The sequence below is a fragment of the Balaenoptera physalus genome (assembly GCF_965194825.1).
Source record: "Balaenoptera physalus genome assembly, chromosome: 14".
Taxonomy (NCBI): domain Eukaryota; kingdom Metazoa; phylum Chordata; class Mammalia; order Artiodactyla; family Balaenopteridae; genus Balaenoptera; species Balaenoptera physalus.
Window position 1 is genome coordinate 70,577,301 of NC_138893.1, and position 71,478 is coordinate 70,648,778.

General features: G+C 46.1%; 2 protein-coding genes across 2 annotated transcripts in view; both read left to right on the forward strand.

Annotated features, from left to right (window-relative positions):
* The first annotated feature begins 15,977 nt into the window (after positions 1-15,977).
* Positions 15,978-38,232, forward strand: TMEM273 (transmembrane protein 273). Its single transcript, XM_082424323.1, has 3 exons — positions 15,978-16,073; positions 36,269-36,322; positions 37,194-38,232. Exons 1-3 carry the CDS (start codon positions 16,028-16,030, stop codon positions 37,373-37,375), a joined length of 282 nt encoding a protein of 93 aa, XP_082280449.1. The 5' UTR covers positions 15,978-16,027; the 3' UTR covers positions 37,376-38,232.
* Positions 38,233-63,159: 24,927 nt separating this feature from the next.
* FAM170B (family with sequence similarity 170 member B) overlaps positions 63,160-71,478 on the forward strand; it is a 9,376-nt gene continuing 1,057 nt past the window's right edge. Inside the window, 4 exon segments of the mRNA XM_082424704.1 lie at positions 63,160-64,585; positions 65,938-65,997; positions 66,000-66,467; positions 66,470-71,478. The exon segment at positions 66,470-71,478 is cut by the window's right edge and continues 1,057 nt beyond it. Coding sequence (XP_082280830.1) covers positions 64,474-64,585; positions 65,938-65,997; positions 66,000-66,467; positions 66,470-66,693 — 864 coding nt within the window. The 5' untranslated portion in view covers positions 63,160-64,473 and the 3' untranslated portion in view covers positions 66,694-71,478.

Below are 71,478 nucleotides of genomic sequence, written 5' to 3' on the forward strand. Positions count from 1 at the left end.
TTATTCCATGGGTTTTTTAGTCAAAAATGTAAGCAGTTTATCAGATCAGGAATAGTTTGAGCTGAGAAATATTCTTCCAGGTCATCACCATGCTCAGGTTGGTATGATACATCAGACACCTCCAGACATTTACTGATACCCTTTTTTAGAGATAGTCTAGAATAGTGGTAAAGATCCAGCTTCTAGATCAGATCTCCTGGGTTTACATTCCACTTCTGCCACTCCTTTCCCCACTGTGTGACCTTAGGAAGGTAACCTCTCTATCCCTCAGTATCTAATCTGTGAAACAGAGGGCAATAATAGTGTCAGCTCAGAGTGGCACTACATCATGTTTCTTTTCCCCTTGAAGAAGCAAGGTAGTTAATACCAAAAAAGTCATTAGGACAGTGTCTAGAATAAAACTTTACATAGTTGTTGCTTATTGTGTTTATTATGTGCAAGAGCTCATCCCTGCCTTCAGGGTACACTGTTTTGGGGGCTGGTGACCACGTATAATGACAGACAATGCCACAATACAGGGAACCTGAATGACAAATGTTCAAGGTGAAGCATCCCTAGACTCACTGTAACCTGAGTCCGGCAGAGTGGTCTGTCCCGCCAGCATATGTGTGCAGTATGTGTGGAAAGCCAGGCCACTAAGCCAGCTTGTCAGGCATGTTAGTGACACACTTCCAAGGAAGGAGAATTCTGTTTTGTCCAAACGAGATCACAGGGCCAGAGGTGTGAGCTGCTCACTGTCTGTCCTAATAGAGTCTCAATAGCCATTTGGCTTCATTTCTACATTTACCAGACACTACAACTCTCATTTTCCCCTCCAGCAATTAATAGAGGAGTCATCTAGAGCTATTTCATGGAACATGAGGAGCCACTCAGAGTGGCCAAATTGTTAGCAGCTGTGCTTGGAAATATGCCATAGACATAAGGCTTCATTCCAGGGCAGTACATCACGTGCGTGTGTATGTTTTTTCCCCCTTGAAGAAGCAAATCAGTTGTACCGAAAAAGTCATTAGAACAGTGTCTGGAATAAAGCCCTCTATAGTTGTTACATATCGTGTTTATCATGCGCAAGAGTTTGTCCCTGCCTTCAGGGTCACTGGGGCCGGTGAACACACAGGAAACAGACGCTATCCTCAGGTTAACCCTTTCGCTGACTTTATCAATAATGTTTTTCTTTTGGCCCATCAGGTATTGTGAAAGGCACAGGTTTTGGAGACAGACATGCCCAGGTTTGGATTCTGGTTCCCCCTTGTGTTAACCTCGACAAATGCCCCAGCTCTCTCCACCCCACCTGTGATATCTTGAATTTGTGCTTCCCAGCACTATTGGAATGACTTCAGCTGGGCTGTGTGGGGAAAAGGAGCTCATTGCCCCTCACGGTCTGGGCAGGATGGCTCATCCCCCAACCCCACCTACCAAGAAAGCCTTGCACGATTCCGGATTCCACCTTCCCATGGTCTTGCATCCTCTTGACCACTTTGCCTGGAGACCTTGACCTCCTTGGGATGGGAGCCTTTCCAAGCCTAACACTGATGCAGGGGTGAGACTCATCCCTGAACTGAGCTCCAGAGAACCCACTCACACACACTGTTGAGACAGATCGGGGGAGACTCACATAGAACACCACTGTTCGCAAACATCTGAAATCACTTATTGATTCTTCTTTTTTCAGAAGTTCCCTCCAGATGCCTTCCACTCAGCCCATCTGTTGGCCTGTCCCTCAAGGGCCCCCACTGGCTTCTCATTCTTCCTTTGCTGCTGCACCTCCCTCCTCCCGTCTGCACCGGATGACACAGGAACACCAAATCCGTCTCCCCAGAGTCACGTCTAAGTCATTTGAGTGCTCAGCAAGCAAGATGGCTTTTATTAAACAGCATTCACCTTTGCGAGAAGGCAGCTAAGAATATAAATTGCAAAGTTCTTCATTCCGTTTTCTTTTTAGAGATGCTTTTGTTTGTGTTTTCCCCCAAGCAGAACCTGAGACAAATACTTGGGTGCAAAGAACCCATTTGGGAGGCGAGACCAGGGAGCAGGAATGAGGGAGGAAGGAGGGTGAGACTGGGAAAAGCTCATAAAATGTGTATAGCAAGGTGATTCCTATAGACAGCAGAGGCTGAACTCTGCAGGAGTCTCTGAGAAGCCTACCCCAGCCAGAATTGTCTGTTTAAAACTCAAGAGGCTGGAGCATGCGAGCTCCCGTCCCCCATTATTTGAGTTGCCCAGGAAGCAGTAACTCCCCCATATTTCCAGACTGCCTGTGAGCTGAGTAGGATGCCATGTCTTCAAAGAAAGCTCAGAAGCAGAGGCAAAGAGAACCAAGGCTCAGGCTGGAGGTGGGACGCGTGCTTGGAACGGTCCACCTGCTGTGGCTGCAAGTGGAGGTGGCCAAGTCGACGTGGAGAAGGACACTGCCTCGTATTGGAGCATGTGGAGGTGCCTAGCACAGTGCTGGCACTCAGCAAGAGCTCAGCAGACCTTCCTCCCCTCTCCCTCCCATCCTCTGACCCTTCCCACTGTTGGCTCACCATGAGATGTACACCATGCCTGGACTTCAGCCGGGTCTGTCTCTAATCCTGGGATTCCACTTCCCTACCTGGCTGGGTGCCTGAATATACAGAACACGGTAGAGTGCCTGCGTGTGTGCCGTGGCCCCGGGTGTGCCCTGGGCTGACACCAGGAGTAAAGTTGGATGAGATGGAGGCGGCCTTCAGATTTCGGGAGGGAGGAGAGGAAGGGCCAGTGAGGAACTCTGCTCCTGTGCAGCCTGGGGGTGATTGGTAGCCATGGAGAGCCAGCTGCAAGCCTCTTGCGCTGCTGTGACTTCAGGACCCCCAGGGCGGGAGGCGAGGTGAGCGAGAATGTGGAGTAGTTGGGCCTCAAGGTGTCTTTGTCACCAGCAGTTGGCTGTCTCTGTCTGGAGAGAAGGCTGTTGGTGGCAAGGCTGAGCCAGCCCTGGTGCAGGGTGTCCATGAACCCCTTGTTTCTGGCCATCGAGGGGTGTAGGTGGAGGGCAGATGAGGGCCAGGCCAGGGAGCTGCCCAGCTCGGGAAAGCAGGAGCCCAACCCAGGCACAGACGGATTTGGGGCCAGAAGGATGGAGTGGGCCCAACCCAGGCACAGATGGATTTGGGGCCAGACGGAACAAGGAGGACAGAAGGACAGATGTGTTCTCCTTCTGAGGCAGCCGGGAAGTCGGTGAGGACTGAGGTCAGGCGGAATCAGTGTGAGGCGTTCCTTCTGTGTGCCAGACGCCATGCTGCGTCAGTGAGCGAGCGTCGGCGTGGGCAGGTGTGCTCCTGATGGCCTCAGTGCATCAGCTCTCTCAGTGCCAGGCAGGTCTTACTGTGATCATCTTCCTGATCCGACAGATGAAGAAACTGTGGCCCAGGGAGGTCATGTGACTTGCTTAGGTGACACTAAGCATAACTGGGGACGTGGACACTGGGACCCAGGCAGCCTGGGTCCAGGGTGGGTTCCTAACCACGCGTGACCCTCCCTCCCTTCTCGGTCTGGTACTGCTGTATGACAACCCTGTGGGACAACTATAGCTCATCCTGCTTCCCTGTGAGCCCTGCTCCTAGATGCAGCCGGTACGGTGCAGAGCCAGGACTCAAAGCCAGCACTTACTGCTCCAAAGCTCAGAATCTCTGCTTAGGCCTCAAGAATGCCTGGACCCCCCAGGGTCTCAGCTCCAGATGCCTAGGACATGGCTCAGTTTTCTCTGGGTTCTTTCTCAGAGAGCTGTTTCTCCAGCCCAACACCGCTCACGTCTTCCTGCCTGTCTGTTTTTGATCTCGGGCTCTGCATGCTCTCCTAGTATCCCCCAAACTCCCAACTTTAATTAGAGTGCACGATCGACTCACAATCTTGTTCCTTGCATTGGCTCCCCTGGCACTGCCTGCACTTGTCTCTTGGCTCTTCCCAGAGAGAATGATCCGGGGAGCTGAGGGATGGCTTAGAGCTCAGGTAATCAGCGGGATGGACCTCCAAGGAGAGCAGAAGATAATGATGCCCCCAGAACCACAAATTCTGCACTAGAAGATGATGTTTGACACTGGAGAAAGCTCTTCCCAACTGCTCCGAAGCAGGCAAATCTCAGAACAGGATGTGATGAGAACATTAAATTCCAGTGGAAATGACAGAAGGATGCAGATAAACAGTAGATAATTGTCCCAGTTGGACCTAAGGCAGAAGTTTGACACAGATGGTGCCTCGGTGACTTGCATAAAATAAAATGGAATGAAATCTTGAAAGCAAGGACAAAATACATAAAGCTTAGCTCAGTTCCATGACTTAGAGTTGCTGTACATTTTCAGAAAGGTTGGATTTAGGGTCTTGCGAGCAGAAGTCACCAGGGGGTTGAGCACAGGAGATGGTTTTCCCGTGAAAATCTCACGAGAAAATCCCCTGGAAAAGACTCACCACAAAGCCCACTTGCCAGTCCAGCTGTGGTTGGCAGGCGTTTGGTGGTGACTCAGATGGTTTGGGCTGAGGGCTCTTTTAGAAGTGAGACCACTGCTGTGGCATCAATAAAAGTTTGGAAAACACAGAAAAGTTGAGTGGAGGAGACATTGATTTTCCCACAGGCTAATAGCCCAAACACAGCTATTTTTGTCATTTTGGTGTTTCATTACCATTTTTTTCCCCCATGCATTTTTGTGATCATGCTGTGTAAACAGATCTTGTATATTGTTTTCTCCTCAAATGGGCTTCTGCATGTTATCCCTTTGCAAAAATTATCGTTATTAGTTGCACTCTATCCCATCAAGTGTGTGCATCTTGATTCGGTGTGTTCTTCTTTGAATGTTTAGGTTATTTCTAATTTTTCATTGGTATAGGTATATTTGCGCATTGGGCTGTTTTCCATCTTTGAGGTTATTGCCTTGGAAAAGATCCCCAGTAGCACAGCTCACACGTCGAAGAGCACCAGCCATTTTGAAAGCTTTTGTTAAAAATTACCAACCGACCTTCTCAAGGAGGCCCTCGTTTAGTTACATCCCTGGGCAGACATGAAGCCACTGTCAGGTCCCACCTTACGGCAGAGGCCTTGGCTTCTCTTTGCTGTTTTCTGATCCCATTCATTCATTCAACATTTATTGAACTCCTGCTGTATAACAGGAATTGCTGTGTGTGTAGTGGAAACGAAAATGAATCTGACACATCTGTGTTGCTCAGAGAACTCACAGTGTAGAAGAGAAGGCAGACAGTGGGCCAGCATGAATAGGGGGGGTGGCGGTGGAGCCAGGTGCCATGTTTCCTGTGTCTGCCACTGCCCAGAATCCAGCACAGAGCTGGGCAGCCCTTGTTGAGACATTTGCAGCTCTGCTCCCACCAGGTTCAGGGAGCTCTTCCCAGGCTCTTCCTTTCCCCAGATTCTCTCTCCTCCCACCTCCTTCCCAGTGCCTCTTGGACACTTGTATTCACACCACAGAACTCTCAGCTCTCCTGAGTCCATAATGTGTTTTCAACTTCCTACCCAAACCATCCTACCTTCTTCAGAATGACCAGGTAGTCAGATTGTCTAATTCATTTTATCTCCTGGGGCTTCTGAATTTTTCCTCTGCAGCCCAGGGACTTTTTCATGGGCTCCCAGAGCCTCCGGGCTGTCTTCTCTATACATCTTAGTCTGTCCTGAGTTTCTCAGTCCCCAGCCTGGGATACAGAGAGGATATTTGGGTAGAGGCAGCAGCAGCGTGGCAGAGATATATGGAAACCCCTTAGAGCATTTCCACAATCACCATGCTTCCCGGATGGCCTCTGGGAAAAGACGTGGGCAATGGCCTTTCAGAGAATTAAACAAATCAGGGTATTTGGGGGAAAAGAAGATTGTTTCCTTGCAGCTTCGTTAGGTGCAAGCTGTTGGCCTGGACTTTTAATGCTCTTTTCAATTTTTCTGTGTCATAACTTGTTTTGAGGTAAGAACTGTTCATTTAATTTGATTCCTTTTTTTTTTCACCAACTCTTGCACAGAGGCAAAGTTGATAAGAAGGAAGTAGTTTCTCCCCAGTCCCGGAGGACTGTAACAGCAGCACTTTAGCTTGCCTCTAATTATAGCCACCATGACAATTCATATGTTGTAGCAATAAAAATAACCATAAACCTTACATAATCATTAAAGTTAAGCAAACAGCCCCTCACTGCATCATAATGTACAGGTAGTTGCTAATAATCCAGGAACAGCATTGGGGCATTCAAGGAACATCTTTCCTATCTCCACAGTTTCTTAAACAACTTTAGAGACATATTTTTATTAAGTATATGCGAGGCAGATGATCTTAAACCTCAAGAAGAGTGTGCATAATAATTGTGTACCTTTCTAATGTTCTCCAAAGACCTATTCAGAGTCCATTCTGAAAGACAATAATATATCAAGAAGTTCTGCAAACTTCCTCCTAATGAAGACATGCCAATTTGAGACCAAGAATGTGGCCTCAAAGGACAAAATAACCACCGCTCCCAGTCTCTTGGTGTTTTGCTACTTTATTTCAGAGTGATTCAAAATCTAATTAAATTTCTAAACTCTAATGAAATTACAGAAGAAAAATCATTTAGGATTATATTATATACAATTACTCATAACTGAAAATTACAGTTACTCTCTTTCACCAGGATGGAGTCTCCTGGGAAAACCCTTGTTATTTATCCACCATATAAATCTGTCACTTCTCCCACTATTTACAGGTTGGAGGTAAAGCTGAATTAATTAAATGTATATATCCTCAGCTGAAACAGATAGGTGGGGAGAGGGTCAAGAAGAGGAAGATATGGGCTGAGATTCCTTATGTAAGAAAGGCTGGGATTGAGTGAGCAACGACTGACACTAGATTCTGTCTAAAACGGAAGATGCTCAGAGTCTGGGATCTCTTGGGAGCAGAAGCATTGCAAAGCTTTAGATGATGAGCTTAGGTTGTGGAATGTTCATTCAAGTTATGTTTGGCTTTGAGAATATTAGCTTATTTTTTTGTAGGTAAGTGAAGACCTTGCTACTAGAAGTTTGCTTAGGGATGGTGGCCTGAATTTCCATTTTAAAAGGGCTCAATAATGTTATCCATCCATGCTAATATCACTAACCAGATGCTTTTGAGTCTTTAGCAGCTGGTTAGCAATTACATGAAATTCATCTGCTCAAAGTCTTTAATTTCTGTGAATTGAGAGCTTTGAAGGTACCTCCATAGACACAAGTATTGTCTTGTATTGCAATGAGTTGGGCTATGGGGGACTTGGATTTCCAGGAATATAGACTAAATAATTTGGATCTTTCCTCTTACTTAAGAATGACTGGAAAAGCTAGACAAAATATATATTTTAAAACATCTGTTCAAAATTGTCAGAGAGCTAACAGGCAATGAAGAAATATGAGAATAAAATCTGGGAGAAGAAACTCCAAATGAGCCTGAACTTGAAAATTTTTTCTCCCAGAGGCATCTTTCAATCCTAGAAGAGGTAGCTGAGAGGCTAAGAATTGAGGAGAGCTGTCAATAGCTTTGAGGGGATAGAACTCAGAACCTGCTAAGGAAGAGGAACCCTGGAAACCCTCCCAGCTTTGGGTCAGGATGCTAAAGGGCTAATCCCTAGGAGAAATGGTGAACCAGAAATAAACTGGCCCTCAGAAGGCGTGAAGTACAGCTCTTATTTATTTTAGTCTCTGGTATTGTATTTAGTGCTGCAGTTTTTGCCAGTGAAACCTAGGAGACTGTCAAAAGCAATATAAATCTATTTGGAGGAATATAACATCATCCTAGGCTTAAAATTATTTTATTTCTCTAGTTTTTCATATACAATATCAGGGATTTGATAATAAAACCAGGCATATGAAAAGATAATAAAACATACTGGAAAGAAAAAAAAGAAAAACAATAGACAATAGAAACAGACACATAGTTGATCCAGGAAATGGAAGTATCAGAAAATACACTTTGAAAGAAATATACTTACCCTTTTCAAAGAAATAAAAGATGAGACTGTGAATTTGGCAGAGATTTGGAAAGAATAAAAAAGTATCAAATGAAAATTCCAGAACTGAAAGTTACAATGACCAAAATCAACTCAGTAGATGGTTAAACATCAGATTACATGCAGCTGAAGAGAGAATTAGTGAACTGGAAGATGGTTTAGAATAAAACACCTATACTGACACATGGGAAGACAAAAAGATAAAAACACAGAAAATATTATAACAGACATAGGGAATACAGTGAGAAAGTCTAAAGTATGTGTAATTAGAGTACCAGAAGGAGAGGACAGAGAGAATAAAACAAAAACAATATTTGAAGAGATAGTGGCTGAGGATTTTCTAAAACTAATAAAACACATCAAGCCACATATTTAAGAAGTCCTAAAAACTCTAAACAGAATAAATCAAAAGAAAACCACACTTAGACACATCAGAGTAAAACTAACAGAAATGAAAGATAAAGGAAAATCTTATTAGCAGCAAGAAAAAGAAGAAAAATTATCTTCCAAAGAACAACAATAAGATAGATTGCCAGAGGGACTTCCCTGGTGGCACAGTGGTTAAGAATCCTCCTGCCAATGCAGGGGACACAGGTTCGAGCCCTGGTCCGGAAAGATCCCACATGCCACGGTGCAACTAAGCCTGTGTGCCACAACTACTGAGCCTGCGCTCTAGACCCCACGAGCCACAACTACTGAGCCCATGTGCCACAACTACTGAAGCTCGTGCACCTAGAGCCCATGCTCTGCAACAAGAGAAGCCACCGCAATGAGAAGCCTGTGCACAGCAACAAAGAGTAGCTCCCGCTCGCCGCAACTAGAAAAAGCCTGCGCACAGCAACAAAGACCCAATGCAGCCAAAAATAAATAAACAAATAAATAAATTTATATATATATATATATATATATATATGCTGCATGTGACAGTCTGCCTTACTTAAAAAAAAACTTTATGTAGAAATTTTACATCTATATTCATACGTGAATGTCTGTTTTTATACTGCCTTTATCTGGTTTTAGTATCATTAATATGAACTATTATTAAAATGAGCAGGACAGATTTTACTCAATTTTTTCTGGAAAAGTTTGTATAAGAATTATTTGCTCCTGTAGAATTTGGTAGAACTCACTTATAAGCTCATGTAAACATGGGCTTTTTAAAGGAAGAATGTCTTTGATTGCCTTTTCAATTATTTGGATGGTATTGGTATCTTTGTATACTTTTTTCTTGTGCTAATTTTGGCATTTTATATTTTTGTCAATTTTTGCCTATTTTTTGAGGTTTTTAATTTGCTCTTGTAGATGTTTATAAAAATTTTTAAAACTCTCAATTATGTCATAGTATATTATTTTTTTAATGTTATCTCTCTTTTCCCCTCTGAACAGTCTTGCTAGAGGTCTATTGTATTAGTATTTGTAAAGAATCAGTGTTTTGTTACTCATTTGTATTGTGTGGGTTTTTTGCCTCCTGTTTTACCTTAGTAATAAATCCCTCAATTTTATGCAGGGCACATAGATGAAAAACTTTATTTCTCAGCCTCTTTGCAGTTAAGTCTGGTCAAATGATTAATTTCTTGCCAATGAGATGTAAGAGGAAATGTGCTACAAAATTTGTGTTCTTTGTTTATTGAGTATAAATGTATTACTATGAGCTTATTTATATGTTATTCAAACTGTTTACTTCTTACTTATTTTTGTCTACTTGAAATCTCAGTTTCTAAAATAGATGTATGACATTCTTCAGCTATAATTGTTTATTTCTCCCTGTAATTCTTTCAGTTGTTTCTTTATTTATTTTGAGATTATATTTTTGGTGCCTACCTATGCGTGATTATTATCCTTCCTTCCTTGCTCTCTTTCTCTCTTTCTCTCTTTCTCCTTCCTTCTTTCCTCCCTCCCTTTCTTTCTTTCCCTTCCTTTCTTCCTTCCTTTTTCTACCAGTATGTATAATATCTATCTTTCCCCTCGTGTTAATTTGCACCTTAAATTCTGTTTTATTCAATATTAAAATCGCTACCCTGTTTTTTGTCTTTGGTCTATTTTTTGTTTCTTATTTTCAACTTTTATGAATTTATTTCTAAAGTATGTCTTTGTTCAACAACATATGGACAATGTATGGCAGAATTTTAAAAAATTCAATATTAGTTATTGTCTTATAATTAATTATCCCTATTTACATATTTAAATTTTTATTGAAGCTCAATATGCATAACAGAAAATGTATATAAAATTTAGAGCTAAAAGAATTTTTAAAAAGCACGGCTCATCCCCAACACTGTTTCTCCTTCTAAAAATCTTTGCCTTTTTCCCCATGTCAAGTCTTACTGTTCAGTAAGAAATATCCTGGCAGGAATATTACCCATGTAGTTAGATCTTTGGGTTTGTGTAGGAAAGGAGCTATTCCATTTTCAGACTATTTATTTATATGATGACATTTGTTAACACAAAGAAAATTGGTGTTTATACTAAGCTCTTGTGATTCCAGGGCAGAATGTTAGCTGCATATTGAGAATTTGTAGATAACTTGCGACTTACTTCCTAGGCAGAGAAGCCAAGAAAGATTTTAATTCTTCCTGAGAAAATAAGGTGGAATGTGAGACTCCCAATGTTTGCTAGTGTTCTCTAAGCTTCTTGCATCACCTAAGATGCCCAGATAACAGATAATCCTCTACTCAAGATTGAAATTAAGAAACAGGCATCTGGGTTGTTTGCAGTTTTGCTGGTCTTCAAATTTGATAAATGCCAAATTCTGCAACCTTTAAGATATACGGGCTGAGAATGAAGTTCTTTTAGATAGTGAGGGAAATACTGCATACACCATAGTTTCCTAATTCTCACACAGCATGCGGATGGCCAGGTATGGATGAAATTGGATGCCCAGCCTGAGAAAGATGCTCTGTCCCATACCTCCCTTTGAACTGGGCTCTTAAGCTCTCAAGCCAGGCCTAGGTTTCTTTGGCCAGGAGCCCCTGAGCCAAGGGGGCGTTGTGTTGTTGTACATGGCTTCCATGGCTTCTCCAAAGTCTCACCAGTGGCTACCCAGCTCCTTGGCTTCTCTAGGGCACTGGAAAAAAGTTGAGAGTGAATGTTGCTTTTCGGCTTTGGTGGTTTCATTATTTCAAGATTGATTACTTTAATAATGAATTTTGCATTAGTACCTTCAAGGACTTTATCCTTTTTATCATGACCTGGCTATATTTGAGAAAATTTAGAATCACAGTATTTTTCTTGGGTCATCAACAGAACTGCACACAGCCATATGTATGTTAAGGCATAAATATAACTTTTATAATTAGGAAATAGTATTGAAACAACACCACATATATATTTATGGTAAGATTTATGGATCACATTTATGTATAAGATACCCTGTGGCTCATCCCCAAATGCATACTTTACTCTACCTTATTACTTCTGCTAACCACAGTCCAAAGTTGCACCATTCTTTAATTGAAAAAGATTTTGGACCAGAAGGCTACACCACTGACCATGTTTGCCTACAACCTTTACCTTTTTTCTTTTCCTGGAAACAGGTATCTCCACCAATTTCCTTGTTGAAACTCAAGTGAGATGATGAAGGTAAAGGCACACGTTTACTGGTATACACCCTCCTGTCTGCTTACTATTTCATTAAAGACATGGGCCAATTTAGGTTAGTTTCTGTCTTTTGCTTGTCATTCTGATTTTTAATTTTCAATAATTGTGTGGTGAGCATCCTTCTATACACATGCTTGTACCTTTGTTCAATTATTTCCTTAAACTATGTTTCTTAAAGTGGGATTAATGGGTCAAAGCTTGTGTAAACTTTTAAAACTGTGAATACTTAGGACTAGAATGGTTGTAAGAATTTAAATTTCTATCAACACAACCATGTTAGTATTCACATTTATTTTAATTACACTTTAATTATGCAGCCTTTAATAAATATCAAATTCTCCTTAACATATGTGGATTATGAATAAGGAGACTATATAATTATGATCCAGATCTTTTGGCCTTTGTCAAACTTTTGGGAATGAAAGGGATGCTATTATAATTACAGAAAGATAATGGAAATAAACCAGGACTTACCTGGGAAAAACTCAGACTATGATCTTCCTACAAATACGCATGCGCCCAACTCGAAATTAAAGTGCTAGAACATTACCTCTGCTGCCTACCTGTGAATTCCTTCCCTTATGCCTCCCCCTCCTAAATTTCGTGTTTATCATTCTAATGATTTTTAAAAATATTATTCAGTGAAAAATATATATGTGTTCTCTAGAATTTTTATTGTTTAGTTTTGTTTCTGTGCTTCATGAAAATGGCATCATTCTGCTTGTCATCTTTTGCAATTTGACTTTTCACACATGTTTCTGAGGTTTATCCAAGTTGTCTCTGTTGCTATAGTTCATTCATTAATAGTTATATAATATTCCATTGTAAAATTCATCATGAATTAGTTATCCATTTTTCTGTTGATGGATTTTGTGGTTCTTTCAAGATATTTTTTGCTACTACAAATCAGGCTCTATGAATATTTTTTTCTGTGTCTCTGTTCAGGTGTAAGAGTGTCTCTGGTTATATCTCCAGGAGTAGAATTGTTGGATCACATGATAAACAAATCTTCAACTTTACCGGAGAACAAAAAATTGTTTTCAAAGATGTTATACCATATTTTTTCACAGTCTTAAATTAACTTTAGCATTACCCAAGATTTTCCCCCCCATCTTCATTGAGGTATTAATCGACAAATAAAAATTTGATACATTTAAGGTGTACAACCTGGTGTTCTGATATATGTATACATTGTGAAATAATTGCCACAGTCAAGCTAATTAACGTATCTATCACCTCAGTGTGTGCACGCATATTGAGAACACTTAAGATTTACCCTCTTAGCAAATTTTAAGTACACAGTACAGTATTGTTATCTATATTCACATTGCTATACATTAGATCTCCAGACTTACTCATCTAACTCATGCCTTTCTCAGTCCTTCTTTTCCAAGTATTTACATCTGTACATTTCCTTTTAATTATTATTTTACTTGCAGTCGACAAATCTGATATGAGACATTTTCATTATCATTCAGTTCTAGCTCCTTTTAATTTTCATGTAACTTCTTCTTTGACTTACCAGTTACTTAGAAATGCGTTTTTAAATTTCTAAACATGTGGAAACAATGTATTTTGGGCTGCTGTTATCTAATTCGGTTGCACTGTGGTAGGAAATATGGTCTGTATGGCACCTAGTCTTTGAAATTTTTGAGAGTTGCTTCATGGCCCAGATGTTTGTTCGTAAATATAGCATGTATGCTTGAGAAGACAGTTTTCTATTTGTTGGGTGCTGCATTCTATTTAGGTGTGATACATCAATGTATGTTTAAAGTCTTCTCTATCTTTAATTTTTAAAAAGTCTCCCACAATGATGGTGGATTTGACGGTTTCTCATGACGAGTACTACAGGCACATCAGGCATGAATCGCATGCTTTTTGGCTGGTGCTGAGGTGCTGGGGGAGGACGGGAGCTTCCCAGGTATGACGGGACCATGCTGGAGGAGGGGCAGAGCCTGCAGAATATCAGAGGTGCAGGGCTCTTTCTCTTCTGATTGGTGGAGCAGGTTACCTCCCAACCACAGGTAAGGTCCACAGCCTCGCTCTAGGCGGGAGGCTGGGGCTGGGCTGGCTCAGCCTGGGTGTGAACTAAGTAAATTGATTCCTTTATTCAATAAAAGCTATTGAGACCTTGTGCTGTGTCAGGTGCAGGGCTAGGTGCTCTGGCCCCTGACCTCACAGGCTCCCAGTCTAGTGGGAGTCATCCCAACACCTGTGAAGCAGCAGCCTCAAGTTAAGAACTGGGCCTTTGTTACAGGGGCATGGGGTGGGGCACCCATTCTGGCTGAGGGGGGCACCAGACCACACTGAGACTCCAATCACACCTAGGTACACTGGCTAGATGTCAGGCTATCTTTTCAGATTCTAGTTTATGGGACCATTTTGAGCATCTGTGTTTCCTCCTTCTCCACTCAAGCAGGTAGCAGATGCTGCATTTTCTGGTCTCGGGAGGTTATGGCAGGGTGAAAAAGAAGAAGTCGCTGCAGAAAATTCCCTCTGTGGGTTTAAATATGAAAGGTCGAGCCCTGGAAGAGATCTCGAGTGGCAGTCTAGAGCAGAAGTTACACACTGGTGTTTGGTTTGACGTGCCTCATGGTAAAACATTTTAAAATTATCAGAAATTGGAAAGTCAGTGATTTCACATCAACCTGAGACCTCTTTGCGCACCTGAAAGCTCTGGGCCCGCTTGCAGCTCCCCTGGTGTGTTTCCTGCGGCCCCCAGCCACTGCCCATGGATTATTACGTCTGCACTGGCATTTTCTTACAGTTCGCTTAGTGGACAGTGAAATATTTCTCCTACACATGTCTCCATTAAGTGGGATAAAGATTTTAAAAGTCCACATGTTTCAGGAGAAGCAAGAGAGAGTATGCTTCCTGGGGCAGGTGAAGGCTGAGCCAAAATGTTTAATGTGAAATAAAGTGTGTCTGCGTAAAAGGATGAACTAAAATGAAGCAAACTGCATTCTCCAGGAACAGCCTACTCCATTCACGTGGAGACTCAGAGGAGCAAAAGTGGCCGTTCTGAAGGGGCCCAATCTGTGGGTGTCAGTGGCCACCAGTGCAACCTGATGCCCTCTGGCTGGACGGCTGGACCTTGGCAGTGGGTGGTACCCACCTATGGAGGGCACAGCACAGTGTGAGGAGCACAGGCTGCCAGCTGACGGCCTGGGCTCAATGCCCAGTTGAGTGGACCTGGGGGGGCCCTACACCTCCGTGGTGTAGTTTCCTCCTCTGTCAAAGGAAGGTCAGTGCTACCACCTGACGCACAGGGTTGTGATGGGGATCAAATAAACTCACATTGTAAGAGAGCACCAGGCCTGGCGGCAAGCACTCACCAAGTTAGCTGTGTTAGGGATTTGGCTGAGGAAGCCCAAGAAAGAAAAGATTTCAGTGTCTGCCCGCTCATTTGGATGGAGCTCAACAACTGTCATTAGGTTGATTTACATCTTAGAAAGTGACATTTCTTGCACGCTGGAGTTGGTGGCTTGACAGTCAAGGAGAAGTACGGAGACACGTGGCCCCAAATCTGCGGGTTGAGCCTGTGTTGACAGCCGAGGGTCCTCCGGGGTAGGGCACTTGACCTGGGATCTGTGAACTTGGATGGGAAAAAAATTATATCTCTGTCCTCTAACCTCTAATGGAAACTTAGCCTTTCCTTGTAATGTGAGTGCAGTCAACAAGCCACAGTGCTATTACCACATGGGTGGTTCTATTACTAGTAGGAGCTGTGGGTGTCTCCATCCATATTCCAGTTGTTAGAGACATCTCTCAGTAACACTTACATTTATCACGACATCAAGATTGTGGTAATTATTTCACCTGCTGCTAGACCTTGCTATTTACTGTGTGGGTAAGGAAGCACATATATTTCTGTATCACAAGTCTGTTTTCTAAATATTTGGATACCTGTATTTCAGAATCACTGGTTTCTTTCATAATCCCTAAGTACTTTATTTGGGGCACTTAAAAATGTTATTCTGGGAAGTGATCCATAGGCCTCCCCAGATGTAAAGGGGGGTCCGTGGCACAAAAACAGTGACTGCCCCGTGCTCTGGGCTCGGGGGCACTTCCTGTCCTTACCCCACGGCTGTAGGGGTTACTACAGGAGCTGGACGTCCAGGCAGGCCAGCTTTGCCCACATGCCTCTCTGAGACTTACCAGCTGGGGTCTCTGGGGAAGAATCTGCACCCAGCCGCACCTGGGTTCGGTGCTGTGTGGGGAAGATTACAGGATATAATGTTGGGTAATGACCGGTACCACCCGCCCCCCGCCCCGCTGCTCACCGTGGGCCAGCTCCCTTTTGCTCCCTGTGCTGGCCAGGATGACAGGGCTGAGAGGAGCTGAGCAGTGTTGGGCTGTGGTAGCAGCTTCCTTCCCCATCTGTCACGTGGGGCTTAGGGGCTTGACTCCGTCCTCCGGAGTATTGGGTCACGTAGCCCTCCCTGTCTGCCCTTTGAGGAGCCAGGAGCAGAGAGCCAGCATGGACTTGGGGGCCAGCATGCTGAAAGCCCTCCTCCTTCTCCTGGGTAAGTGAGACGTGCGGAAAGGGGGCTCGTGTTACTCTTTTGTGGCAGGTGAGTGCCTCAACGTGTTGGAAACTGGGGCACGTTAGCCCATCAGGACTCAGTCCCTAAAGCACTGAGTCTTTGGACAGATGGCTTTTCTCACTTTGAGGGGACAGTAAGCAATGCTCTTGTCTGTTTCACTCTAGCTGCAACTTACAAATGCTTCCGGGACAGTGGAGAACAGTAAGTATGGGTTTGGGACCTAGACAAATCTGGCTTTAAATCGTGGCTCTGTTGCTGACAAACGGAGCAAGCTTCTTAGACTCCCAGTTTCTGAACCAATAAAAGGGAGGATAATAATGTTTACCTTCTAGGATTGTGTGAAAATTAAGTTAAATTTAATTGAGTCAAATCAAAATAATTACATAAAATGAGAAAATGTAGGTATGGAGATGTTTTTCTAATGTTAATGGTGAATCAGTCTTTTTATGGAATAAAGTAGACTCTTAATTACCCAGAGGTATCTTTGTTTTTTAAAGTCATTTTTAATCCTGTGATCACAACAAGGAAGAAGGGAGAGAGGCAGAGACTAAGAGAAAAGCAGGGCCAGATATAGAGGGAGAAATATCAGGCCAGAGAAGCAGAGAGGAAAAACCCAAGAGAGACAGAGATCAAGGCAGAGTGAGGGTTAGAAATACTCATAGGTACAGATAGAAAAGGAAAGAGTCATACAACTTTGCAACATCCCCATTAACATCAACTGTTATTTCTTAAAAAGGCAATGGATGCCTGTGGTATACACAAAGATGCTCTTTCTCAGAACTTGCACTGAGTCAAGACTCAGAGACAAGCAGTCTGTCTCTAGATTTAATATTCTGTCTCTGGAGCAATAGCCTGTATCCTGGACATGGATGAAATTATTCCCATGGGGAGGACTCTCTACGAAGCCTGCACCAAGCCCAGGGAAGAAGAAAGACCCTGACCTTTGGGAGTTAGTATGTCAGACAGACAGCAGCCTCGGCATCTATCAGTTTACACGTGGAAATCAGCATGTGTAATGAGTGACAGTGGCAGTGAGAGGATGGTGAGAACCAGCAAGCCAGAACTAAGGACGTGCAGGGCAGATAGTGCAAAGTGTACCCGGTAAATGGCAGAAGGTGACAGAAGTTCTAACCCTTGTTTCTGCTTTTGACCTATGTAGGTACACAAACCACTCTGTCCTGGGGGAAAAAGTTAAATTTAAGAAGCCCAATGAAGAAAATGTGTAAATTATATGAACAGGCAATTCATTGAAGAATTACAAATAGATGATAAACCTTTAGAATGCTCAAGCTCACGAATAATAAAAGAAATAATAACATCCAACATCCTTGAGTGCTTCTGATGAGCTGCGTATTCTTCTATATATTCTGCTCAACACTTTGTATTAGCTCATTCAGTCCCCACACAACTCTGTGAAATAGGTCCCCCTATTATCTGCATTTTATGGATGAGGTTTTAATTACTTGGCTTTCAAATACTATTAGTAGTATCTGAAAGAGATAGTAGTGATTAGGCATGTGCGTTCAGCTCTAAACCCCCTGAATGTTAACTCTTGCTCTGCTATTTACCAGCCCGGAGAGCGTAGCCGGGATCTCCATCCTTGTGCTCAGTTTCCTCATCTGTAACTTGGGGTTAAAGATTGTACCAACCCCATAGGTTGAGAGATTTCAATCTATTATCACATTTAAAGCAGGTAGCCGGTATCTAATGTGAGGTGAGCATTCACTATTGAGTCTTTGGGATACCGAATTCTCTGAAGACAATTTGGTAATTTGTAGCAAAATATAAACTGTTCACAACCTTATACCCCAAAATTCCACCTCCAGGAACTTACCCTAATGAAATAATAGGGTAAAAGCTCCTTAAAATATTTAACAGGATGCCATTCAGCACTGCTGACCACAGCGAAAACCAGAAACAAGTGATTACCAGTCGGAATATGGCTAAATCAATTATGCTCTAATGTTTCCAACAATATCCAATAAGTTTAAATGAAAAACTTAACTTTCTCAGAACTGATATGGATAGAAGATAAGAGACAAAGTGATGGTTACAGAGTTATAGTTATGTAGTTATATTTTGCATATGTTTTCCTGCCTTTCCAAAAATTGACTGGAAGGAAATCTAGCAAATGGTTAATAATATCCTTTAACTCTTTTTAGGAAATAGGATTACGGAGCATCTTTTAGTTTCTCTGTATTGGAATTTTTCATAACGATCATATATATTCTTTTTTTTTAATAAATTTAAAAATAAATTATTAATTAATTAATTTCTGGCTGTGCTGGGTCTTCGTGGCTGCCCGTGGGCTTTCTCTAGTTGCGCCGAGTGGGGGCTACTCTTCGTTGTGGTGCACGGGCTTCTCATTGCGGTGGCTTCTCTTGTTGTGGAGCACGGGCTCTAGGTGCGTGGGCTTCAGTAGTTGTGGCACGTGAGTTCAGTAGTTGTGGCATGCGGACTTCAGTAGTTGTGGCTCCCGTGCTTTAGAGCACAGGCTCAGTAGTTGTGGCACATGGACTTAGTTGCTCCACGGCACGTGGGATCCTCCCGGACCAGGGCTCGAACCCATGTCCCCTGCATTGGCAGGCGGACTCTTAACCACTGCACCACCAGGGAAGTCCCTGATCATATATATTCTTAATTCCAATAGATAAATTTCTGTGAAGAGAAAAATAACACAACAGCCTGTTGAAAGACGTAAGAAAAAATTGTGCTTTCCCCTTTATGGACTGGTGATAGGGACCTGGGGATTATCTAGTGTAACCTGCTAACAGGTGGCCTGTGAGGTCAGGTGACCAGGCAGGTCACCCCAGGGCGTATGTGAGAACTGTGCATGAGAGGGCTTTCAGGGACACAGTCGGGAAGAGGGGCATCTCCACCTTGTCACCCCGGTGACGTCCAGGCTCTTCTGGGACCCGGGAATAGACCAGGTCCACTATTTCCCACACATGGAGTAGTTGGAGAGTTTTTGAAAAACCAGTTCTCGAATATTTTGAAATTATTTCTAAAACTTAGATCAATGTAACAAACATTCATGGACCCAACACCCCGAATTAACACATTTTAAAATTTGGTTGTTCTTTTAGATATCTGTATTTCAAAGGAGATGGATAAATCAACACATTCATCAAAGACACAGAACACCAGAGATGGAGTTAAGCTCTTTGGTTCACCTCCTCTGTCTTGTTTTCCTCTCTCCTTCTCCAGAGGAAGCAGCACCCCTGCTCTGACCACGCTTCCTTCCTGTGTTGTTTTCCAGGTGTTAAAATGTTGACCTGAATGCCACCTATGTTAGCACAGGTAACATCTGTGTCATCTACCCATTCTGAGCCTATGAATCAGGTGTATTCGTTTTAACAATCTCTATGATTCTGTTGAAACACCATGTCATAATTTCGCTATTCATTCCAGTTCTGACTGAATTTAGGTTGTTTCTAACTTTTCTCATGATGGCTGTAGCTGCAATGAGCCTTCTCGGTCCCACCTCCTAGAACCTATATGCAGCTGTTCCCTAGGAGGCACACCTGGAGGGGAGTTACTGTGTCATTTGTATGAGCAATTCTACTCTTATTGGAACTGTTCTCCACCAGTGAGGTCTGGATTATCTGTCCCGCTACAGATTCAGCAATACTCAATATTGTCAGATTTCTCATTTTTTTTTGCCAATCTGAGTAGTGAAATATTACTTCCAAGTTTTTAGGCTATGTGTTCCTGATTGCTAGTGAGAAGAACCATTTCCTGTATACTTATCCGACAGGTTTCTTTTTCTGTAAACTTCCTGCTAGTTTTATTTTGTTATTGTTCTCTTATGTATTTTTTCTGGATATTAATTATTTCTTTGTGTCATGCATTGCAAATATTTTCTCTTAGTATTATTGCTTTTCTTTTATGTTTGTGGCATCCTTTGCTCTGCAGAAGTCTCTAAATGTGATACAATCAAATGTATCAGTCTTTTCCTTTCTGTATGTTTTGTTTTTCTCTCTTGTCTACGAAACATTTTTAAAAAAACTTTAAAGTGGTTGCATTTTTCATGATTAGGTCTTTAATGTATTTGGAATTTATTTTTGTGTATGGGCTAATTTTAATTTTTTCTATATGAAACATTAATTGTCCTATCATTTATTTAATCATCTTTCCTTTCTCTCCTGCTTTGCAATGCTTCTTCTATACCTATCTCACATATGTTTGAACTGTTCATGGGCTTCCTATTCTGTGCCATTTTTGTATCTGTCTGTGTTGAGTCATGTCACACTGTTTTATTTACTATAGCTTATGCATCTTGATTACTTGTAGGTAACATCCCTCCTCCTCCATCTCCTCCTCTTCTTCTTCCTCCTCCTCTTCCTCTTCCTTCTTCTTCTTCTTCTTCTTTTGTGCCTTAAACTCATCTTGGCTCTTATCATGCCCTTACTCTTGCATGTAGAGTAATTGCACGCATTCCTTGAAAGCATCATAAGCCCACTTCCTGAGATCTGATTCTGGGTATGGTGCTGCTCCCAGCACCTCTATGTAGACCTCATTCATTTCTCACAAGCAGCCCACAAGGTAGATGCTCTTACTACCATAATCATCATTATGCCCATTTCATAGATGAGGAAACTGAGGCACATATCAATACAGTTGCTTACCAGAGGTCATGGAGCAGGTAAGCGAGAATGGTGGGATTCAAATGGAAGCATTTTGATGCCCAAAGCCTATATTTTTAGCCTGTCAGTCAAGACTAGGAAGTGGTATCATCATGCAAAAACTGACATGACTTTTCAAACTGTTCTTTCAATTTTTTTATTTCAAAATAATATCAAACCTAAGAAAAGTTGCAAGAATAAGAATAGTGCAAAGAATGTATGATTTGCTGATTTCTTAAACAAATTACCTCATTTGCTTTATCATATATTTTCTCTTTCACTCTCTCTCTCTGAAGATAGGGAAAAGATATGATAAAGCAAATGTGGTTATGTCTATTCTGTATTTATAACCTCTATCTATCTATATGTAAATATAGCTATGTTTTTATAAAACAAATGAGGATATCTATTATATATAATAGATATGATATATATGTATATATACATATATACAGAGAGAGAAAGAGAGAGAGAGAGAGAGAGTGAGAGAGTTTTTTTCCAGAGCCATCTGAGATTAAATTATACACATCATTTTTTTTTAAACCTACTAAATACATTAATGTGTATTTTTTAAAGACTGGAGATAATCTCTCACATAACCACAGTCCCAGTACAGTTATCAACTTCAGGATATTTAACATTGACAAATACTTTCACATAATCTATCATAGTGCAATATTTACAGGGGACCCAGCAACATCCTTTGCAGCTTTCACTGCGTCTCAGCCAAGGAGCCAGTGGGGAGGATCAGATGTTTCGTTTGGTAGCCATGTCTCTTTAACTTTCTTTGACCTGGAACATCTCCACAACTTTTGTTCACTGTTTATGACACTGATGTTTGAGAAATTTCCATCCCCTTTTTTTCATGGAGCATTCCTCATTTTGGGGTTTACTTGATATCCTAGTGATCGGATTCCAGGGCTCCCTTCCCCACCAGAAAACTCCGTAACTGATCTTGTGTCCTCAGGGTTTCACATTGGGAGGCGTAGGACAGCTTCCTGAGAAATGCTGATGTACTTCTGACATAATGATGAAAGACTTAAAACTAGGTTTTGGATTATAGTTGTCACAATTCTAAATAAATTATTTGCCACTTAACTACTAACCAATCAATATTTTAAAATTTTGTTAAAATATTGCTCTAAGAAGAGCTATTGAAAATATCTGGTGAAATTTCTAAGCATTTTATTAGAGGTTTGCACCTTCCTTTTTAAAAAGCTGCTGTATAAAATATTCCTATAGACTGTAATTCCCACCAAAAAGTCAGCCATCTGTCTTCATTTTAATTCCGTTGGAAAGCACCGCTGAAATCTATGTATTATTATAATCATGATAATAAAAGAAACATAATATCACTTTAATTATGTTCCAGTGTCTAAAACATTCTTCACTGAAGGAGCCAGGGTTATTGAAGAGAGCAGAGGCTTTTCTCCCCCCTTAATTTATAATGAAAAGATGGCAGAGGCCAGGGTAAAGAGAATTAAATTCGTTTTTATCTTACAAGTCAAAGTCATCACTTTATTCCTTGGCTCTTACTCCCTGAGATCTTTGTAAAAATCTTTCCTGACAGCTTTTCCCCTGTTCCAGATTCCTGCCAAGACAATGGTTCAGAATTGTGTGGTGTGTGGATTCCAGTGAGAAAGAATTCCTGCTGTATTACTTCTCTTTGACTGTGTAACAAATTGCCACAAATATAACAAAAGAAACATGCACTAGGGTCTTTCTCAGAAAGTCAGCAGAGGGTAAAGGAAGGGGCTAGGCCCCCGGGAGGCAAGGAGAAATTTCCTGATAGAGTAAGAATTCTCTTCATGACTTTTACCCATTTTCTAATTCAATTGCTTGTTTTTTTTTTCTTTTCTTTTATTACTGCAGAATCTTAAGAGTTCTTAATATATTTTGGACTTGAGTTCTTTGTCAAATATGTGATCTGCAAGTAGTTTCCCTCAGCCTCTAGCTTGTCTCTTCATCCTTGTCACAGGGTCTTTCACAGAACAAAGTACTTAATTTTAATTAAGTTTAATTTACTGATTTGTTTTTCTTTTATGGATCATGCTTTTGATAGCGTGTCTGAGTTTTCACCAAGCCCTAAGTCTCTAAGATTTTAGCTTACACTTTCTTCTAAAAGTTATATAGCTTTATATTTTGCATTTAAACCTATGATCCATTTTGAATTCACCTGTGAATTTAAGTCAAGGTCATTTTTTTCTTCTTTTTTCTTTCTTTCTTTTCCTCCCTTCCCTCCTCCCTCCCTTCTTTCCTCACTCCCTCCCTCTCTTCCTTCCTTCTTTCCCTCCTCCCTCCCTCCCTTCCTTCCTTCCTACCTTCCTTCCTTCCTCCCTCCCTCCCTTCTTCCCTTCCTTCCTTCCTTCCTTGCATCCTTCTTCCCCGCCTCCCTCCCTCTTTTTCTCTCTCTCTCTTGCTTTGTTGCTTTCATTATTCTGTGTATATCCAATTCCTCCAGCACCATTGGTTGATACAAAGATTCTCCCTCTATTGAACTGATTTTGCTCACTCATCAAAAACCTGTTGGTCGTACTTGTGTTATTGATATATTAGAGCTTTCAGTCTGACATTTCATATTTTGATTTCTGATCGTTCTCTGTTTTTCGTTTCTCTTTTTCCTACCTTCCAGTGTGTTACTGGAACTTTTTTTAGAATTCCATTTTGATTTGTCTGTAGTATTTCTGAGTATGTTGCTTTTCATAGCATTTTGAGTGGTTGCTCTATGTATTACATTATAAACATAATGTATCACAATCTACTGGTGTCAACATTTAACAGTTCACGTGAAATGTAGAAATTGTGCTTCTGTGTCCCTTTACTCTCTTAAATATTTCTTCTACATATATTGAGAACTGTATCAGACATGTTATAGTTTTTTAGCTTTAGCTGTTAAACAATTTAGACATCTTAGAGGAGAATGAAAATCTGTTTTATTGCCACATATTTTTATGAGCTGTGACAGACACCAATGACTCAGCCTCACCTGACCTCAGGCCACATGCCGCTTCCAGGGGGAACCTCAAGGCCCTCAGCCAGTTTGCCTTCCCCTCTCTACCTTTCAGGATCTTCTTATGTGAGTTTTTAATATAATATCTAGCGTGTTTTGCTATACTTAGTGAGAGCAATAGAGAAAAGTAAGCCTATCCCATCTTCCCAGAACGGAAGTCTGAAATGAGTTTTTAAGAGCCCGGGGGAATGGGTGATTTGGAGGAATGCTTTTTGGGGAGGGGCTCTGGGCTACCTAACATCTCTCAGACACACATCCCTGATCCTAGAGACTCCTGAAGGGGAGACATGCCCTGTGAGGTGATGGCAGGAGGTGCGACCTCGGCAGAGTGTCTGTCTGTGGGGCAATCCCCCGGTCCTTGCACACTGGGTGGGAGCTACAGCCAAGCGGCTCAGAGCCAGAGATGACCTGGCTGACACACTAATCAGCAGACTTCTTTTCTTTTCTTTTCTTTTTTATTTTTTAACGTCTTTATTGGAGTATAATTGCTTTACAATGGTGTGTTAGTTGCTGCTGTATAACAAAATGAATAAGCTATATGCATACATATATCCCCATATCTCATCCCTCTTGCGTCTCCCTCCCACCCTCCCTATCCCACCCCTCTAGGTGGTCACAAAGCACCGAGCAGATCGCCCTGTGCTATGCGGCTGCTTCCCACTAGCTATCTATTTTACATTTGGTAGCGGATATATGTCAGTGACACTCTCTCACTTCGTCCCAGCTTACCTGGCCCCCTCCCCATGTCCTCAAGTCCATTCTCTACGTCTGTGTCTTTATTCCTGTCCTGCCCCTGGGTTCATCAGAACCATCTTTTTTTTTAGATTCCATATGTATGTGTTAGCATAAGGTATTTGTTTTTCTCTTTCTGACTTACTTCACTCTGTATGACAGACTCTGGGTCCATCCACCTCACTACAAATAACTCAATTTCGTTTCTTTTTATGGCTGAGTAATGTTCCATTGTATATATGTGCCACATCTTCTTTATCCATTCATCTGTCGATGGACATTTAGGTTGCTTCCATGTCCTGGCTATTGTAAATAGAGCTGCAATGAACATTGTGGTACATGTCTCTTTTTGAATTATGGTTTTCTCAGGGTATATGCCCAGTAGTGGTATTGCTGGGTCACTCACTCCTAAATTAAACCACTCGTGCTTCCTCTTTAAAGTCACGTAAGCATCTCTGTCACACCCAGATCCTCATTTATCCGCCAGAATTGCTTGAACTGCTCCTTTTATTAAATTTGATTCCATTAAATAACCGGCTAATGGTTCTCAGTAAGATGAACTGGGCTCACGCTCTCCCTCTTGTCTGAATGAAACAGATGAGCAGCTGGGGAATTTCTGCCTGGAACCTGGCTGCACCCACCCCAGAGGCCTGTGCAAACCCTTGGGCCACATCATCAAGGAGTTGATGTCCAGGGATCGAGGTGAAGGACTGGAGCTGGGCCCATGGGCTATACCACATGGACATCAGGGCTTTCTCTTATGTTAAGGAAACAACGTTTTTCACCAGACTCTGCTGGGACACAAAATAAGTGAGTCAGGCCCCAACCTGAAGGCGTTGACAGTCTATGGAGAGGACAGTTGTAATGTGGTGGGTTAAGCGCTGAGATGAAGGAACATGGAAGGAAGAGAGGAGGAGCACCTTGATCCAAACTAGGGTATCCAGGAGGGCTTCCTGGAAGAGGAGTTTTGCTGAGAGCAAATTGCTTATGCCTCTGCCTGGCTGAAATCCTTCAGCAGCTTCCCACTGCTGCAAGGACAGACAAGCGTTTATGTGGCCAAAGGGCCTCCCTAGCTCTGTCATGTGGCCCATCCCAGGGCTCCTGCTCCCCAACCCCATGAATATCCATCAAGTTCCTGTCCAGTCTCCAGGCCTCCTCACGTATTGTCTCTGTTGTGTGGGATACGTGCCCTCCCCAACCCCAGGACCCCAGAGATGCTCTCCCCCAGTGCTCCTCACAGTTCTAACAGCATTCCTGTTTCCATGTGTGTCTGTTTGGGTCTCACTCCATCCCACACTGTCACCTCGGTCAGGGCGGGGAGCCAGTCTTGCAGGCCGCCGCTCAGCTCAGGCCCAGTAACTGCACTTGTTTGAGTTGATTAGTGCATGAAGTAGAGGCTCAGATTCTAGGAGCCAGTCTGCAGGAGCTGTGAGCAGGGAAGGGTCTGGCTGGCCCAGGAGGGCTGCGGGGAGGGCAGCGCAGGCTGGAGAGGAGTGTGAGGTGAGGCCGGGAGCCGAGCCCAGGAGGGCTGGGTGAGCCTCAGGAGGAAGCTGGTCTTACCCTGAGGGAGTTTTTAAGCAGCCCTGGAGGGAGAGGCCCCCTGGCCGGTGTAGCAGGCAGGCTGGAGGTAGGGAGACTTCCCAGGAGAGAGAAGACAGGCTGGATGTGTCTAGGGCCTCGCCAGCAGGGTCCACGCTGGCTTCTGAGGCCGCATTACAGACTCACGCCAGCTTCCCCACTGGAAGCAGCGTGTGGCCTGAGGTTGGGGAGTGGCTGAGGTGCCAGGTCTGTCACAGCTTGTGCCGCAGAAGACAGTGTTGGACGGGCAGGCCTGCGACTGTGAGGCAACAGCCCGGGACAGCTAAGCTGACCCAGGGAAAGCTCTGCAGAAGCTCAGAGAGGGCCCATGAGGCAGCCTTGCGGTATGAAGAACAGAGCCCCTTCCTACAGAGCTGTAGATGAGCCCTAGTCACTGAGCCACACGACACATTGTTACGAAGCTTTAGTCAACCTGGAGCCACTGTGACCCTGTGTGCTGGCCTGAGACTCTTCTGAGGAGCCTGGCCAGCCCAGGTTCAAAGCCCAGAGCGCTCCTATTCAGGTGTGTGACCCAACAGGACACGTCACCTGCTGGGGCTTCCCTGTGAAGGGAGAACTGTGGTCCCCAAGAGAGGCCCCCGGCCCTACCTGGCTTTAGGGGGCCCGCATATCACACACACGTATCCAAATGCAAGAATTTTTTTTTTTAGTCTTGTCAGAAAGTCTTTGAAAGTTCTGGAACTGGATCAGCACACGGATATAAGGGAGAGGGACTTGTATGTGTGCTGGGCAGCTGAGAGTGAGGGGACAGGAGCCACAGCTTGGCGGGGGCTAGAAACTAGAGAGCGAGCGAGGGGCTGCTTTTAGTTCAATGACCAAGGGCATTCCTACGCAGACCCAGCTCCCAGAGAGCTGTGCTTCCTCCGTCCATTTGGTGCTCTAGTTTGGGAAGATGTCTTAACACTGCCCAGGAGTTCAGTGGGGAAAGCAAAGTGTTGGTTAGTGGGAGGCCCCTCAGGACGTCAGACTGAGCCAGGCTCCATCCCAAATCCTGGAGGGTCTGGTCTTTCCAGGAAGCCCAGGCCAAGCCCGACTTCTGCCTGCCCTGTTCAGAAGACCTTGGCAGCCCTTGGGGCCGTAGGCAGGGCTGAGCTTCCCTCTCCAGAAGGTGATCCCTGGGGAGTGGACTGCAGGGCCTGCCGGGAGGTGGCAGGGGCAAGTGGGTTGGGCCCTGTGTGTAGCTTGATCTGTAACCTTTAAATATTTAGATTAGTGGCATGCCCTGGGTTCTGCAAATGTTGGAAGCGGCCTTTAAAAAGATAATTATGGTGGAGACGCCCAACACAGACCTTGGCACACAGCAGGGCCTGATGATGGCAGCAGATGGCTCGGTGTTGCCAAGCTCCCCCGGCTCTCACTGGCTGGGTGTGGCTTTTCTCTGCAGCATCATGGCCCCTTCCCCGAGGGCCAGGCCACCTGTCATCCCACAGCCCCACCCCCTGGACACATACCCCCCTCCGCCAAGTCCCCGAGGACTCCTGAGCGAAGCTTCCCAGAGGCTGAAGAGCACAGTATGAATATTGCATGAATCATAATAACCCACCACTTAGCGGTTACGCAACGCTTTCCTCTTGCACGATGCTTTACCATCATTGATTAGTTATTCTGCACTGTTTCCAGCCTCCCCTGCTCTCCCTGCAAAGGTGGGCCCTGAGACTCGCTCCTGAACACAGGCCTTCTCTGGTCCGAAGCGCCTATGTTGAGTGGGTGGGCTGTCCCCTAGATGGAATGCCACAGCCTTCTAGAGGCAACAGCAGAGACCTGGGACCATCTCCCTTCTGACCTGAGCGCCCCTCCAGAGCCGCCTCCTGGTATGCTCTGCCCCTGCCTGTCCCTCGTCCCCTGGAAAGCTGAAGACCCCGTGTCAAGCGGTGGCTGAGTGCTCGTAGAAGACGGTTCCTGCCCTCACTTCAGTCTGTGCTCCCCCCAACCTGTGAGGGGATCCTCGCAGCCACGCTCCGTGTGTGGCCGGGCAGGCTTCCCATGGGCACCCCCGTTGCTGAGAGGCCAGCGAGCTGGGAGCCATGAGGGGTTCCAAGTATCATTCCTTCCCACCCACCATGGGGGCATAGGTAAGTTTCATGCCCTCCCCAGAGACATTCAAAGATGAGCGAACCCCTCCACTGGTGAGTGTAGAGTTGGCTGGGTGTTCCAGCTGTGGGACCTCTGACCCCGGCCTCCCTGGACATCACCGCCCACCCCACCAGGGCAGCCCCAAGCACCTCTGACTCCCTCGAGGTTTCGGCAGCTCGCCCGCCAGCTGTGAGAGCATTTACATGTCACCACTCCTGGCCAGCACGGACCTGGGGCTCCGTAGGGGCCCTGCCCCTTTGGGAGCACGCCCTAGGCCTAGAGTACCCGTGGTTCCACCTTGGGCCGGAGCTGGCTCCCTGCCTCCAGCCCCTCCATTAGCCTGGAAGGGTATTGCTCAGTTTGGCTTCTGTAGCTAAGTGTTTTAATCCCAGTGTGTGAATCTTTAAGAATTAATTAGCAAAGATTGCTCAGGAAAAACAAAGTGGGCATAAGTTTTGATACCGTCTGGTCACCCACCATTATTGTTTTCCTCTTAATTATGAGGTTATTTCTAGAAGCTGGAGTCATTTTCCCTTGCATTTTGTTGCCTTGAGTGGGCTCCTCCATCTTTCTGGTGGCCCTCTGTGGCCTCCTGCTTCCAGCTCCTGCCCAGGGTGGCCATGTCCTGGCTGCCTGTCCCGTCCCCATCCTCTGGAAAGCCTGGAGAGCCTCAGTTTACCTGTGCCCCCTCGCTGCTCTGACCCACTGAGCCTGCACCCCCTTGGGACTCTTGGCCTTCGCTGGCACCTCTTCCTCTGCTGGGGCACCTTCCCTACCTGCCTCCATTCCCCCTCCCCCACCATCTTCACTGGCTCCTACCTGTCCTTTTGTTTTTAATTTAAATAGTGCTCACTCCAGGGGACCTTCTTGATGCCCCCAGCCTTGGTCCCCCTGGACGCTAACGGCCGTGTGCTTCCGTGTGTTAGCAGGGACCCCCTGCCTAGAATTCCTTACTCACTGCCCATCTTCCAGGAGCCAGGCCCCACTGCAGGCCGGGGCCTGGGCAGTCCTGAGCTAGGTTTGGGAGCAAGTGCTCTGTCCGGCTCAGTGTGCTCTCTTGCCATGGATGGGGATGCATGGAAACCAAGGCACTGTTCCCAAGCTCCCAGGCCCATCGTGGAGCCGTCTTTGCTTTGTTCTCCTGGATCTTCTGTTTTCCTTCTGCTTTCCATCTCTCAAACCTGTGCAGCTCCGCAGGTTTGGGTTCTGCCCCAAGTCTAGGTGCTGTCACAGGAAGAAAGGAACGCCAACAGCTGTGGGAGAGGAGTGGCAACGTCCTGTTTACTTGAAGTTTGGCAGTTGCAGCTTCTTTACTGAGACCGGAAGAGGGTATTGAGGAAGAGCAATTTCAAGGTGGTTTCTAGGCTTGTGAGCAAGGAGCCTGACGTTCCTGCAAGTCACAGCCATGTCAGAGGAAGGCTGTAGACCCCAGCGCAAACCCAGCAGCTGCTGGGAGCAGGGCTGCTGTATAACCCAGGCCGACTCAGAGTCTGGCATCCTTCTCAGGAGAGGACTGAAGCCTCCATTCTGTATTTGGGCCTAGTGTGCCTAATTTCCAGCACCAAACAGCCCCAGGGCGGGGCAAAAGGGCCAGGTCCACCGACCTTGTTTTTCTGAAAAGCAGACCCATCGTGAGCTCTGAAGAGGGAAGGGGTTGCCAGCACCCACAGCCCCCAAACTAGCCCAATTAGAGAAGCGTGCCCTGGGTTCCACTGGGACCCCAAGGTCAGCTTCCATTGCAAGGAGGCTTCGGGACAAACAGGCAAGAGAAAGAGCTGTCTAGGTGAGTCCCTTCTATGTGTCAGGGGCTGAAGGCCCCATTTTCAGGTGAGAAGAGTGAGGCCCAGGCTCAAACCACGGTGTGAAGCATAATTGGGGCATCCCCTTTCCCTCTGCACTTCCAATCCCCTTTCTAATCCTCCCTCCCAGTGGGATCTGGCTGTGTGGTACTTGGACCCAGGGCCTCAGGTGCATCCACACTGACGGCAGCCACGTGTCCCATCTGTGTTCCACACGTGTTCTACGAGTGTTCCTGGTCTCAGAGTCTTAGGAGCAATGCTGTCACTAGATTTGTTTCTCTGTGGCTGAACTTTACTTCCTCCTGAGTCCTGTTATCACTACAAAATTGATTTTATCACTGCAAACCACTTCTGGTTTAACAGTAATTTGGGGGTAACTTTCCCATCAGTTCAAGATTCTCCTTTTACTTTCTGCTTGCATCTCCCAGGAGGAGAAACTAAGTTCCAAGGAGTCTCACATGTCATCCTGGTCCTGGGGAGAAACGGCTCACTTGGGCTATCTGAAGTGTGTCCTTCGTGCCACAGAACACCCTTCGGGGGCAAGGGTAGGGGAGTGACAAGGTTGCGGGGGGATCCTGAACTGACAGAGAGGAGGGGACCTCCAGAGGAAGTGGCTTTGTGCTATGCCTTGGAGGATAAGAGCTTTCCATAGGACAAAAAAAGTATTGCATCAAAAAGCAGCAAGTGCAAAGGCCCAGAGGTGCACAGGCTTCCTTAACTTGCGGATCCTAGTTGGGTTCATTTGAGGCTGTGCTGTGAGCTCCTCGTTCGCAGCCAGCACCCTCTGCTGTGTGAAGGACCTGCCACCTAAGTCATTAGGATGCTTCTGATTGCAGGTGATATTTACGTAGCTCAGATAAGACTATAAGATAAAGAAGGTGTTTCCTTATTGAGGGGGCTGAGAATTCAAGAAGAGGTGCTTCAGGCACAGCTGGATCCAGGGGCTCAAAAGCCATCTTGGACTTGGTCTCAGCCTGACCTTTTTCTGTGGAGGCTTCAGTCTCAGTAGGTTCCCTCCACCCCGTGGGCCTCCCTCCACCCCTCAGTTACCAATTCCAGAAGGCACTCCTCTTTCTTAATATTTTCCCCAAAGTCCCAGAGTTGAGTCTCACTGGACTGAGTTGGATCACCCCTTGACCAGTCCCTGCTGACAGGAAGAAGTAATACCTGATTCATCAGGGATGGTTCACAGGTCCGTCCTGGAACTGGCCTCGAGGGAATCACAAGGAAGTGGTTCCCCACAGGAAAGCCAAGGTGCTGCCTGCAGCCGAGGGGCCAGGAAAGGTGGGCAGGCAAGTGTGGCAAGGCCAGCCCACACACCCCCGTTCAGACTTTCTCCAACTCCTGGAGGCTGAGGTTTGCAGGAAGATGCCGGACATCACCCACGACACTCTGATCTTTTCTTCAGTGTAAATCTTGTCTCCCCATCACTCTGCAAGCTCCTTCACGGGGGACCGGGGTCTTGGGTTGCTCTTGGATCTCCCTGGTCACCAGGGCCACGTGGAGCACAGTGGCAGGTACTTCATTCCTATGTGTGGATTCTGTTAGCGGAGGACGGATGCCTTTTCTAGACATCTGAAACCCCTTCCTCGAGTTGAGGACATTGGAATTTATACCATCTAAACTTAGGAGCCATTCTGTAATATTTAAGTTTCAAGATGAAAATGTCCAGGCATCAATTGACAAACACTTAGGGCAGCCTCTCCCTATTTTTAGGTAGGATACTTATAGAACGACATCTGCGTGCATGCACGCCCACTGCTCCACAACTGGAAACACACAGCCTGATTCTGCCCAAATAAGGGTGTCGAAGAGGGACAGCTCCCACGGAGGGTGGACCCAACAGGTGTGGACAGCACGGGAGGTCTGAATGGCAGGGATGGGCTCTCAGCGGGTCAGATTCCAACTGAGATTGGGCAGGCCACCCTGCGTCTTCCGCTCCCTCTCTGGAGCAACCCTGCTCCTGTCTTCCTCTGAAGGCTGCCCCCCACCCCCGTACTCGGGGGGAGGGGGACGGAGGGAGCCTCCAGGCCTCAGGACTATTTACTCTTGCAGGAGATTCCTTCCTGTTGTGAAACCACTTGCAGAGAGCAGGCTGTGCTCTGCAGGACTGAGGCGGGAGGGGCTGCAGAGAGGGGGGTGGGACACTGGCTGTTGTGCAGGGAGGGGTGGAGTGTCAGGTCTCTGTCAGCAGCATGTCCGAATGGGGCCTGAGGTGGAAGGGCGACCCTAGACTCAGAGCCGGAATGGTGCCTTTGTGCATCTTAGCAAAAGGCACCATCCTCTGGGCAGGGGTAGCCTCAGGTGTGCGGCTTGGTGAGAGCTCCTGGGCCCGATGTGGCACACATGGGGACAATGTGGGTGGAGGCCCTGGAGCCTCAGCAGGCCCATCTAGAGGCAACCCCCCTGCTCTCTGCTCTAGGCAGCAGCAAAGGCCATGCCCTAAGACCTTGGCTCCTGCCCTCTGCACCTGGTTCAGTGTGGACGGTCCTAGCCAGGAATGCCGGTGGTCAAGCCAGATTTGGGCAGCACTGTGCCTACTACAGCCCTGTGAATCTACCAGTCAGAGGGTCCCTGCCTGCCCTCCAGGACCCCAGCCTTGGCACTGCCAGCCCCTGCTCAGCCCCCTTGGACTGTCTCCTGGGTTTGAGAGACTGTCTTCTGGATGCTAAGCTCCCAAATCATGTTTGCACGAGAGAACCCAGAGCCACGCCCAGCAAGTGCGGCGTGGCTTCCTCATGGGTCTCTCACAGACCTGAACGCAGGAGCAGTCAGGAGGCTTCTGGCTGTGCTTGCAGACCGGCCCTGCTAGGGCCATCCATCCTCCAGCTACTTTGCGGCGCCAGGGGAAATCAGCGCTGGGGACTCGTAGGGGTCTACGGCCCAGGATGAACTCCCCCGGCTGATGACCCTGGCCGGAGGCAGGGGTGTGGGCAGCTGGGCACAGATGTGCTTCTGACAGATCCTCATCCAGGGGCTCTGAGAGCACAGGGCGGAGCTCGGGAGGAGGGCGGCACGGAGGATTTCCCTCCCCGAGGAGGGGAAAGTCTGCCGCCGAGTGGCTGTCTGGCTGGCTAGCAGGAATTACGGGGATGGGCTGTGGCTGGTGGAGTGCACAGTGAGGCCCACGGCAGCTGTCAGGGCAGCAGCCCCGTGGAGGACACTCACTCAGTCTCTGACCTCGGACCTGAGGCCCAGGAGCCTGTTTGGGGCCAGGGACTAGGGGCAGCCTCCCACCTTGGGGCGGACCCAGGATGGAGCGTGGAGAGAGGTGTCTAAGGGGCCTGACCCTGTTGGGAGTGAGAGTGGGTGCTGGGCTGAGCCTAGGATCCCTGCCAGGGAGGGGCAGAAAGAGCAGAGCGTTCAGGATGATGCCTTCGGTCGGTAAGGCTGATGAAAGATGCTGGGCAGCTTGGTGAGGACTGGGGCCTGGCGCTGTTGCCGAGGCCAGGGCCACGCTTTTCTGGACGCCAGATGTCCTTTCTCCCCTTTCCTTCTCAGCCCGCCTGTCAGTGGTCTGGGCTTCGCCGGCAGAGCCTACGTGTGTGTCCCACTGTCCCCATGTCTCCTTGTATCTCTCTGGCTCTCTGACTCTTTCCATCTCGCTTTTTCTGATCTGTGTCCTTTCTTCTTTCTCTGTTCAAGTTTCATCTTGAGCTCATACAAAGTTTTTATGCTTCATGATGGTCAGAGAGATGGTCACCAGAGGAAGACCCCCAAGGGGGGACCCAGGAGAGATGTCTGTGTGTGAGGGGGGCAGGGGAGAGGCTGTCCCTCAGTGGGCCTGGCCTCATGCACTTGTGCCTGCCCTGCCCCGTGCCCTGTCTTCCTCCCAGTAAAGGCAGTGCAGAGCAGACTGGTGTCAGAAAGGCCCCAGCGTGAGCACACAGCACACACAACTCTGTGTTTCTGGCATCAGGCCGGAAGTCGGCTGCATTTGGTGGCTTTAGCAGCCCAGACCTACCATGTGTGAAACACAAGGCTTTGTCCCATCCCTGGAAAGGTTTACAACCTGACTGCAGTGGCAGGATTAAGGTGAAGAATTAATGTAAAGAGACAATGAAGCTCAATGGGGGCTTCAAAGAACTGACAAAACCAGGGTCATATTGCGTTGTGAGGTGTGGGTGAGTGGATGGGCCCCACGAGGGCCCATCAATGACAGAAGTCACCAGATTTCCAAGAAGACTTGTAATCCGAACAAGGCTGTGTACTTTTGCTTCAGAATCCTCCAGCTTTTTCACCACCAAGTGAGGCCACCAGAAAACCCCTAAACCCCATTACGATGGTCCCTTCCCCACCAATGCACTCAGAGTGAACACGTCCTCTGTGGAGTGTCAACCCAACCCCTGGGCAGCACTGAGCATGGTCAGCAGACGTGGCCATGTGACATCTTGCTGCTTTGGTGAGCAAGTGCTTCAGTCACCATTGACCTCCAGGAGGTCAGGACTCAGGAGGTGGACCTCTCCTGGAGCTAAGCTGGGGAAGATGTGGTCCCTCTCAATGAAGTCACCTGCTCTCTTTTAGGAGAAACAGGGGTGTTTTTGCTGCTTCTGCCTTTGCCTGGAAGCTTGAACCCGAGATTAAGGTTTGGGCCTCACCGTCTACCTGCGCCTGCCTCAGCCCTCCAGGCCTTGGCCTTGATGATTTTTGCATCATTCTATTTGTTAGCCGCCTGGGATTTGAGTTTGCAGGGCATCACGGGGCTCTGGGTACGGGTGGCAGGGTTGCCACTTTCCGCTTCTCTTGACCCTTGGGCACATCATCAAGTCCTCAATGCCTGGGTTCCCCACTCATCAAAAGGCAGTGACGACTGTGCCTGTCTCACAGAGCTGTCGCTGTGACTATTAAATGTGTTAATGCAAGTTCTGCCCCCTCAGAGTAAGTGGCCAATTAATGTACACTTCCCTCTCCAAAGCCCATGGCTCTGCCTTAGCTTTTCTAGGGCCCATCTTCAGGGATCAAGGCCCAGCTTGTGAGCCACGACTCCTGTCTTAAGGTTTCGAGCCCAGGCTAGAAGACTGAGACGCCCCTTGCAGCATGCTCTATTACCATCGTCCAGTCATTCACCAAATGTCTATTAATATGTGCCACATCTTTTTTACCCATGCATCTGTCGATGGACATTTAGGTTGGTTCCATGTCCTAGAGAGGTGGGATAGGGAGGGTAGGAGGGAGGCTCAAGAGGGAGGGGATATGGGGACATATGTATGCATATGGTTGGTTCACTTTTCTGTACAGCAGAAACTAACACAGTATTGTGAAGCAATTATACTCCAGTAAAGATCTATTTTGAAAAATGTCTATTAATACCTCCTGTGTGCCAGGCACTGTGTCAAGTGCTCGAGGTAGAACACGCCACAGGGCACTGTACAGCTCCGTGGGGAGACCAGCCAGGAGACGCATCAGTGGGTTAATAGCTGAGAAGCTCTGAGGACAGTGCCTGGCACACAGCAGTGCCGTGTAATGTTCTTAAATAAGTGGTGTGGGCACTTACGATGGTAAGTACAGCCGCTGTGGAGCACCCAGGGGGCAGCTAAGCCAGGTGTGGGGCGTCAGGAGGAAGTGACGCAGAGCTAAGACGAGATGGAGGATAAGAGGGGAGAAGACGGGGCTGGGCAGAGGGCGTGGCCCAAGGGCAGCCGGTACCGGCCTGAGCGGGCAGCTGGAATCAGTGCAATCTGGCTGCAGTGAGAGGGTTCCTGGGAATGAGGAGGAGCCTAAAGCGGCGGGCAGCTCGGTGCTTTGTGACCACCTAGAGGGGTGGGAGAGGGAGGGGGGGAGGGAGGGAGACGCAACAGGGAAGAGATCTGGGAACATATGTATACGTATAACTGATTCACTTTGTTATAAAGCAGAAACGAACACACCATTGTAAAGCAATTATGCTCCAATAAAGATGTTAAAAAAAAAAAAAAAAGAGGCAGGCAGGGGTCACAGTGTGGGTCTTAGAAACCGTGTTAAAGAGCTGGTTTCACTTTAACTGTAGCTCAAAAAAATTGTTAACCTAAAAAAAAAAAATCACTTATAAAACGAGTGAAATAAAAAGCAGTCTTCTAATAGGAAAAAAAGAAGGATCGGGTTTAACTGAACTCAGCGGAACCTCACTCCTGGTTTTGCAGGGGACTCTAATGTCCCAGCAAGGCTCCCAGACACTCCATGGCGACCGGGAACTACCTCTGTGCTCCTGAAGGTGGTGGCCCGGCGGGAGGGCTTCCTGTGCTAGGCTTTCCCAGACCTGCGGGAGTGGGGGGTATGGGGACAGCGCCCATACCCGCCGGGCCTGATCTTGGCCAGAAGTTCTGTTCTAACCAGACTCTGGGTTTTCTGTCTCCGCAGATGTTGGAGCAGCTCAAGTGTTCACAACGGGCCAGCCTGCTGGGGCCGAAATTGGTAGGTGGCTGCCCAGCTGATTCTGGGCGCAGGGCGGAGGGGCAGGAGGAGGTACCCCGAAAGGCCCGGGCCGGTGGGGTGTCCTGGTACAGTTTCCTGCCGGTCGTCATGGAACCAGGGCAGTGTTCCCCTCAGGCCTGCCTGAGTGGCTAACACGGCTGCATCCCAGGGGTGTGGTGTTGCAGGAGAGCCTGTCCTCGAAGGGGACGTGAGTCGTCAGGGTCGCCTCCATCCACGCTCTGTGACTGCGGCCACGAGCCCGGGACAGCAGGATCTGCCTGGCTTCCGTGGCCTGGCCGGTGTCTCTCTCCACATGCATGGTCCCAGCCTCTCTCCACCTCAGGGCTCAGCTCACCAGACACAGTGCCGCTTGCATGTCACCTCCTCTGGGAAGGCTCTTGGCTCCCAAACTGGCCCGCGCCAGTCACCTGGCACTCAGGTGAGCTCTCGTCTTCCGCTGCTGACCACAGGCTCCTCAAGGTGGTGCCAGGGACTCATTCATTTGCCTTCAGCGCTCAGCAGAGCAGGCAATCAGCACACACTCTACAAGGGAACTGATGAGGGAATAAGTGAGGAAGGCTACAGGAGGCCAGAGGAGCGAGCCATCAGCCACTTGGGAATGATTTCCACAGCTGAAGGGACCATGGATGGAGTTCCAGGAAGAGGAGATGGGGTGTGGGTGGAGGTTCAGGGAGGGGATGTGCTCCCAGGAGAGTGGGAAATTAGGCCGGCCTCAGTGAGTTGGACTGTGGAACGTTAAGGACCAAGTGAATGACTTTGAACTTCATCCTGATGTAAAGGGAGCTGTGGAAGTCCTTTGCAGTGTGGTGACTGATTGAAGCCCCTTGTTCAATTCCTCCCTGCCCTTCAGATATCGAATACGCCATCACTGGGATTGCTGTGGGCTTCGCCATATCGGCCAGCTTCCTGGCCCTGAAGATCTGCACGATCAGGAAGCCCTTGTTTGATAATGATTCCTCCGAACAGAGAAGCACTAACGTGGGCTTCAATGGTAAGGAAATGATGCTCAGCCGCATCTCTGCCTTTGCCTGAGGCAAGACCTGACCTGGCCAGTCACCTGGCGTGAGGCTCTGAGGGCAACACTGGCTGGAGAGAGAATAAAAAACATGGGTTGAAAAGAAATGCAGCGACCTCTCTGTGTCTCTGTCTCTGTCTGTCTCTCTCTGCTTCTCTCTCTCTTTCTGTAGTTTTCCATTTAGTCATTCTTGAGATTCCTAAGAATCAGCTTTCCTGCAGTAAATGTGGGGAAGGGAGCTGAGTTGGCTTCAGACAGTAATTTCTATTCTCCTACTCAAATAGTGTGATCAGATGAGATGGATCCCGGGAGGTGAAGAGGTGGCTGCTGGCACGGGTGGGTGGTGGGGAGTGTGGCTGGCACTGCCCACCTGGGCCAAGTTGCACTTTTTTTCATAAATTGGGCAAGTCCTACACTGAGAAGCGCTGAGCGTATCCTCATGATCCAAACAGAGCTGGGCTTACGTGAACCCAGCGTGGTTCTCCACATGCCGTGGCAGCCATGGAGAGGTGCATCCCATGCAGACGCTGAGCACTCAGTTTGTGTTTTGACAGCAAAATGTAACATTGATTCGCACCCCTTTCTCTCAAGGTGGGACCTGCAAAATCCATTCCCCGTATAAGACTGCTTAATGGGATGGTGATGCAGTTTTTCAGAGGATGAGGAGGAAGGACCCTCACCATGTATCTGGAAAATATGATTATTACCTGTGAAGATGTGCAGAGGGGGGCAGAGAGGGGAGGAGACAGCACTCAGGAGATTCCAGCGTGTCCAACTGCACAAGCAACTTCGTTGGTCATAGGTGTTCACTTGCCATTGATTTTGTATCACGAGGAATATGAGGGGAGAGAAAAGTCTCTTCATCACACAGCAGGAGATGTTCTAGATCTCCTAAGGGCAAGAGAGCCCGGGATCTGCAAGGAGCGGGGAGGAGAGAAGCGACTGGCGGGGGTGGGTGGGTGGTGTCTCTGGGGAAGTCTCAGTTTCACCCGTGTGCTGGGCTAGAGGGCTCAGTGAGGGACCAGATGGAGAAGCTCCAACTGTGCCAAAGGGGAGGGGGCAGAGCACTCAGCCCAAGACCACCCCCCCTACCAGTGACCCCAACCCAGGGAGCCTCTCAGCAGTGCCCAAGTCAGGCGGCTCCGACCCCTCCTGCCGGCCTGGCACTGAGTGAGCTGCATCACCATCGCAGGGCCCCCTTCCCAATGCCCTGCTTTCTCTGTTTAGACAGCATCGAGCTAAAGAAGAGAACTCCAAGGTAAGGTCGCTGCCAACTTGTGACTGGTATTTTCCTTCCTGTTTTATCCATCCTGCTCCGTCGCCTGACATCTTAGCTCCTTTCTCCAGTTTGAAACTCTTCCTAGGGAACTAAGATGCACCACACAGCCCCCTCTTCTCGCTCTCCCCTCCTTTGGGCAGTGGGCAGGTGTCATCTGAGTGGGGAGCCCACAGGGCATGGTAGCCAAAGGGAGCTTGGGCTCCCTTCTGCACACTGTGGGTTAGATTTTGCCCTACCTCCTGCTCAGAGCCATCTCAGTGCATCCCCCGCTCTCAGGATCATGTCCCCAGCTCCTGCCATGTCCCAGTTGGGAAACCACATGTGTTCTGCCCCCAGCTACCTGGCTTCCCTGCTACCACCCAGCCACACTACTCTTCTGCATAGAGCCTACGTGCTCCAAGGACAATCCTACCTCAGGACCTTTGCACTTGCTCTTTTGTATCATATGGAGTGCTCTGCACCCAGAGAGCTGCAAGCTACTGCAAAGGCCTCTGGAGCAAGGATCTGAGTGATACCAAGGAGGCAGCCAGACCCGGGGGCTGAGTGAAGGCGCAGGTAAATCCAGAACAGCCAGCGTTTGTCGGGGTGGGGAGGTCCTAGCTGGGGGGTGCCCTTTGGGAGGTAGGCGGTAGAGCAGGTGTGGGCAGTGGGCTGGGGGTGTGTGTGTTGGCGACTACCTTTTTGAACATGGTAAGTCTGAGGCTTCTGGAGACTTCCAAGTAGAGGAGATGTTCAGTGAGTGTCTGGCATTCAGGACAGACGTCTGGGCTGAGACAGGGTGGTGGGCTTTTAGAGGGATGCAAAGCACGATCTCCCCCTCCAGTGCTTCCCTGGGACCTGGGGCTTGGTAAGGACAAAGTAGCATCTCTTGAAGAAATGGGTGGATCTGTGGATGAAGAAGAGATGGATGTGTGGTATGCGGCCGTCAGGGGGATGCCCTGGGGATGAGCTGGAAATGGATTTTTTCAAGACTTTCACTTTCTGAAGGATCTGCCTTCCTTCAGACTTTCCAGTTTCTGGCAATGATTTCTGAGCGTGAGGCCCTAAAGCATGTTTCATCAACTCTATCTCCAAGCATTGCCTCTCTCTGTTTCTGATGCTCATTGTTTCTCTGTCTCTTTCTCTCCCGTCTCCTGTCCTCCCCCTCTATTGTCTGTTTGGCCACCCCACAGGGGCCTGGACTGGGGGAGACAGGTGTGATTAGGGTGACCATTTACCTTATCATCAAATCAGGACTTTTTGAGAGTGGAGAAGAGACACTACTGTACTAATAATAGTGTCAGGATGATGGGCGTAAACCCATGCTGTCCCAGGAAAATCAGCCTGTGGTCATCCTAGGTTTGGGAGGCCTGGGAGGCATGGTCTCCAGGTCCTGGGGTGGCCACACAGCTGTCCTCTCACTGACAGTGTTACCTCCTCTTGCACCCAGGGCTCTCACGGAGGGGGATAGGTACCCAGCTCCAGGGGATTTTGGAAACGTGTGGTGGAATTGGGGGCATTTGGGGCTGGGGTAACCATGGATGCCATGTGTCCCATCTCATACGCACATGTTCACACACACACCCAGACCCACACTGGCTAAGTTGTCCCATTTCTCTTTCCAGAAGAAACACGCTGAACAGCTCCCAACTGTCACCAAATCCATGACCCACTCATGCAGGAAAGTAGAATTCCAAGTCAGCCAATGCCCCTCCCTTTCCCCGCCCTAAGGGCCCTTCTCCCTGGGCAGCTCTACCTTCTTCCAGCCCTTGGGGGATTGGTGTAATGACAGGTTCCCCTGAGCATGCAGCTGCCACCACTCGCCAGGAGGGCATCCTCGTCCCAGCTCACCCAGGGCAGCGCTCTGACTTCTCTCCCACTATAGAATCAGGGCAGACTGGCCTTTACCAGGGGTTCTAACAGGGCTTTTGGCAGCCTGGGTCAGGGGAGGCAATGGACTAAGTCTGGAAGGATGAGGAGGAGTAGCTCTTGATGGCAGAGGGTGAAGGGACCTGGGAATGCATCGATGAACCCCAGGCTCAGAACCTGCATTACCTTTGGGGGCCTTTGGGGTCTCTGGAGTGGGGAATGTAGGATAGGGGTCAGTTTTGGGTGGATGTGGGTGGAGACTCTCCCCACAGCATGGTCTCAGGGGCCCTCTGCTGGGTGACTGAGGCACCCTGGCGTGTGGCTGCGGGCTGCTGTGGCCAGCTCTGGTCCTGTGTCAGAACAGTCGAGTGGACAGGCAGAGATTCTGGCAGAGTGATCTCACCACCCACGGTGAGCGATGCTGTCTTGACCATCCAAACCGCCCACATGCATCAGAGGACACTTTGGGTTAAGGCATCGTGCTTTGGAAGCTCCAGTGCCCCTGGAAGTTTCCAGAACTGTTGCAAACCCTGATTCAGGGACATCTTAGTCATGGAATTCACAAAACTGAAAGATTTCACAATGCCTAATGCTTAATCCTGGTCCATGTGTACATGCATATGTGCGTGCTAGTGAAGGGAGGGGAGGCGATTATGTGATGACTCCAAATGAAGGCCTGACACGCACATGTGTGTGTGTGAAGATGCTGCTGTGGACAATACAAAGCAAACCAATTCAAAAGCATTGTTGAACGAACAGTCACTGTGCTTTTACGTTCCTACATATGATCGTGTTCGGGAGCAGCTCCGCTTTGTATGTTTGGATGTTCTGAATTATTTTGATACATTGGAGCTGTAGGAGATTTCCATAATCCAGGCGAGGTGGCTGCCGTAGTCATTCAACAGTAAGCATTGCGAGAGTGAAGTACAGGAAAGGGACCGTGAAGGGTGCAGGAGGAAGGCAGGGTGCGGAGGAAGGGAAGGAACAGATGAAGGATGGGGAGAGGTGGGTGGCTGGGAGTTAATGGCTGGACGGGAGTCCCACCCCCATCTATTCCCCCACCATGTGCAGGGAACTGTTCTCAGCATGTATCACACCAGAGCTTCTCTGCACAGAAGGGAGCACAATTCAAGTTTCCAAAACTGACACTAGATGGAGTCAGGCTGAGTCGGGAAGAAGTTAGACCCGAAAGAAAAAGCAAAGGACAAGCAAGCCATTCTCCTGTAGCAGAACTTTGCCCGTACTTTCCGTCATCTAGGAATGACTTAGTGAACATCCTGCCCTTCTGTTTTGCATGTTAAACCTCGACTTCTCTGAAAGGTGAGTTGTAAGAGTGATGGATCGCTCTTACTGAAAGGAGGAAAGGCAGTCCCTCTCTTGCCCTGCGCTGGCTGGTGGCTCTCCTGCACGCCCCCCACAGGACGGGAGGGGGATTGCTAGCCATGGGCCAGAAGTCCTGTTGCCAGGATGGCTGTGAGACCAGGAATCAGCATCTCTTTGGGGGTACTTTGGCAAGATTTAAAATGAAGCTGCGGGGTGTTTGCCTGATTAGATCTGAGCAAACTGGGTTTTAACAGCAAGATAAATTTTATCTTATTTGATTTGATTTTCCAAGACCTTCTCTTTGACAGAGGCCAATCAACCGTTAGCCAGCTTAGTCCATTTGATGAAAAAAAAAAATTCCAAAACTTTTCTTTGTGTCATCAAGCTATCAGTTTGGCAGAAGTGTCTGCTTTTCAACGCAGCCGTGGGGTCTCAGAGTGGACAAGCCTGAGCGTGCAGGGCAGCCTTCATGAAGGCGAACAGGATCCTAGGCTGCTGGCTGAAGGAGCCCTGCCCCCAGGAAAGGAGGCACCTCCTCCAGGTCTATCTGAATGGTTGGTTCACAACTCACTTCCCCTAGTCCTGCTTTCCTGCACCTCATCACCACCCATGTGCTCTCACAGTCCTTCTTTTCGAAAAATCTTCAAAGCCACAGAAGAGTTGAAAGAACAGTGCAATAAAAACATCTCACCTTTCACCTAGATCCGTAAATTAACATTTTGCCCTACTTGCTTTATCTCTGTGTACATAACTTTTTTCTGATTCATTTAAAAACTAATATAAATATCATGATATTTCACCCTTAAATACACCATGTATCTCCCACATAATCACAGTATAACAACATGAATGGTAAGAAATGAACGGAAATGGGTGGTAATTTGATAGTATCATCTATTACACAGCCTGTATTCAAATGTTTCCCAAGTATCTCTTATATTTCTATTTTTCCAAGCCAGGAGCCACTGTATTGGATTTTGTCCCTTTTTAGTCTCTCTCGATGTTGCCTTCTCTCTCCACGGCACTGTCAGTTTTGAAGTACGTAAGCCATTCGTCTTTCATGATGTCCCATTTTCTGGATTTATCTGACTGTTTCCTCCTGAGCAGATTCAAACTGAGAATTTTGTCAGGATTGCCTCAGAGGTAACATTGCGTGTGTATCTTTCAGTGCATTGCACCAGGAGGCACATGACCCCGGGCTCTCTCCAGGTTGGTGTTGCTGCTTTTGATCACTTGGTTAAGGAAGCAACAGCTAGATCTCTGCATTGTAGAGAGAAAACCCTGTCTTTGTAATTAGTAAATAATAGAAGGGGTGGGACTTTGAGATGGTGGGAACACCCTGACCCCAATAAATCTTCACCCAATGATTTTATATCTGTTCATGATCCATGTTTGAATCAATTATTGCATTGGGGGTTACAAAGTACTGAGTTTCTAGTTCCAGAATTCCTTCTACATTTAATAGCTGCATTCTTCTAGAAAAAGACTGTCCTCTTCCCCTTTTCTCTTTCTCTTTCTTGTCGAACATTATTCCTATGGACTTCAAGGCACTATAATTCATCACCATCATGAATCTTTTTCATGCTCAAATTGTCCCAAGTTATCAGTACAAGTCACTTCTTGGTGGGCTTAGACAGGACCCCAGTAGTTATTGAGCATTTCCTAGACTTCTGACACAACACAATGTCCCAGGCTCACCTTGTACTGTTCCTGCTCAGACCCGGAATCACCCATTTTCCCTCGACCCATGTTTTTCTCCTTCTCCTCCTCCTCCTCTTTCTTTTTGATGTGGAATAGTTTTTAGAAACCAAGATCTGGGCACAATGTGTGCTCATGGCTATTGAAGCATCATCGCTTGTAGGCCCTCTCAATGGACAGTCAGCAAATGTATATTTAAATCAAAAACTCAATATCATAAGGTTCTTCTTGAGATTTCCTCATTCTATATTTCTATTTTGCCCCTCTAAAGTGAAAATCCTGTTCCCCAGACATATAAATATTTTTACCCATTTGCTCTACCCTATAATACACACAAAATACATACTTCCAGAATTACAACACTGTACAACTACAAATTCGCTTAAAAATTTCTTTGCAGGGGCTTCCCTGGTGGCACAGTGGTTAAGAAGCCGCCTGCCAATGCAGGGGACACGGGTTTGAACCCTGGTCCAGGAAGATCCCACATGCCGCAGAGCAACTAAGCCCGTATGCCACAACTACTGAGCCTGCGCTCTAGAGCTCGCGAGTCACAACTGCTGAGCCCATGTGCCACAACTACTGAAGCCCGCGTGCCTAGAGCCCATGCTCCACAACAAGAGAAGCCACTGCAATGAGAAGCCCAAGCACCGCAACAAAGAGTAGCCCCTCGCTTGCTGCAACTAGAGAAAGCCTGCGTGCAGCAACGAAGACCCAACGCAGCCAAAAATAAATAAACAAATAAACAAATAAATAACTTTATTAAAAAAAGAGAGAAATATGCAGGAAGGGCAAATTTCTAGATACAGAAAGATAAGTGGTTTCCTGGGGCTATATGTAAGAAGTGGATTGAAAGCGAATGGACATGAGGGAATTTTTTGAGGTAACAGAAGTGTTCTAAAACAGGATTATGGGGATGGTTGTACAACTCTATAAATTGCGGAAAATCACTGAATTATAAATTTACAATGGATTAATTTATGGAATGTAAATTATGCCTCAATAAAGCTTTGAAAAACAAAAACAAAAAAAAGAATCTGCCTGCCAATGCAGGGGACACGGGTTTGATCCCTGGTCCAGGGAGATCCCACATGCAGCAGAGCAACCAAGCCCGTGCACCACAGCTACTGAGTCTGTGCTCTAGAGCCCACGAACCACAACTACTGAGCCCACGTGCCACAACTACTGAAGCCTGTGCATCTAGAGCCTTGCTCTGCAACAAGAGCAGCCACCGCAGTGAGAAGCCCATGCACCGCAAGGAAGAGTAGCCCCCTCTCACCACAACTAGAGAAAGCCCGTGCACAGCAACGAAGACCCAACGCAGTCAAAAATAAATAAATAAAATAAATAAATTTTTTTAAAAAATGTCTGTGCAGTTCTTTGTTCTTAGAATTTAGTCCTCCACGTGTACAGAGTATTGTGTTCAAAAAGAATTAACTATTTTCTCAATGTGGTTTTGCTATCAATTTGATATAGTGTTAGAGACATTTGTTTCAGTGTATATGCTGGTTTTAGTTTCCTTTCTTAATCCTTTTAGTTTAATTTTATTTTTTGAGTATGTGAAACATGCATATGGTTCAAAACTAAAAACATGTAAACAGGTAAACTCAGAGACGTTTTCCTCTCATCCTGTCCACTCCGCCCTGCTCCCACCCACTGCTTTGAGGTAATTAATCTCAATAGTTCCCATTTTATTCTTCCTGTGTTCCTTTTTTTTTTTTCTTTTTATAAATTTATTTATTTATTTATTTATTTTTGGCTGTGTTGGGTCTTCGTTTCTGTGCCAGGGCTTTCTCTAGTTGCGGCAAGCGAGGGCCACTCTTCATCGTGGTGCGCGGGCCTCTCACTATCGCAGCCTCTCTTGTTGCGGAGCACAGGCTCCAGACGCACAGGCTCAGTAGTTGTGGCTCACGGGCCTAGTTGCTCCGCGGCATGTGGGATCTTCCCAGACCAGGGCTCGAACCCGTGTCCCCTGCATTGGCAGGCAGATTCTCAACCACTGTGCCACCAGGGAAGCCCCTTCCTGTGTTCCTTTTACAAAAATATATTTAATTAAAATTTTTTTTACATATGTACAATCTTTATAAAATTAAATAAGTGTTTATATACGTACATATATGTATGTATATACATATATAAATATATATTATTCTGGTTCTTATATGGGTTTATTTTTATTTGGATCTCTGATTCATTTGATATGGTATGTGGTATGAGATATAGATCCAATTTTATCTTTTTCCCAAATAGCAATCCAGTTATTTCAATATCATTTTTCAAAACCACCCTGTTTTCCCCAGTGTTTTACTTGCCACCTTTATAATGTTCTAAGTTTCCACATATGTTTGGATATTTCTAGACTTCATGGCATTCTCCAATGGTATTTGTGATTATTCATGTGCTATTACCACACTCTTTCTTTTGGTGGCTTCATGTATGCTCTATTACTTGGCGCGGCTGGCTCCTGCACACCCTGTTATTCTGTTTTAGTTATTCCTGTGTATTTGTTGTTCCATATAAACTTTACAGTCAGCTTCAGAATCTAGCTACAGAAACAAACATCTTGGTATTTTTATTGGAGTTGCATTATGTTCACATATTAAATTGAAGACAATTGACTTCTTTATGATATTATCCTTCACTGACAAGAAATATATTTTTTACAAGTCTGTTTTTTTGCTTGTCTCAGGAGAGTTTTCAGATTTTACTCTTATGGATTTTTCACATTTCTTGTTAAGTTTACTTCTAAATATTTTAGGTTTTTGTTGCTTTTGTAAATGGAATTTCCCATTATGTCTCCTACTTGTTCATTGATTGCTTATGGATTTTTTTTTTTTTTTTGGTGTGTTAACATGATAGCAGCTACCTTATTGAATACTTTTATTGTTTTGTTCGTTTTCTTCTTGATCTCCTTGAGTTTTCATCATATTATGTCATCTGCCAAATTGTAGATCTTCTTTCCCATTTCTTCAGCCTCTAATTGTTTTCTCTTCTCTGATTGCATTGGCTAAAACCACCAATGTTAAATAATAGTGGAAACAGTGAGTATACTTGTCTTGTGCCTGATCTTGGCGGAAAATCCTCTAGTGGTTTTCATTAAGTAAAATGTTAGCTTTAGGGCTAAAGTACGCATGTTTTGTCATGTTACGGGAACACCCATCAATTCCGATTTTACTGAGTTTTTCAGGAATGTGTGTGGGATTTGGTCAAAAGGCTTCTCAGCATCAGCAGGCATTAACTTATCCTTAGCAATTATACCCTGGGATAGTCCCAGGCAAACCAGGACATATAGGCACCTTGTCACTAGTTTAGTTTTTTCCTTTTGTCCTTGTTGGTCTGCATGATTTTTGGAGGATGTGGTGGAAGATTTGGGTTTAGGCCGCCACTATGATCTTAGAGTCTCTAAAGGTCTCTTTCTCTTCCTCTTGATGCCCAGTCCATGTCTGCAGCCTGATTCACTTACTAGTCCAGCCAGCACATGCTATCCCAGCCTCTGCCCAGCTTATCTTTTCCTGCAGGTTATGTCTGGATCTCTAGGGGCTGGTGGCACACCTGTTTGTAGAGGAATCCCTTTCCTGTAAGAGAACAGTTCCTCAATGTGGTAACTCACAGGTGTCACTTCCCCAGCTCAGGGACATTGCGGGTGGGAGGAGACTGCTCTCCTGGTCTGCCCATCTTCTCTGGGCATCGGTATCTCAAGTGCAAATGATGACTAGGTCCAGCCACTTTTGATCCTCTCCTTAGCAACACCTGAAGGGGTCCTTTCAACTCAGGAATTTTTAAAGATAATAGGAGGGATAAACTTTCTGTTAAGCCCCTGGACCTCTAGACCAGCCAACTCAAACTCTTTGTTCTTCTGGACCCACCATCCTTTAAAGGAGAAGCACAACAACCTGACAGCATTTGAGGCTTTCTCTTGGAATCCCTTCTTCCTCTTCTCTTTCTCACTATCCTTGCTTGTTTCCAACTTGCTTGTCTTCCATGGAGGCTCTGATGCCATCAAGCTTTGTAACCCTGACCTCGACCTGTGCCCTTGGTCCTCCACACATGGGGTAGTTAGGTATATGCTGTCCTTTTAACAGATGTTGACTTGGCTTGCCCCATTGAGGCTTCATTCTGCCCTGTCTTTCTGCTATTTCTGCCCCTTCTCTCATGGGCAGATGCTAGACTCAAGATATTAGGACTGAATATGCACAATGGAATGGAATAAACAAGTATACAATGTAAGCATAAGTATGTCATGCTGTTATAACTATGGGTAATGTTTATGTGAAACTACAATGAAGTTTTGGTGGGAATTTGGCCTCAACATGGAAGTGTGGGTGAGACCCTTAGCCACGAGTGGCTACAGCAGGGTCTCTGCCGTACTTTCAGCCCAAGCTCTACCATATCGGGGTCTGGTTCGGTGACCATCTTTTCTTCCATGTTCCTAGTTTTTAATATATATGTTTACTGCCATTCCCTCATGTCAAAGCTGATACACTACATTCCCTCCCGTCAAAGCTGATACGCTAAGTGTGGAGAAGTCTCACCCTCTGTAACAGTGTATAGTTCAGACTTGAGGGTGTCAGTTTCTTGTTACCTTCCCATCAGCCTGTCTACCTTGTAGCACCTGCTCAGATCTATGCAAACTCTTCGAATACAGAAAGTGGCACTTTCCCCTCGATATGCTTATTAACCTTGGGGAATGACTTCTTCCCTTTTCATCACCAAAGTGGATGAGGTTTTGTGACCTCGGTTTGGCAGGCAGAAAACAACCTCTAGGTTGAGCTCTATCTGAAAAACTCTCCCCTTTATCTAGAGCCACTTGTCTTCAGGTCCTTTCCTATGTCACACAAGGAAATGCCCCACCTTGCTAAGATTTGCTGATGAACTCTTTCATACTGTTTCATACCTGTGCATTAGCATCTGCCATGATTAGTTAGAGCATAGTCACTCTTGTCAGTAAATCTTCCAGATGGTTCTTTTTCTTTCCAGAAATGCACAAGTGATTGAGCTCTGAGAGAGCAGCCTCTTCAGGAGAGGTTTGGCACTCTGGACAGCTGCCCAAGGTTGCAGTCTTGTAGATAGCTTAAGTTTGAGCAACCAAAGCTGGTGATGGACCGTCACATGGAACTCAAAATCCAGGGCAAATAATAGAACTTAGAGAATCTAAAGTGCCTCTGTCCTGAAGGAAAATATCGCTTCTCTTCTGCAAGAAGCTGACTGTGTAGAGGGAAGTAAGAGCCCTCTTTCCAGTAGTGAGAAAGTTTGGAAGCCAATAAATGCTCACTGGCTATCCTGGTTCCCCAGTCGGAGCTGGTCATGCTTCAGGATGGTATTGTGTCCATGTCAGTGGATCCTACTGGCAGCAAATGGCTCATGGAATGAGACCCAGACTCAAGACAGCCTCTCCAGCACCACCATCTTACCAAGAGGTGAGCAGCATTTTCTAGAACAGTAGGCCTCACCTCAGCTGCCAGAAGAAAACCCTTGTCAACATTCAGGGGCCCTGAAACATGGAAACTATGGGGCAGTCTCCATTCCTATAAATGAAAGACAGACCTTCCAAAGGATGAAATGGCAGGCTGGGCTGGAGAGGGAGAAAGGGGTCTGATGGCCGTGGAATGGGCCTGCAGCTCTGTAGCTCTTCAAATGGTGGAGCCAACAAAGGATTAAATGAGAAAGCAGCTGCCATGCCTTGTAGAGAGCTATACAAATGCAAGCAATTATTGTTATGCGTATATAATTATTTTGTGGTGACTGTGACAATGTCCATACTTTATCATGGAGGACGCAGCTGGCAGAGGCTTAGGAAACCCACGTCTTTGATTATTGCCGTAAACGTAAGGCTCCGTGGCACAGGCCCCATTCACATTTCTCTCCCCTGTAATGTTAACCCTATATTTCCGGGCTGCATTAAGGAATACTCTTTGCCTTTTCGTTCAACAGAAATCCGGGTGGCTCTATGGACTGGTTCACTCCTTAGATAAGGTTACTCTCCTTGTGTGTGATGAAAGATGAGCTATATTTCAAAACAAAGTGCTGTGTTGTAATAATTTGCCTGGATTCCCAGGGCATCTTTTATCTGACTTGATAACAATGTAGTTCATTAGCAGACTTGGTTAACTGATAACCTAAAGCGATAATGCGATACTCATAAGCAATTTTCTGTGTGTAAGATAGAATAAACCATCTTGTAAGGTATCCGTTAATTGATTTGCTTCTTTTAGCAGCATTTTAATTAAGGCAGCTGGCTGTGAACTGAAGGAGAATGCATCTGGATTCTCAGTAATCATTTTAATTTCTGTAAACTCAATAGAATGTGGGATCCTCTCCCCCATCCCACTTCATGACATATTTTCCCAGCACCACTCCCGGGCTCTGGTTTTGTTTGCGCCCCACACAAGGTCTCCTGTGTGAAGAACACAGAGAATTATGCTGAAGACCAGTGCTTTCTCCTTGGCTTATAAAGGCAGACATGCCCTGGGAGCAGCTCCTGGGGATAAAGGTGCCAATGGGCAGGAGCCCTTGGACATGTTTTTGAAGCAACCACAAGAATTCATTGTGTCTGTAGGTGCGATGTCTTGAGTGAGGGCCGTTCCTCCTGCCCCACCCTGTGGTTTGGGAGGATGCTAGCAGAGGCCTTCCCAGCCCAGTGGCCCCCAGAACACGTGCAGATCCCAGATAGCCCATCTCAACGGGCAGAACATCCTGCCCAAGGGGGAAGGGACAGATCGTACTCAAATACCAGGAAGAAGAGTTATCCCTACACAGGTGGAGCGGGCCGCAGATGGCAGCAGCCAGCCAGGATCTAAAGGCATGGCTGTGGTTTGCTGCCTCCAGAGCTCAATACCTGGAGGAGAAGGTAAGATGGGATCGGGTTATCTGGCAAGATCAACAAATTACACATATGTATCAATCTCTATGTCTTTAAGTTAAAAATATATTTGACATGGAATCTATAAATTAAAGTCAACACATAAAAATTAAATAAATACGTGTATATACTCTTCTATGTGTGTTAAAAGTATACATATTGTGGAATTCTAATATAGTCCATCATAGAATATATGGGGGTTTGAATAAGTAGGTAAATAACAGCTCTTTTCATCATCCAAGTTTGGAAATAGCTGAGAGGCAGACAAACAACTTAGGCAGATGGAGATGAAAGTATCAGTTATTCTGATTTTCGAATGAGTCATGACACGTCAATATCACTCTGCAGGCCTTAGAGTCCAGATTGGTCCAAGCAAGAAGTGAGCATGGCTGGGGTTGGAGTGCCGGCAGCAAAGATGCAGAGGATGGATGGGTTTGGGATGGGGTTTAGAGGTGGAGATGCCAGGGCTTGCTGACATAGATTTGGGGGTGAGGGAAAGAGTGACTCAGCCTCAATTCTAGGGTTTGGTGCCATTTATGAGGATGTGGAAGACCCGGGGAGTGCTAGCCTTGGGAAGGGTCTGCAGCTGGTCTCAGGTCTCTTGAATCAACTCTTAGGGAGCCAAAGGATGGGCTGCACTTAGAGAGAGAGCGAACCCCGCGTTCCTACAGGAGTTCAAGCTTGTGAACTGGGGTTAAAAACACACATGTCGGAGATTGTTCTAGAATGTGCTCTGAGATCCATGAAAAAAGCAGGGGAGAATCAGCCTGGAGGAGCCATAAGGCTCTTTTACAGTGAGATGGAGTGTGCAGAGGGGTTGCTTAGACAGAGGGAAGCTGAGCTGAGCTGAAGATGCAAGCAGAGCGGGTGGTGCCTGTGACATGAAGCCTAGAAGGGCAAGGGCCAGGCTGCGCTCGGGACTCCTCCCACTGACTGATTCTTTCTATTCCAAGTCATTTGTCATAATTCCAGACTTGTCAGATAAATTAAGCATCCTTCAAAGAATATGATTTTTCACGTGGACGTTATCACTGGATGACAAATAAGTCTCCCAGGCTGTGTATGCAGACTGCGGCGAAGTCATTCAGGCCTGGACATGAGGAGTTTATGAGTCAGGGAGGAGGGCAGAGCATTCTGGAACCTGGTGTGCCAATACCCAGGAGTATAAAAGACCATGGCAAAGCTAAGAAAGGGCAAAACAATCACCGTGCCCAGGCTTAGGCTGCGTGGGAGGAGGGTCAGGAAGTCTGTGATACATAGTGTCCTGCCATTTGGTTGTCTGGATTTGTGAAGTCTGTTTTCTCTTTCATGAAGATAGTTGCAGAAAGACGGTAAGCGAATATGTGAAATAGAAGTTCAGAGTCATGAAGGAAAGATCCAGAAGTCCTACTCATTTACGAGGTGTTCAGAAAGGAAAGAGCAAACAGAACAAAAACAAGGACATAACAAAAGAGAGAGAATAAAATTGACCAAAGTTGCAGAAAGATACTAGAACACAGCTTAAAAGGAAGAATGTAGTGAGACAAATGCAAAACCAACTATATACAGTAAAATCAAAGTAAAATTTGAGAGTACCAAGAACAAAGAAAAGCAAATGACCTATAAAAAATGGGACTTTGACCAAAATTAGACTTCTCATTGGCAGAACTGAATGAAGGAAGATAAAGAAGCAATACTTTCAAATTTCTCAGGGGATAGAATTATGCACCATAGTATTCTCTACCCAGACAATCATTCAAGTGAAAAGGAAAAAAACCTCAAAAACTCAGAAAATTTACTACCCCAAAATTCTTTCTGAAAAAAATGACTGGAAGATGAACTTCAGCAAAATGAAAAATGAATTAAAGAGGAATGTGTAAGATAAAAGAAGTGGCAGTGAGTAAAGAAACTGGTAAAATTTATATTTAAATTTAAATAAGTGATGATTATTTTAAAAATTACTATACATTGCCATTCCTGTACATTGAAATCCCACATGATCTCAATATGGGAGGTTGTATGGGAGACAGATATGAAAGCATTATATTGTTCAGGGACATAATATATCAATAGAATATTGATTAATTCTCAGCAATGATAGAAAAATATAGTACTGAATTTATGTAACGTAAATTCAGGAAGAGCTCCTAGAATAAAAAAAAAAGGTGGGATGGAAACCGTCAAAGCAATTACAAGCATTAGGGGAAAAGAAAAAGGAGAAAGAGAGGAAGAATTTGGAGGAGGAGGAGGAGGAGGGGAAGAGGAAGAATGAAAATTCTTGTGTATATTCTTTTGGCACAGACATGAGAATTTCTCTAGGGCAGATACAATTTTTATTCCTAAAATTGTAGCGTATGTGTGGCATGGCCAGTGTGAAGATGATCTGAGTGGCAGTACTGTGTATAATGGCATTCTCCCTTAGTATTTTGGGGAGCCTGGTCTCCAAGGCTGCTGGACCCAGATATTGGAATGGAAGCACATCCCTCTTTGACCTCTTTGTCCTCGTTTGCACCTCAGACTTGGCTCCAATGCCAGACTGCCCCAGGAGAGAGTAAGAGAAATAAATGCTGTTTCTGCCAGCCTGGGAGGGTGGCCTCCAGTGGTCTTGGCCAAGAGAGTCCTCGGGTAGCGGAGCAGACAGAATGAACTGTGAAACCACTTTGGCAGCAAGGGCAGCAACATGGTAAAACTAAGAGTAGGGGACAGGACAGCCCAGTGCCTGGTGAGGCTGGTGAGGCAGAGGGTGGGGATGCCGTGAGGACAGCTGCGGGTACGGGCTGAGTCAGGCTGAGGGGGAACTGTGGGTGTCAGGAGAGGTAGAAAAAGCAGGAGAAGGGGCAGGGCTACACTGATGTCTCTTCTCCGGTTTGGGAGGAGTAGCTAGCGTAGAGATGATGGCTGCTATTTCCATCAGTTGGATGAACTCATATGGAACAGGCCTTCAGTATAGGAATCTCTGGAGTGATGGAAGGCACAGAACCCAGACATTCTCAACTTGCCATGGTGGCCGTGCATTTATTAATGGCTCATCCCTAAAAGAACCATCAGCGTTGTAGAGGACCATGTGGAGGGTTTTGTGCACCTGAATTGCGCGTGCCTCCCCCCCTCCCCAAGAAAGTCCAGGCAGAGGGGTGGACTCCACTTCCCCAGAGAGGGAGGCGGGCAGATGAGCAGAATGGTGGGAAGGGAGTTTGCCCTCAAAGAAAGAGAGTTTTTCCAAGCAAATGAAAGCGTTTTGGAGGAAATAATATCTAAAGAAGCTTTATCAGAAGGTGAGCCATGTAAAACCCTTGATGTCCCGATAAAGAAAAATGAGTGCCAGCCAAGATGGGCATGACTTGGCCTCAAGCAGGCTAAAATCATCTCCTTTCATCAACGTCTTAAATGAGGATGGCAATGACTCACCCAGATGAGGGAAGAGGGGTGAGAAGGGGGACGAGGGATGTGCACAATCCCAGGGTGGTGACAGGAGCTGACTGACGCCTGAGCCCTGAAGCTGGGGGCCGGTCATGCTCTTAGACATCACCTGGTCCCGAGGGAACCCCTCCACCTCCTCCCCCATTCTGAGTGGGGATCCTATGTCTGTGCTCTGAAAGCAATGAGGGGGAGGAACAAAAGGTCAGATTTAGGCCAAGGACAAGAGAAAAGTGTAGTGTAACTTCTAAGCTTCAGCTATTGTTCATGAAATCAGCGAGGCATTTTGTCTCTCAAAGGGAAACATCCCTTCAAATTAATGATAATTTACAACATGTCTTAGCATTTGCCTGACACAATTGAAAATAAACATTGTAAAGCTGCCTTAGCCTTTGCAAGATGGAAATGATGCCAAGACTGAGGCTCACACTAGCTCTTTAAGGGGCTCAGTTGCTCAGGATTGGTGGATGGCGGTGGGGGGAGGAGCTGTGGGCGGGGGCAGGTGTCCGGAGCGGGTGGGAAGGGAGATGGGGAAGGCCCTGGGAGGACTCTGGTGGTTGCCAATGACAACCCAACTTTCTGTGATAGGGCAAGCCTGTGCTCTGCCGATGTGCACGGGTCCTAGTTTGGACACCTGGTCCACAGCTTAGCAGCTACTTGACCTTGGGCAAGTTAGACAGGCAAATTGGCAGGAGTGGAAGGGGCTGGGGGTTCTCCGGGACCATCATAAGGATTAAAAGACATGATGAAATGCCTTGCTCTGTGCCGGGCACATGGTTGGTGGTAGATAGATGCTGATTCTTTTCTGTTTATGAACTTGGGGCTGAGAAGACAGAATCTGGGTGATCCTTCCTCCCATCCAAGTGACTGGAACAGCTAATTCAGGTCTCAAAATGCCTGAAGCCCAGTCATACGCAATTTCCCCTCTCTCGCCCCCTCAGGCAATGCGTGGCTAGAGTGGCTGCCCTGCCCTGCCCCCAGGCCCGACCCCGCCCCGCCAGCCCCCAGCCCGCCTACAGCTGCCCTCTTCCCTGAAGGCGGGGCCTGCTTGCCCAGCTGGCTTTGATCAGTCTCTCAGTGAGCCACTTTTCTGTTTTCATTCGTCCTTGTTTATGTTTCCTTGCAAACAAATGTCATGTCTTTCCCACGGGCTTCTCTGTAGCCAGTTTATTTTAACCCTGTGTCGATAGGTCCAAGTTTCTGCTCTTTGCCCCAGCCGCATTTCCTGCACCCAGTGAGCCAAACGCTGCTGCCTTCTGACACCTGTCCCGAGGTCCTGGGGTGAGGCACGTGCCCACGGGACCTGGTATGAAGCATCCTGGGGATGGATGGGCAGGAAGTGTGGGGTTTTGCAAAATCTTACTTGTGAGCATATGTGTGTGTATATATACATATATATATTATATATAATATATAAAAAATTTAGTATTTTTAAAAAAATCATTAATATTTAAATAAAACTAGAAGTAATTTATTGCTTATTTTCTTACACGTTTATTGTACAAAAATTAGAAAATAAGGATAAGCAAAAGGATGGGAGAACCCCTTTTCCAAAGATAAACGTTGCTCACTTTTTGGTATGTATCATTGCAGACTTTACATATGTGAGCGTGAATATATATACATATACTAGGTTTCCATAACTGGGATTGTATGGTACATTGGACCCTTGAACAACACGGGTTTGAATTATGCAAGTCCACTTATACGTGGATTTTTTCCAATAGTAAGTACTGCAGTAGGTTGAATCCGTGGGTGAGGAACCTCAGATATGGAGGGCTGACCTATTTTTAACTTGTGGAGGATGGGTGCCCCCAACCCGCCGATTTGTTCAAGGGTCAATTGTATATGGTTGTACTTCCTATATTGGGAACATCTTTTCCTGAGTTCTTCATGAACTGCATTGCATCCCTTTTTTGGTTGTCCCATATTTTATTCTCAAACTCTAGCAGGCATCTGAATCAATCACACAGAGGGCTTATTTAAACCCAGATGGCTGGATGTACTGGGGTGGAACCCAAGAATCTGCATTTCTAACAAATTCCCAAGTGAGGCTGATGTAACCCAATCAATTGAACCTCCTTGCTTGGGACACTGGTTGCTTCCGAGTTTGTGCGTATAAATAACACCGTATTGAAAATAGGCCAGAGATCCAGGAAGATCCCACACGCTGCGGAGCAACTAAGTCCGTGCGCCACAACTACTGAGCCTCATAAAAGTGCTAACAAAAGATCAAGATGAAAAAAAAAATTTAATTACATGGGACTGAGTGAACTGATGAGGATGAGTATAATTTTTGTGACTTTCTGTCTGAATTAAAAAAAAAAAAATCCCACAAGGACTCAGAGGCAAAGAATATACAAACAATTTTCACTGCAAAGTAAAGGAGCTGTTACAGTGGAGGATTACTGGACTGAATGTCAATATTATGACATAGTATGAGTGTGTTTCATGTTTGGTAATTGCAATCATTGTTGCTTTTGTTGTGGTCATCCATGTACAATGCTTGGTGTCAGTCTATTTATCTCTTGTAAAAATAAAATACAGTGTGTGTGTGTGGAAAAAAAAAAGAAAATAGGCCAGAGAAATCTTGGCATACTGTTAACTTCCTCAAAGATAAAGTTCTAGAAGTGAGATTGCTGAGACTGAGGGTATCACAGGTTTAAAGTTGTTGCTACATATTGGCAGAACATTTGTTTCAATTAATATTTCTAACCAGTATACCAGTTCTGGACCTTGTGTTTATTTAATTCTTTTTTTAAAGCTAAAATGTGTCCATCTGATCTAGCTAATCTAGAATCTTGAATTTGTGTATACATTGTGGTCCAAATACGAGCTAGTCATACTTCTTTCACAAAGGCAGGTAAATAATATGAAACATTATTTTGGGGTCTCTACAGCGCTATTTCACTGTCATGCACCACTGCCTGTGAATTTGTGCTATGTCAATAGCCTATTATGTGTTGTAGTTAATAAAGTAATAATATATTTGCTGGGTTATCTTCAAGTTTTAGGGAATCATTTAAAACTATAACTCAAAATTTAAATAATACGCAGATCCTTTTAGTCTTCTCTTGCAAATAATAAAAAATTCATGTATGCTCCCCTCCGATTTTTATCATATTTGTTGAATTTCTGACAGCCAGAGTGGACTTGGGATGGCGTCTGAGGAGAGCTGTCTGTCCCCTTGTGAAGCGAATCAGTGCTGACCTCCTTCTCACCAACACTGGCGGGGCTTCTCTTTCCTCCCCAGGATTGGTGCTCATAGAGCCAAGGATGCTGGCGGGTTCAGGTGACAGGTAGGAGGTGCACTGATCTCGCTGCTTTCTGCCCATTCCCTGTGCACTTGTGGGCGTGCTAGAGCCGGGTCCTGCCTCCTTGACCCTGAGATCCTCCACTTCACCCACCTGGACATGCTGATCACGTGGAGCAGCCTGCCTACCGCAGCAAAGCTAAATGGGATTTAACCTGGGAAGGCAAGGGTGGTTCAACATTTGAAAAATCAAGCAGTGTAATGCATCACATAAATAGAATGAAGGGACATAATCATGTCAATTGATGCAGAAAAAGCAATCCACAAAAATCAACATCCTTTCATGATAAAAGCACTCAGTAAACTAGGATTAGAAGGGAACTTCCACAACATGAAAAAGGCCCTATACAAAAGCCAGCAATGTTCTCAATGGTAAAAGGCTGAACGCTTTCCCTGAAGATAAGGAATAAGACAAGGATGCCAGCTTTCAATTCAATAGAATACTCAAGTTCTTGCTAGAGCAATTAGGCAAGGAAAAGCAATAAAATGTGTCCAAATTGAAAAAGAAGAAGTAAAACTAGCTCTATTTGCAGATGACATGATCTTATGTATCAAAACCCCTAAAGAATCCACACACCCCCAAAAAACCTGTTTGAATTAATAAGCAAATTCAACAAAATTGAATTTTAAAAAGTCGTATTTCTGTACAACAGTAATGAACAATCTGAAAAAGACATTAAGAAAACATCCATTTACACAGCATTCAAAAGAATAAAATACTTAGGAATCAATTTTAGTCAAGGAAGGCAGGGTTTGTACACTGAAAACACACAGACACAAACCCCACTGTGGAGGGGGAGCTGGAACCAGTCTCACCGCACTGCGGGGGTCAGCCAGCAGCAACTGGTGTGGCTCAATGGGCTGCCCCACGTGCCGGCCCCTAAGTCTCGGCCTTGGGTTCCTTTCTTGGGAACTTTCCTGTGGGAATTTCACGCAGCCTGATCCAGCCTTCCCAGAAATCCTCCGCCTTACCGCCACTGCATTCCCGGAAGAAAGCATGGGATCGGCTGCAAGGCTTTGGGTGGTAGATTGGGGAGAGACAGTGGCTGGTTTCCCCTGGGACACCTCTACCATCCAATAAGCAACCGCATCATCTTACAAAAGAGCCACTTTCTCTGAAGGACTGGGATAGGAAAAGCCAGTCTTAAGACAAGAGTCTGCAATAGCCATTCTGATTATGGGGATAAAAATAAATCATCCTAGCTCTGCTCTGGTGACCCGTGAGCTGCTTTCCAGCAGGCGTGCAAATACCTTGGATGGTGGATGAAGGCTGCATGGGGGTAAGCCCAGCACATTTAGAAACTGTGCTAACTCACTGTTGGTCTTTAGGGTCCTGGGATCTCCCCCTCTATGTGGGAGCCATGCTTCCAGAAGGTTCACTCAGTACGAGGTAGCAGCTGATGTCCTCAGAGCTGGGTCCACAGTGACCTATGGCCAGCACATTTTGGACATAGAGAGAAGGAAGACTCAGCCCTTTCCCCAGAGCTCTCCGCTTGGCTCTCCAAGAACATTCAAGGGGAGGGACCAGCAGCTGCGATCCTAGAGCTCCTGGGTCACATGCGTGGCCTTCAGCTGGGATGTCCTTCCTCCCAGCTGAGGTCACCTTTCCAAGGAAACACAAGTTGGAAAAAGACACTTCTGAATCCAAAAATCTCGTTGAACCTTTGCAGTTCCATGGAGCCAGAGCTGGGGTGGAGAGGCTCTGGGCCAGGTTGGGGCTCTGGGGCCTGGAGCACAGCCAAGGACATGCCTGAGGGCCCCGCACAGGTGTCCCTCACCCTGCTCCCTGATGACAGAGAAGTCCTAGGCTATTTGTGTGGGTGTCCTGAGGTTAAGGTCAAAACCCTGAGACAGCTCCAAACAAACCACGGAGAAGCAGCAGCCTGTTATTAAGTCTGAAGGAAAACAAAAGCAAAACTCCCTTCCCCGTTTGCTTGGGGAGACTGAGGGAGAACTCTTCGTATTATGTTTCTCTGTGGCTGGGTTTTCCCTTATGCGGTCCACTGACTCACTTCTTTTTAAATAATGACAAGAAGCAACAGAAAATGAACTCGAAAGATGATACTTCCCTACTCTGATCCTCAACTTATCTTCTGGCACTTTCTCTGCAGAGTTAGCACAAGGCTGAGGCCGTCCATAATTCCTGGGAATAGGCTTTCAGTGGGACGGACTCCCGGTCTGGAGGCCGCCCTATACCTGGCCCGCAGCATCTAAGGCAACTCACCACTTCCCCACCTCCCTCGGTGGTAAGTCTGATAATAGGAGTTTTTTGAGAGAGGCAGTGACAAGGTGGCTGGTGTCCCCTCAGGGGGGCCTGTTTTCTAGTGTGAAGAGAGGAGTGTTGCCCACTTTAAACACTTTACACAGCGGCTCAGCCACAGAAATGCTGCGACCGGTGCACCACCCCAGGTAACGTCAGGCTCCTTGGCCAAGTGGACAGGCTATTTCTGGAGGCTCATCGGCTCTGGGATGAATGATCTGATTCTCCCTGTAGCCTAAATTGTGGCACAAGCCCATCTCTGGAGTTAGAAGTGAAGGGAAGCAAGAGGTGGCATCTCTGCTTCCTGCTGGGGCTGTGGCTGGTTCATTTCCTGTTAGCTTCTTTTCAGCTGAGAAAAAAGAAGTGAAGTGGGGGGGGGGGGGTGCTGAGAAGAGGAGAAGAAAAGTGGAGACTGGAAAATCCTCCAGGCCTTCTTGATGAGGTTTAAGACTCGCATGTGATGTGTGAAATGAGTTGGCCAGGAGTCAGAGCTCCGAGAAAGTGCTGCGTTGGTCCTTTTGGGGTTTTGCACACCAACCCTGCCGGCTTCAGCAGTGGAGCGTGAAGTTCTTGGCGAGGCTGGAGACCCAGCTGGAAAGCTGAGAGGGCTGGGACGTAGGGGGCTGGGTGGGTCTGGGCCATAACCCCCCGCCCCTGCTCTTCCCCAGGGAGGGCAGAAACCCTGTATGGGTGGCCTTGGCCAAACATCTGCTTGGAGCAGGAAGCAGGGCTGGGACAGAGGGCCTTCTTGTGGCTGGAAGCAGCCCAGAGCCCACATGAAAGTGAAGGACGGTGGCACACTCCGGTGGGGCTTTGCTCTAAGCCGCCCCTGCGCAGCAGCCAGAGGGGGACAGCACCGGACAGTCTGACAAAGCAGCCCTGACTTTGGGGTGAGGGGTCAGCACCCCACCCTCCTATCTCCTGCCTGTACTTCATCTAACCCCTTGGCGTCTCTACCTCCCTCTGGAATACGTGGTTAATAGTGTCTCCCTGGTGGGATTGTTGAGAGGGTTAGAAAGAACATAAGCACATTCTGGGGCAGAAAGGAACTGACCCAAGTAACTTTGGAAAATGGTGCTTTCAACTAGAAACTATAAGGCTAAAGGCAAAAGGAACTGTGTGTAAACACTGTACTCTAGTTGGTAAAGTAGTTTCCCAAGGGCTAACAACTTTGAAGCTGTTATACCTGCATACTGGGGTTGAACAAGTGGGTAAATGGACAGTGGGTGGTGGGAGCCTTCCTCCCAAGTTGTGCTGGGGGAGCCACAGTGCTCAGCTGGGCCAGGATGGTGCACTGCAGTCCAGACGCTGGTCGGTGAGCTGTCTCACCAAAACATACTTAAACATTGCATTGAAATTCAAAGTCTGCTGAATTACTATGGCTGAGTAACAAATTGCCCCAAAATTAGTGCGTGAATCTATGCTCACAGTTTCTGAGAGTCAGGAATTCATGCAGGAGATGGTTGAATTCAGAGGTGGTGGCTTACCTCTGCCCTGAGATGCCTGGGGCCCCAGCTGGAAGATTCAAAGGCTGGAAGTTGGAATCATCTGAAGGCTGGTTCATTCACATGTCTGATGGCTGGCTAGGACCTTTGCCGGAACTGTTGGCTGGAACACCTCCATGTGGCCTGGGCTTCCTTACAACACGGTGGCTGAGTCCAAAGGAGAGTGGAGAGAGAGAGAGACAGAGAGAGAACCCAGAGGAAGTCATATTGTCTTTTATGACCTAGCATTGAAAGGCTCCAAGCCTCACTCCTCTACATTCTGTTGGGGGAGGTAGTTAAAAAGTCCACTCTGGTTCAGGAAGAGGGACCCTGTCTCTCGATGGAGGACTGTCAACTTCACACTGTAAGAAGAGCACATGGGATGGGAGCACTGGTGTGGTCATTTTTGGAAAATACCTACAATCTCCCATAGACTCTCCTAATTTTTTTCCCTTTCCCTGAGGTCACCACTGTTCCCAGTGAAGTGTGATTATCTCCTCTGTGCGTTTGCATTCATAGACAGTATAGACTTGGTTTAGGGCTTTTGGGGGAGGGGATACATATTTAGTTTTTATATAAGTGGAATTCCCTTACATCTTGCTTTTTTCACTTAACATGGATTTACTTATTAGTACATGTAGATCTCTTTATTGCAGTACAGTATTCCACAGTTTGGTTATGTTGTAATTTATTTAACTACTTCTTTATTTTGATGGCTCTTTGAAAAGTTTCCTTTTGTTTTCTAGTATGGATAATACTGTAATAAATATTTCTCGATGTGCTATTTCACCCACATACACAAAATGTGAACGTTTCCCAGGAAGGAGGTGTTAAGTAAATTGCTGAGTTGAAAGAGGCCACTTTTTTTTTTTTAATATTTATTTTTATTTATTATCATTTTTATTTTTGGCTGCATTGGGTCTTCATTGCTGCACCGCGGGCTTTCTCTAGTTGCAGCGAGCAGGGGCTACTGTTTGTTGTGGTGCGCGGGCTTCTCATTGTGTTGGCTTCTCTTGTTTCGGAGCACGGGCTCTAGGCGCATGGGCTCAGCAGTCGTGGCTCGTAGGCTCTAGAGCGCACACTCAGTAGTTGTGGCGCACGGGCTTAGTTGCTCCGTGGCATGTGGGATCTTCCCAGACCAGGGCTCGAACCCGTGTCCGTTGCATTGGCAAGCGGATTCTTAACCACTGCGCCACCAGGGAAGCCGTGAAAGAGCCCACTTTGAATTGTAATGGGTGCTACCAAATTTCCTCTGAGAAAGGCAAGTCATGCACTTACCAGTAGAGTGCAAATGTGTTCATTTCCTTTTGTTCTCACCAGCACTTAGCAACTGTCAATCTTTTAAATTCTTGCTTGCCTTGTGGGTGAAAACAATATACTATATAGCATGTGTTTTTAATTTGTAGTTTCCTTCCTAGAGTTAGGTTGAACATCTTCTCATATGTTTATCAGCCATCTGCCCTTCTTCTCCTGGGAATTGCCTGTTCATTTCCTTTACTGAACTGTTCATTTCAGTTTTACTGAAAAGCAGAGAAATGCAAATTTAAACAGTGAGATTTTTTTTTTTAGCAATGAAATTAAAAAAGATTGACCTGTATACACTGATGTGTATAAAATTGATGACTAATAAGAACCTGCTGTATAAAAAAATAAATAAAATAAAATTCAAAAATTAAAAAAAATAATAAAAAAGATGACAAGATTCTCAATGCTTGTGATTGATACTTTTAAGTTTAGAAAAGCCACCCTATAATTACAAATGTTAACTTATATTTTCTTTCTAAACATTTTTAAATTAAAAAGCAACCCCAGAGCCATAAAAAAGTCTTAGTTGTCTTATATGAGGTGATACCAAAGCTGATTTTTTTTAAAAGTGAATACAAGTTTTCAGCATCATTTTTTTTTCTCCCAGACTTTTGTTATTTACTTTATCTCTTAAAAATTCAAATACGTCATGTGATCTTTTTCTGGACTATCTTTGTCTTCCATTGATCTATTTAAATTTTGTGCTAGTACCCCTTGTTTTTAAAGGCAAGTCTCTTAATTTGTTAGGCAAGAAAGAATACATTTGCTGTGTTTCCTCTTCCTGCCAGGGAACATTGTCTCTTTGTAGGTGCAAGTGTGACTTTCCATTGCTCAGTAAAGCTCTGTGGTATTCTCCTTTACATAGTGGCTTCTCGTTCTGGAGAGGAGTATATTCCTAGATGCTGGCTGTGCCACTGGTGTTGGTGTTGCTTTCAGAATATTGGGATTGTTTTCAATCTATCACCTTTTGAGCTGTTGAGAATTTGAGATCCAGAGGAATCGAATTGGTGAGACTGAGCAGGGGTTGGGGGGATATGGGGAGAAGTGTTTTGGAGGAAGTGTCTTCAAATCCTAAGACATCCTGGAGCAGAGAGAGACGGCAAGCTGGAAGATGTGCCAGAGTGATTGTGTGTGGAGTGAGGTTTGTGCAGGTGGAGAAGCAGGAGGGGACTCTGAGTTGTGGGGTGAGAACCAGCCTGCCTTGGGGCCACAGGGATCTAAGGGGTAGAAAGAAGGCAGCTCCCCTAGGCAGGCAGGCCCCTGTCAGCTCATCCAAATACTGTCCAACGTGTTCATCATTTATTTATTCATTAATCTGACAATTATCTCTAGAATGCTTGTTAATGTGTCAATGTATTCCAGATGCTAGGGATATAGAGGGGGAAATGAATGACGTCTCTCTCCTCATGGAGCTTAGGAAGAAGCTGATGAATGCAGGGAAGTTGTTATGCATATACATGCACATGTTATAGAGTCTGAGGGTGACGGATGCTGGGTGGCTCTGATAGGTGCTGTTTCAGCAGAGATTACAGAGACAGAGTGAGCCATGCGGGGCCTAGGGGAGGGCGCTCCTGGCAGAAGGTAGGGCAAATGCAAAGCCCAGAGGCAGGGGCATCCCTGGTATGTTTGAGTCCCTGGAGCTGAGCGAGGGTAAGCAGAGAGGGGGGAGACTTGAGGAGGCGCCTGGGGACCCAGGCCACGGAGCTCCAAGAGCCCTAATGAGGCAGCAGTGGCGACTCTGGAGTAGTGGCGGGGAGGCAAGATTTCAGGTCACCCGCTGCTGCCACGGTTAAGGTAGGCCCACTTTGATGTTGGGTGATGATAGTACATGTGTGAGCATGTGTGTGGTTAAGTGAATGTGGTCTGAAGTTGTATGTGTGTGTGTGTGTGTATGTTTCTGTGTGTTTAAATGTGTGTGTTTATGTATGTTTGAGAGTATGTGTGCCTGAGTGATTATGTGTGTGTCGGTATGAGTATACATGTGTTCACATGTGTGTAAGTGTCTATGTGCGTGTGTTTAGGTGTTTGTGTCTATTTGTGTGTACATGTGTTTATATGTGTGTGTGTCTGTGCTTTATGTTTGAGTCCCTGACAATACACAAAGCAGGAAAGGTCCCGACAGGGAATGAGATCCTGGTGGGGGGCCTCTCCTGGCATCCTGGCTGGGTCTCTGTCCTTGCCATGGGTCACAGAACAGACCAGTGTCACTGATGAGGTCACAGAATAAAGCCAGGAGCCTAGTGACCATGGATGCCTAGCAGCCACTCGGCCTGGGGTCAGCGGAGGGCTTCAGCACTGCCCGAGCCAACTCTCACCCAACAGCTGGAGCTCTGAGTCCTTGGGCACTGGTGTCATCATGAAGCGTCACTTCACGGACCATAGGGGAGAACAGTCACCAACGGACGGGACCACCCTCAGCCTGGCCAGCCCAGGGTCCATGGAGGAGAGCGTGGAAGTGCACTGGTCAGGTAGGTCGAAAGAAAGGGTGTGGCTGATGTGTCCCTGAGAGGGTGGCCCTGGAGGGGAAGGGGAGGGGAGGGCACCAGATTGCCCCTCGGTGCTGTCACCAAAGTGCTGTGTTGACCATAAAAATGGACGTGGGTCTGACTGAGACCGCTGTTGTGAGCACATGAGGTGATTTCAGAAGGCATGAAGATGAAATCCTAAAATGTTAGTCATATATTTTAATGCGCTTTGAAAAAAACAGAATTGACATGTCAGTTCTGTGATTTCAGCAGTGATGTAAAAATTTCCTTTATAATAAACGGATTAAAGTTAGTCTAGAACATCAATTTGAAGTGACCGTGGGCAGCACATAAGGGTCACACCGGCTCTTGGGACTGAGTGACCGGCACCAGCTCTGGCTCCATCAATCATTTCAGTGCTCTGTGCCTCAGTTTCTAAATTTGTCAAAAATCATAACAATGGAATTTCTTCGGTTTTTTTTTTTTTTTTTAATATTAAATGAGTTAAAATGTGGCAAGCACTTAGCACTTATATGGTGACGGGATCCAGTGAATGTTCAAGGAAAGGGTGAGATGCCCCTGTGGGAAGATGAGACATGTTACAAACGCCAGGGGGAAGGTGGGGCTGAGTGGCCTGGCCAAAGCACTTCCCAAGTCTGGCTTTCTAAACTGGCTTTATTGAACTGTGATTTAAATACACAAACCTTACCGATTTTGTGTACAATTTGAAGAATTCTGCCATGTACACATTTGTTTAACCACCACAAAGATCATGATGCAGAATATTTTCATCACCCTCTAAAAGTTCCTAGTGACCCTTTACAGCCAGCTCCCCCGCTGCCCTTAGCTTCCGGTAACTCCTGTTCTCTTCTCTCTCCCTATAGTTTTGCCTTTTCTAGAATGTCATCTAAATGGAATCAAATACTCTATGACCTTTTTACCCTGAGTTCTTTCATTTAGCAGAGTGCATTAGAGACTCATCCATGTTTTGCATGTAACAGTAGTTTATTCCTTCTTATCAACAAAGAGGATTGCCCTGTGTGGGTAGGTGTCCCACAGTCTGTATTCAGCAGCTGATGGCCTTTTCGGGTTTAGTCAAGGCGTTGGATATGACATTCAGACATTATTTGATCCCCGTCATCACATCCCTAACTTTCAGATATATCTGTTTATACTTTTGATCCTTACCCTCGCCCCAAGAGAAAGGCATTTCATCCCCACTTTATGGGGAAACAGGCACAGGGAGGAGAAAGTACCTGCCCAGGGGCCCCTGGAGCCTGCATCCTTTCAGAGACCTGAGGTGGGTTGTGGCACGGCTGCCTCAGCACCGATGAAAATGTCCTTCTGCCTCCCAGGGACCTCTAAGAGAGAGGAGCCGTCTCCGTGGCCTGGCCTGACCGTTGCCCACGAGGAGGAATCTACTTCTCCGGCGAGGGTCGGGGCGTGCTGGGCTGGGGCAGCTCGCCGTCGTCCCGGCCCTCCTCCGGGTACCAGTCCTACTCCCAGTGCCAGTCTTGCTCTTCCAGCACGTGTGGCGGCGAGGACGCTGCCCGGCAAAGCGTGTGCACCTTCTACACCCGTGTGAAGGCCGTGCAGGGTGTGGCCGTGGCCTGGGAGACCGACTGTGGCTTTGAGCCGGTCGGTCGGCAGCCCCGCATCCACGAAGCAGAGTTCATCAAGAGGCAGAGGCGGAAAGGCTCCTCCTTTGAGAAGGCTTCCAACACCGACCTGCGCTGGGAACTGGAAGCCGGCAGGAGCAACAACTGCCCAGAGCCGGACGACACGGAGCTGCTGGTGCCCCTGGAGTGCTGCCTGCAGGAGCTGCGGGCCACCCCGCACTGGCTGGTCACCACCAGCCACGGGCTGCGGTGTGTGGCCTGCTGCCGGTCTTCCCCACGCTGGAGGTGCTGCTGGAGCACGCCCAGTATGGCATCCAAGAGGGCTTCAGCTGCCAGATCTTTTACGAGGAGTTGCCGGAGAGAAGGTGGGCCCGGGGCCAAGTGCAGGAGCAAGAGCCAGAGGAGGAGGGGCAGAGCACTTCGGACAGTAGTGGAAGTCCAAGACCCCATGTCAAGTTGCTTCCGTCACAGTCACGGTCAGAGAAGCAATGAGCTGGAGGTGATGTGCCCCGCCCTGCGCTCACCTCTGGCACCGCAGCTGCTTCTTTTCCGGCCATCAGGACCACAGCCACGGGGGCAGGGAGAGAGGATGAGGGCCGGGGAAGGAAGCGTGCCAAAATGGGAGGGCCGTGAGAAGGGACGGGGAACACACCCTCCAAAGGGCACAGCGTTTCAACTACAGTCCATTTCAAAACCCGAATCAAGTGTTTCTGACGGTGGGTGCAAGACCTGAAGCCCGCAAGCGTGTGGCCAAGGGAATTCTTATTTTTCTGGTGGGTCTAGCGGGTCGTGACTCACAGGAGAGCCAACTGCAAATGAAGCATCAGCCCTATTGTTTTCATTGTTAGGAACTCATCATAGGCCCTAGTTCTATGTCTTATTTTAATGGGATTAAACTTGAATAACTCAAAGTTTAAGGCAATGACTAATTGAGTGAATCATGTTATTGGATTGGACCCACCGGAAATTGCCATTTCTGCAGGTTACACACTGGCACGGACATCCCGAGACAGCAGGTTCCCAGAGGTAGAGATGGGGGCTGGGTAAGTCCTGCTGACCCATGAGTTCAGATATGTCAACTCTGTTTTAAAATGTTGCTACAAAATTTTTCTTTGCCCTTACAGGGGGCTGCATTCATTCAAGAAAATACATGGATGGCCCACTGTGTGTTAGGCATGCTGAGACATGTACCCCAATCGTGCAGTGAGAGGCAGATAGGACAGAAAACTGCAAGCCAAGGGGATGAATCACCTAAAGGAGGTTTGGGGAGCCCAGCGGAGGGCCCCCAAACTCATGCTGGTTGTTGAGGAAGGAAAACGTTCCACACAAAGGCTGGGAGGACAGGTAGAATTAGTGAGACCAGGAGTTTTCTTCAGAGTCATTAAAACTAAGAAAGATTGTTTCTAGGAGCGGGTGAGCCATGTTAAAAGTGAGAGTGAGTGGGAGTGAGCTGAGGGTAAAATGTTTCCTTTCATTTGGCACATGGAGGTTGCTGATGGCCGTGATGAGAGGGGTGCCGGGGACTGAGGGTGGCAGAGGCCAGGCGGGCATGGGGCAGTAGTGGACACACAAAAAACCACTGGACACAAACATTAGACAGCTGTGCTGGCAAGCTTGTTTAAAAAGGAAACCAATGATGGCTTAGCTGGACAAAAGGAAACTACAAAAAGGCAAAGATGGGGAGAGAGCAAGTTTATATGTAGTGGGAACGATCCAAAAGAGAGAGGGAGGCTGAGAATGCAAGAAAAATGGGGAAAGAAGAGCCACCTAAGAGGAGGCTGAATCCTGACCAGATACGGAGAAACCAGCCCCTGACGAGAGAAACTTCATGTTCTCTGTCGTAGGCAGGTGGGCAGTTAGGTCAAGTAGGGCTTGGCAGCCAAAAGGATGGAACTTGAATTCTTTCCCCCTGAAAACTGCAAGGAGCTCCTGAGGAATTTTAAGCAAATCAGGTTGGCCTTTGTGAAAGATCTCTGTGGTGAGCAGGGTCAAGAAAGGATGAGAGAACATCACTGGTGACAAGGGGTGCAGTTGAAGAGCTGTAGGCAGGGTGAGTTCAAAGAGATTTAGGAGATGCGAATCACAGGTTTGGGCTAGTGTTTGATGAGGGTGGTGAGAAGAAGTTGTCCACAACGACTTCCAAGTGTTGTTGTTTTTTTTTTTACCTGAGTGGTTGGTGAATGTGGGTTCCATTTTGGAGCACCAAAGGACAAGATTTGCTGGGATGCCCGTGAGCCCACTTTTGAATAAGCTCAGTTTATGATAGAAACCTTTGGAAGGGAGCTAGTTAGAAGGATCTGGGGCTTTGAAGAGTGTTAAACGGGATGGAGATAGATTTGTGGTCATCTATGTATGTGTGGTTACCATGGCCCTTTCCGTGACCTTGTGTTAGATGCATTCTCTGTACCAGTCCCAGTGCAGCAGAAGCTATGGGATCATTTTGGAATGGATGTCAACCATGGGGATGATATTGCAGCACCATTTTCAAGATGCAGCAGAGTCACAGACTTTCTCAGTTCACTGTGAATAGGGCTGGAGGACCTTCAGGAAGAAAAAAAAGGATAGGACAATGGTCCAAACTTTGTCAAGCTCTTCTGAGAAGAGCTATGTGGTGTTGGAGGGAGCTCAGTAGGCAGGTAGAATCCAAGGACTATCTAAGGGGAGAGGAGGCAGCTGAACCAGAAATAGTGAGCACTGGTGAAGAGGAGAACATTTCTATTAGAAATCAGTTGCAGAGGGAACAAAATGAGGCATGGCATCTAAGCTCTGGAATTTCAGCCTTTAAAAGACAAGTGTATTTATGTGTTAAACATGGATATTCTAAGGGCCAAGCATTGTTCTAAACACTTTATGAATAATAAGTCATGTAATGCTCTCCACAAACCAAAGAGGTGGGTCCTAGGATTAGTCCTATTTTATAGGTGAGTAAACTAAGACCTTGTCAAGGTCATAGAGCTGGTGTACAGCGGAATCAGGCTTCACACCCAGGCAGCCTGGTTCCAGAGCCTACACTCTAACCATCACACGAAGAAGCAAAATTTTAACATAAAGACAGATGCAAGGTATTCAGAAAAGCAAACATGTCAATTCCACAGGTTGTATTTTCTTTAGATTAAGTAGTAGCAGCTGGAGACAGGGGGAAAGATGATGGGCATTAAGGACAAATGAGAGATGACAAGAACATTGGCGAAACAAATTTTTAATGTAGAGGATAACTTCAGCTGACATGGATGGAGGAAGGAGGGGATAAAATTGTTCTTCATATAGTGACTTACTTTTAAAACATATCTCAAACTCAGCTGAGGTAAGTATTCATTCATGGTTTAAACTCATCACTTTGTAGAGACCTGGGACCTCCACCAAATAAGACAAGGATCAGGGTGAGTAAGGGGAACCTTTCCAGAGGATCAAGGGACCTCAAACATTTTAGATCTTGAACCACTTTATACCCTTTATTTTCCCAAACTACAGAAAGAGATGGAACTTATTTTATGAAATTTACAGAAATGTGACAACAAAGCCTGACAAAGATGGCACTAAAAGAGTAAACAATATATTGATCTCATTTATAAACACAAAATGATACCTAATCAAATTTATAGAGTGTGAAAAGAACAATTCACCATGACTTGAGTTTGGGTCATCTCATGACTGTAAAGACAGAAGTTGTTAAATCTAACGATACTTCATATTGAAAGAAGGATCTTATGATAGTCTTAGTAGATATTAAAAAGAAAAATATTCAAAAATAACCCCATACATTTATGGTCAATTGTTTTTCACCTATGGTGCCCAGATAATTCAACGGGGGAAAGAATAATCTTTTCAGCAAATAGGCTGGGACAACTGGATATCTGTATGCAAAAGAGTGAAGCTGGCTTTCTACCTCATACCACATACACAAATTAAAATAAAAAAGATCTAAATGTAAGAGTTAAAACTATAAAACTCTTAGAGGAAAACAGAGGTGTAAATCTTCATGATCTTGGATTAGGCAATGGTTTCTCTTAGATATGACGCCAAAAGCACAAGCAAACAAAAATTATATAAATTGGACTTCATCAAAATGAAAAACTTCTGTGTTCAGAGGATACTATTAAGAAAGTGAAAAATGATCCACAAAATGGGAGAAATAGTTGCACATCACATATCTGATAAAAGTCTGGTATCCAAAATATATAAAGAACTCTTATAACTCAACAATAAAAAACAAGTATCCCAATTTAAAAATGGGCTAAAGATTTGAAAAATATTTCTTCAAAGGAGATATACAAATGACTAATAAGCATATGAAAATATACTCAACATCATTTGCCTTTAGGGAAATGCAAATCAAAACTACATGAGAAACCCACCAGGATGGCTATCATAAAAAAAGGACATAATAATAAGAGTTGGTGAGGATGTGGAGAAATTGGAACCCTCAGACAATGCTGGTAGGAATGTAAAATGGTGCAGCCACTTTAGAAAACATTCTGGCAGTTCCTTAAAAAGTTAAAAATAGAGTTACTATACAGCTCAGCAATTCTGATAATTGAAAACAAATGTCCACACAAAAACTTATACATGAATATTCATAGCAACATTATTCCTAATACAAAAAAGTGAAAACAACCTACATGTCCATCAAGTGATGAATGGATAAACAAAATTATTCAGCCATAAAAGGAATTCAGTACTGATCTATGCTATAATGTGAATGAACCTTGAAAATATTATTCTAAGTGAAAGAAGCCAGACACAAAAGGCTACAAAATGCATTATTCTATTTATATGTAATTTCCAAACAGGCAAATTTATAGAGACAGAAAGCAGATTGATGGTTGCCTGGGATTCAGGGAAAGGAGAGGAGCGAGAAGTGACTGCTAATGGATATGGGGTTTCTTCTTGGGGTGATGAAAGCATTCTGAAATTAGATAGCAGTGATGATTACACACTTTGTGAATAGCCTATAAACCACTGAATCGTATGCTTTAAAAAGCTGAATTTTATGGTATGCAAATTATATCACAATTAAAAATGTAGTAAATACAACAATTCCTATATTATTTTTAGAACTAAGGATAGAAATTTTCTTCAGATGGTATAGAGTATTTATCTTAAACCAAGTAGCAAAAAATCTACAAGTGTTCCCATTGAAATCAGGTAAAATATGTCATCTATTACAATTTTTATTTAACATTTTTCTGGAGGTTACAACCAATTCAATAAAACATGAAACAGAAAAGTTATATATAATGGACAGAAAATTCTGTTCATTTTTTAGAAAAAGACAAT

Bases quoted from the DNA above. Each gene is read 5' to 3' on its own strand.
- TMEM273 (XM_082424323.1), top strand. From the start codon at position 16,028: ATGGACTTGGGGGCCAGCATGCTGAAAGCCCTCCTCCTTCTCCTGG. The intron at 16,074-36,268 runs GTAAGTGAGACG...CTGTCTCCGCAG, and splicing joins AGCCCTCCTCCTTCTCCTGG to ATGTTGGAGCAGCTCAAGTG. The intron at 36,323-37,193 runs GTAGGTGGCTGC...CCTGCCCTTCAG, and splicing joins GCCTGCTGGGGCCGAAATTG to ATATCGAATACGCCATCACT.